The sequence below is a fragment of the Nicotiana sylvestris genome, chromosome 1 (genome assembly GCF_000393655.2).
Source record: "Nicotiana sylvestris chromosome 1, ASM39365v2, whole genome shotgun sequence".
In the NCBI taxonomy this organism is placed as follows: domain Eukaryota; kingdom Viridiplantae; phylum Streptophyta; class Magnoliopsida; order Solanales; family Solanaceae; genus Nicotiana; species Nicotiana sylvestris.
Window position 1 is genome coordinate 92,701,407 of NC_091057.1, and position 72,089 is coordinate 92,773,495.

Here is a 72,089-nt window from a genome sequence, read left to right on the forward strand (position 1 = left end):
TCCGTCACATGATAATATGCAGTTGAGCCAAACACGTGCAAAGAGTTATAATCTACAGCAGGTTTTCCATACCATTTTTCAAATGGTGTTTTGCCATTAATAGCAGCAGATGGTAAGCGATTAATGAGGTGGCATGCATATGTAATTGCCTCAGCCCAAAATTCTTTGCCCAAGCCAGCATTGGACAACATACACCGTACCTTCTCCAGCAAGGTTCGGTTCATACGTTCTGCCACTCCATGCTATTGTGGTGTATGTCTAACAGTGAAGTGTCGGACGATGCCATCATTTTCACAGACCTTATTGAAATGATCATTTTTGTATTCACCTCCATTGTCTGTGCGAATACACTTGATCCTCTTGCCTGTTTGATTCTCCACCATCGTCTTCCATTTGAGAAAAATTCCCAACACTTCATCTTTGCTCTTCATTGTATACACCCATACTCTTCGGGAAAAATCATCAACAAAGGTTACAAAATAGTGCTTCCCACCCAATGAAGGTGTTTTGGAAGGACCCCAAACATCAGAGTGTACATAATCCAAAATGCCTTTAGTATTATGGATCGCTGTACCAAATTTAACCCTTGTCTGTTTCCCTTTAACACAATGCTCACAAAACTCCAAGTTGCAAGCCTTGACTCCTTTTAACAATCCTTGATCTGATAGAGTTTTCAAGGATTTTCCTCCAGCATGTCCCAAGCGCATGTGCCATAGCTTGGTTGCTTCTGCCTCTTTGTCGTCACTGGATGTCACTGTCGCTGTCCCAATAACTGTACTGCCACGATAGCGGTACATATTATTATTCTTCCGATTAGCCTTCATTACCACTAGTGCACCGGAGCATACTCTCATCACTCCATTTTCTGCAATGATTTTGAACCCTTTTGATTCTAGGGCTCCCACAGAGATGAGATTCTTCTTCAAATCCGGTACATATCGAACATCTGTTAATGTTCTGATCATTCCATCATGGTTCCTTAATCGTATTGAACCAATGCCATATGAGGTAAGAGGGTTGTTATCCGCTGTGTGGACGACTCCATATTCTCCTTCTTGAAATTCCACGAACCAGTCCCTGTTGGGACACATATGATAGCTACAAGCCGAGTCCATCAACCATATGTCTGATGATGTTGATGACTCTGTTGTAACTAATGAGAAGTCTGAATCATCACAATCAGCTACATTTGAATCCATAATAGCCTTTCCATTGTTATGTTTGGCCTTATTCTTCAACTTCGGACAGTCTTTCTTCCAGTGCCCTTTTTCTCGACAAAAGGCACATTCATCTTTGCTGGGTCTGGATCTTGACTTGGATCTTCCCTTCTTTGTCCTCGTTTGATTTTGAGGACGACCCCTCACAAACAGTGCTTCTCCTTCTCCGCCCTTCTGTTTTTCTCGCTTTCTTTGTTCATAGCTGTACAAAGCCGAACAAACTTCTCTGAGAGAAATTTCGTCATTTCCATGGAGTAGAGTAGTTTCAAGGTGCTCGTACTCATCAGGAAGTGACGCCAACAACATTAAGGCCAAGTCACCATCATCATAAGTTGTATCCATATTTTGCAAATCTGTGACCAACTTATTGAAACTGGTGATATGTTCATTCATCGTGGTACCAGGAACATAGGTGAAGTGAAACAGTCTCTTCTTCATGTACAATTTATTTTGACTGTTTTTCTTCAAAAATTTATCCTCCAGTGCTTTCCATAATTTACTTGCAGAAGTTTCCTTTGTGTATGGATATTTCTGCTCTCTAGCAAGGTAGGATCGAATAGTACCGCAAGCAACACGGTTGATAATTCTCCAATCTTCTTCTCCAATAACATCTGGTTTCTTTTCTTCAATGGCCAGATCTAGCCCTTGTTGAAAAAGGACATCTAGAACCTCGCCTTGCCACATCCCAAAATGTCCGGACCCGTCAAATATTTCGACCGCAAATTTCGCATTTGACACAATTCTTGTCATAAGCGAAGATGCCAATGATGACGTATTGTTGACACTTGATGTAGATTCTTCTTGTTTATTGTCTCCCATCTTTGACACAAATATTATTTAATAGCTGACGACACAAATCAAGATTATTTCCTTTCTGGTGTGGAAGATCAGACTAAGCTGCAACCACAGAGCATACTCAGACAGAACCTTGACTCAGTTACCAAGATAAATCTTTTCTGATGTGGAAGATCAGACTATGCTGCAACCACAGAGCATACTTAGACAGTACCTTGGCTCTGATACCAATTGTTGCGGAAGCCAAATGTATATAGTGTGAATAAGTCACAACTACTATACCAAAAATTATGACAGCCACCAAATAATAAATAAGACAATAAAGCAACAATAAAGGGAACACCAGAATTTACGAGGTTCGGCTAATTTTGCCTACTCCTCGGACACAACCAATATTTTATTTCACTCCAAAAATACAAGTGAAATAATACTAAAGAGAGAAGATACAAATGCCTTAAACAGATGAGAAGGCAAATGAGAGGTGTATTTCAATCCTAAACATTAGGCCTTCTTTTATAGGGGAAAAATCCCCCCCAAACTTAACTCCCAACCAATGTGGGACTTTGGCATTTTGCCAAACTTCAACAAATCTCCACCTTGGCAAAATTCCACATTTTCAATTCTCTCTCAATAACAAATTTTGGAGAAGGGATGTGAGAATTTCGGTTTTGCTGGTTTAATTTCAGTTTCAGTTTTTGTTTGGCCAATTTCCCTCCACCTAAATTCTCTTACACAGTACAGGTAGGTAACCGGGAGTTTACACTCTACTGTTTGCCCTTATTATATTCTACTTCTATCACCAAACGCTTTTACCTTGAAAATTACTCCATTACACTACTTAGTGGAGTAATTAGTGATGTTATGTTAAACCATCAGCAATTGAGCGGAGAAATCAGCATGAATTATTCTTTCCTTAGAATTTAACTTTGATAGTATAAAGATTTTAATTAGTTATTTATTGTAAATTTAGGTAAATTAGGATAGCCATATCTTTTTTCCCGCCAAAAAATGACATCTTCTGTCCACTTTTATTTTTGCTAACTAGCCTATAGAAAATTGATTTTTAAGTTACAAAAGAAAGAAGAATGACTTTTGTGTTACAAAGCTTAATTTGAATTACACATGAAATTTACCGAGCATATTTAAATCTGTGATCGATTCAAATTATTCATATTTCTGCTTAATTACTTATTTTACTTTGTTCTCTTTAGGTTGATACAGATGGTGAGTTTACGAGATATTACTTCATAATATAGAAATACTCTAATATACGAGAATTTATCGCACATGTACATTTGGGATAAATATATTCTGTTTTATTTTGCCACTCTTCACAATATTTCATGTGGTTTAAGGGTTTTTAAAATTTGTTTACGTGTCTATAATAAATATCCTACCAAATCACAAAAGTCAGAATGAATATTGTAAAAATTGCACGGGGCGCCCTATTTGGTCGCTCCCATTTAACCTATACCCATTTTTTGTAAAAACTTTTAACTTGTACCCACTTTTTAAACAACTTCAACCCCTTTCTCCTCCTCCTTCTCCTCCTTCGTTTTCTTCTTTCTTCTACTACAAGGATGACTTCAACATTGTTCTCTTTGATTAATGACAAATGCATTGGTCAAAAATGTCAGATCAAGTGCAGACAAAAGGGAAGGGAAATATTAGGCGTAAAATCACAATAGTATTAGCCTCTGTAGCCATATTTAGAGCTTTTTTCACATTAGAGTCAGCATCAGCTACTGTTATCACCAGGCTAGGATTATGAACTTTGATAAGTCCTTTCATGCTAACATACACTGCTTGAACAACAGGCACCTCTGAATTTGAAATTCCTGATAAAGCACCAACTCCTATATCCATAATCTTGAATCTTCTTTCTTTGCAGACTGCCTTTGGCCATTTCAAAGCTGTAGCAGCATCTTCACAAGCGCAAAAATTGCATCCTGAGACAACGATATATGCCTTCTTTCCAACAGTTGATCTGAACTTTTCAAGAAGAGGTGCAAGAGCTTTAACTTGTCAAGAAGAGGTGCAAGAGTTGAAGTTTCCCAGTTACAAAGACAAAAACTTCAGTCTAGAGCTTAAGTTCCCCAGTTACAAAATAAAAATTTCAGCTCTAGAGCTTAAGTTCCCCAGTTACAAAACAAAAGCTTCAGCTCTAGAGCTGAAGTTTGCCATCAGCTCTCACTACTAGGAATCCGGGAAAAAGCGACCGCAAAAAGCGACCAGAGTTGGTCGCTATTGGGCTAAAAAGCGACCAAAAGGGCCTGGTAGCTATATTGATGGTCCCTTTTATTTAGGGACCAAAGTTGGTCGCTAATTAGCGACCAACTTTGGTCTCTAAGCTAAATGGACCAATTTTTTCGGATATTGACTATAGAGACCAACTTTGGTCGCTTTATTAATTTAATAATATAAATTTGGCGACCAAAGTTGGTCTCTAAATATAAGATACGTTTTTTATTTATTTATTATTAATCATTAAAAAGCGACCAACTTTGGTCTCTAATCCAAATATTATATTTTAAAACCTGGAAACTAGAGACCAATGTTGGTCATTTTTTTATTCAATTATTTATTTATTTTATTAAACTAGCGACCAACTTTGGTCCCTAAATACAGGAATTTAATTTATTTTTTAAATATTAGCTACCAACTTTGGTCGCTATATCACCAGAAATTTTATTTTTTTAATGAAATAGCGACCAAGTTTGGTCGCTTTTTGTAGAAATTTGGGTAAATAGCGACCAACGTTGGTCGCTATTCTCCAGAAAATTATTTTTTTTAACATGAAAAGCGACCAAATAGAGATCAACTTTGGTCGCTTTTCTGTGTATTATTTTGGCAGAAACTGCCTGTTTTGGCAGCTACACCACCTGCTAGTCATACCAAAACCCTAACAAGCAACAACAACAACAATTCAAACAACAATTCCAATAACAATACCAAACAACAACCCAACAACAACAACAACAACACAAAAACAACATTAAAAGCTACATTAAAACCAAGAAAGTGTAAATTTCAATAGAACTACCAAACTAAGTTAACTCTTATTACAACCCAATGGAAAACAAATTGTATTTGTCTAGTTCAAATTGTCTAAAATTCATTCATTGTTTGGTACATCATTATCATCACTGCCTGATGAAGTTTCATCATCATCACGGTATTGAGAAGGGTCTACTTGTCGATGACGGGAAGAATGATCACGGGGAGGACGGGAGGAACGACCACTTGGAGGACGGGACGAACGAGCACGGGGACGGGCAGCCTCTGGCGATGATGGCCGAGACCGGGGAATCGAAAAAGATCCAGCTAGGAGATTTTTGATCTGCTCTTGCATGCTCTGGCACTGAGCGACCACGCCAATATACTGAGCATCTCTAAGCTTTTCTCTTTCCTTGGACGCTTCTAGCTCGGATGTGAGCTTTGTCACAGTCTCCCGCATAGCGGAGAGGCTCTCCCCATCAAGTTGCTCGGCTTGCGAGGAAGTCCCTATTCCTTGCATTCCACATCTATAGCGATGGAATGTTTAGTAGGAAGGCCGTGTACCTTCCCCCATTTTGGACCGCCTGCAGCCCGCGTCCATAGTCTTTCAACATCCTCGGCCGAAAGTTGGAATGGCGCGCCCGACTCATTAGGTGGCTGACTGCGTATGAATTCCTCAGCTTTAACTCTGAAGCGATCCTATAAGAAAAAGTAAATTGAATTAGTATTTCAAACTTTATATAAAAGTAAATGAAAATACTTAATGAAAAGTGAAAACTTACATGTACAGTCGAGGCACGTCCCTCGGCCCACCTTTCTTGATCCGTCTCTTTCAACACCATCGTACCACAATTGTTTTAGCGCATCAATCAAAGGTTGCAAATATACATCTATCAAACTTTTCGGATTACGTGGATCGGGGATAATACAATTTAAGAATATATATGGACTAGTCATGCATAACTCGGGTGGTAGATTATAAGGTGTAAGAAAAGCAGGCCAACATGAATACGGTGACGCAGATACAGAAAAAGGCGTGAAGCCATCCGCACACAGACCTAACCGAATGTTCCTTGGTTCACTAGCAAAATATGGATATGTCCTATCAAAGTGCTTCCAAGCTTCTCCATCTGAAGGATGGCACATAACACCAGGTGGTTTTCTATTTTCAAAGTGTCATCTCATATGAGGAGCAGGACTCATCGACGCATATAACCTCTTTAGCCTAGGTATAAGAGGTAAATAATGCATCGCCTTGATAGCGACCATCTTCTCGCTGGAAAGCCTCTTGAAACGAGACTTTCCGCAAAATTTACAACTGCTTAAATTTGCATCATCTTTATAATATAACATGCAACCATCTTCACAACAATTAATTCTCATTGACGAAAGTCCTAACTTAGAAACTAATCTCTTTGCCTTATAGAAATCACCAGGTAATTCGATTCCTTGTCAACTACTTCACGCATAAGGTCAATGAAAGAATCCATGGCTGCTTGAGAAATATTCCAATCAGATTTGATACTTAGTAATCTAATTGCAACAGACAACTCAGAATGCGGACGTCCTTCACGTAGTGGACGACTAACTTCCTCTATCTGTTCATAAAAATGTCTTGCTTCATCATTAGGAGTTTGTTCAACATTTTCGTTGGGCTCACCCCCAAAGTGCATTCCAAAAGCATTCGCAACCATATCATGAATTCTGGAATCACTATTTCTATTCTCCCTCGACCTACTACTTTCACCAACAACCATGTTATGAAATATCCCATGGCTACCATCCATCTCTCCATGATTAGTCCACACAAAGTAATTCTCTATAAACCCAACCATATAAAGATGAACCTTAACTTCCTCCGGTTTTCCAAACTTCATACAGTCGCACTTAACACAAAGGCACCTAATTACTCCTTCTTTTATGTATGGCGGAAGTGACATTGCATGTCTAATAAAGTCCTCAACCCCTTCTACAAAATCCTCCCTCAATCCCCGCCGATTAGGATAATTCCTATTGTACATCCAAGAACGATGTTCCATCTATTTAAATAAAACAAGAACAAATTAAATTAGTTAATTCATAGCCTAATCTTTTTTTAGTTAACTAAAAGTCCAATTCATATCCTATTATTGTTGCTTCATAAAATGAAATTTAACCCCATATATAAATTAGTCTACCTAAATAGTTAATTTATTTGAACCCTAAAAGTATTAATAAGAACCCTAAAAATTGCAAATAATATATAACATGGAGAAATTGAACCCTAACATGGAGAAATCAAACCCTAACATGGAGAAATTAAACCCTAACATGGAATTAACTTTGAACTAAACATAGTTGAACAAATAATATATAACTTTGAACCCTAATATATTGGAATTGAACCCCTAAAATCACTGTTTTTCGGAAAAATAAAAGAAAGGAGAGAGAAACTAACCTTGGGAGTGGAGGTCGCCGGAATTTGCTGCTGCCATCAGGGGTCGCCGGTGGCGGGGGCGTCGCTGCTGCTGGAAGTCGGAGGGGGGAAGGGGTTTTGAGTGTTAGAGGAGAAAGATTTTAATTTGGGGAATAATTTTGAAAGAATGGACCTGAAACCCGTTTTGGCTCCTGTTAAAAAAAATAGCAACCAAACTTGGTCGCTATTTTGGTAGCCAAATTATTTTTGACTGTTTGACCAAAATAGCGACCAACGTTGGTCGACATTTTTGACCGTTTGACCAAAATGGCGACCAACTTTGGTCGCTATATTTGAAAATAAATAAATAAAATAATTATTTTCCTCTTTTATATATATATATATCCTACAAAAGCGACTAACTTTGGTCGCCTTTTGGTCAAACGGTCAAAAATGGCGACCCACGTTGGTCGCTATTTTGGTCAAACAGTCTATACTTAGTGCATAGTATAGCGTAAGTATATATATATTATATATATAAGCTATATTCGATACGGTATTACCTAATACACTTATACTTAGTGCATAGTATAGCGTAAGTACATATATTATATATATATATATATAAGCTATATTCAATACAGTATTACCTAATACACTTATACTTAGTGCATAGTATAGCGTAAATACATATTATATATATATATATATATAAGTTGTATTCGATATAATATTACCTAATACACTTATACTTAGTGCATAGTATAGCGTAAGTACATATATATATATATATATATATATAAGCTATATTCGATACGGTATTATCTAATACACTTATACTTAGTGCATAGTATAGCGTAAGTACATATATTATATATATATATATATATATAAGCTATATTCGATACAGTATTACCTAATACACTTATACTTAGTGCATAGTATAGCGTAAATACATATATTATATATATATAAGCTGTATTCGATATAGTATTACCTAATACACTTATACTTAGTGCATAGTATAGCGTAAGTACATATATTATATATATATATATATATATATATATATATATATATATATATATATATATATATAAGCTGTATTCGATACAGTATTACCTAATACACTTATACTTAGTGCATAGTATAGCGTAAGTACATATATTATATATATATATATATATAAGCTATATTCGATACAGTATTACCAAATACACTTATACTTAGTGCATAGTATAGCGTAAGTACATATTATATATATATATATATATATATATATATATATATATATATATATATATATATAAGCTATATTCGATACAGTATTACCTAATACACTTATACTTAGTGCATAGTATAGCGTAAGTACATATTATATATATATATATATATATATATATATATATATATATAAGCTGTATTCGATACAGTATTATCTAATACACTTATACTTAGTGCATAGTATATAGCGTAAGTATATATATAAGCTATATTCGATACAGTATTACCAAATACACTTATACTTAGTGCATAGTATAGCGTAAGTACATATTATATATATATATATATATATATATATATAAGCTATATTCGATACAGTATTACCTAATACACTTATACTTAGTGCATAGTATAGCGTAAGTACATATATTATATATATATAAGCTATATTCGATACAGTATTACCTAATACACTTATACTTAGTGCATAGTATAGCGTAAGTACATATATTATATATATAAGCTATATTCGATACAGTATTACCTAATACACTTATACTTAGTGCATAGTATAGCGTAAGTACATATATTATATATATATATATATATATATATATATATAAGCTATATTCGATACGGTATTACCTAATACACTTATACTTAGTGCATAGTATAGCGTAAGTACATATATTATATATATATAAGCTATATTCGATACAGTATTACCTAATACACTTATACTTAGTGCATAGTATAGCGTAAGTACATATATTATATATATAAGCTATATTCGATACAGTATTACCTAATACACTTATACTTAGTGTTACCTAATACACTTATACTTAGTGCATAGTATAGCGTAAGTACATATATTATATATATATATATAAGTTGTATTCGATACAGTATTACCTAATACACTTATACTTAGTGCATAGTATAGCGTAAGTACATATATTATATATATATAAGCTATATTCGATACAGTATTACCTAATACACTTATACTTAGTGCATAGTATAGCGTAAGTACATATATTATATATATAAGCTATATTCGATACAGTATTACCTAATACACTTATACTTAGTGCATAGTATATAGCGTAAGTATATATATATTATATATATAGACACACACATATATATATATATATATATATAGCTGTATTCGATACAGTATTATCTAATACACTTATACTTAGTGCATAGTATATAGCGTAAGTATATATATATATATATATATAAAAGCTATATTCGATACAGTATTACCAAATACACTTATACTTAGTGCATAGTATAGCGTAAGTACATATATTATATATATATATATATATAAGCTATATTCGATACAGTATTACCTAATACACTTATACTTAGTGCATAGTATAGCGTAAGTACATATATTATATATATAAGCTATATTCGATACAGTATTACCTAATACACTTATACTTAGTGCATAGTATAGCGTAAGTACATATATTATATATATAAGCTATATTCGATACAGTATTACCTAATACACTTATACTTAGTGCATAGTATATAGCGTAAGTATATATATATTATATATATAGACACACACGCCCGCTTCGTAGTACTATTCATCTCTTGTAATACAAAAGTGTTAACGACTTACATTTATATTATTTACATAGTAAATACAAAAGTGATTTTTTATTTTGACCATATAGAGACCAACTTTGGTCGCTAACTGTAAATGAATTTAATTTAGCGACCAATGTTGATCACTAACAGTACATGAATTTAATTTAGCGACCAAATTTGGTCACTAAATTTTAATTAGATTTATTTATATTTTATATAATATTTAAATTAATAATAAAAATTGTTAAACGTTAGAACTGGGTCCCACATTGGCGACCAACGTTGGCCTCTATTTCATTAAGCGACCAACTTTGGTCGCTAGCTTTTGAATTATATTTATTTATATTTAATTTTTTTTAAATAAATATATATTTATTAAAATATTATAACTGGGTCCCATGTTAGCGACTAATGATGGTCGCTATCAACTTATCCTTCAATTAGCGACCAACGTTGGTCGCAAGTTTTAAATTATATATATTTATATTTTATAAGTTTTATAAAATAATAATAAAATTATTAACAAATTTAATGTGGGTCCCACTTTAGCGATCAATATTGGTCGCTAATATCAGTATATATTTGATCAAGCAAGTCTGACCAGTCCAGTCAACAATTTGACTAAATTTGCGGCCAAATAGCGACCAACTTTGGTCGCTAAAGTATTTTAAATATTTTTTTATATTATTTTCGGCAGTTTGGCGACCAACTTTGGTCGCTTTTCTTGACAGACCAAATTTGGTCGCTAATTTTTGGTCGCTTTTTACAGGAATTCTAGTAGTGGATCTAGAGCTGAAGTTTCTCAGTTACAAAATAAAAACTTAGTGCTGAAGTTTTGTGTGATTGTCTTTGTTACTTCAGCCTCGTATGCTGAAGTTATGCGAAAAAGCGGGTACGCTTGCAATTTTTTTTATAAAGCGGGCACAAGTTAAAACGTGACACAAAAAACGGGTATAAATACAAATGCCCCATGAATATTATCCCTTCATTTTCCAAATTTATGTGACGTTTTCTCTAAAAATACATCTGTCGATTGGTAAATCCTGAAATCTGTTTTCTTTAATTTGCTTCTTTATAATAGTTTTTTTTTTTTTGGGGGGGGGGGGGGAGGATGTAGTGAAAATAATAAAGGGGCAAAAGATGAAGTGCAATTTGAAAAGATAACCGATCAATAGAGAAATCACAAACAGATGCTTGCCCATTAAATTCACATTCCAATAAAGCTCGTATGTTTTATTCATTAAGTTTTGTGGAATCTACTCAACAATTGTGATTTACAATTTTAAAATTTAGATTTCTAATGAAATTAAAATTAGAACATGCGTTCGAGATTATTTTTTATTTCGATCACCATGTGTCTGATACTTGCATGCAAGTGCAACCTAAAAATATTCACCCAACTAGCTCGAAGTTCAAATTCTTTTATTCAATTTATTCCAGTTCACTTTCTACACAGATTATTTTAATAAATATTGTTCTCTTGTGGAGTCCAATATATTAATGTAGGACCAAATCTGTCATAATGTATTTTAGTATTTCCTATGATCAAACCTGGCATAACTGATAATCTGAGATGGGCTGTTTTTTTGTAGATAAGAAAAGCAAATAGAGATCATCCATCACTTTTTCACACCCACATTATCTAATGATAAGCAGCTGATTTTATAAAGACGATACATATTACTGTGTTAGGGACTTACTCCAAATGTGGTTCAAAGATTTTTTTTTTTTTTTAAATCATAGGGTAAGATTATCATGTGAAGGAAAAAAGGGGTTACATATTGGTTAATTGGCGCTACTAAAAAAAACTGGAATTAGCTACGAATTTTGTTGCTAATTTATCGCTAAATTATTCGCACTAATATAATTTTTTAATAATCCATTGCAAGCAGAATTATCAAGCGAATGCTAGTGTTTGGCTATAGAATTTATTCGTCGCTAATTCGTGTCGTTTTAGCATCAACAATTTTATTTAAACAATTAACCTAATTTATTATGGTTTGGTAATCTACTATTCATTTGAGATAACGATCACGTGCTTAACTACCTTTCTTCCCCTTAAACAAATATGTATATCATGGAAGACTAGAATTTATTCCACATATTACGTTTCCAACTAAATCTTACCTTGGTAGGAATAGATAAAATATTTTACTAAGGTTTTGTAATCGGCAGTGAACACGTATACTTGTGACACTGAACAAAGTATTTCTCTAGTGTGACAGGTTAAAAGGTAGTTCAGTTAAAAATTGAATTAAAGTTCAATTTTTAGGAGGAACGTGTTTTCATTGCCACATAGAAACGAACAGAGATCAATATTCAATCATGCATATACTTAGCTTCTTTTTTTTCTTTTTCTGAATAAAGGATCTCCCTTCTTGAGTAATAAAATGCACATGTTTAAAAGTAATACTGCAACATTTTTTAAAAGAAAAGGATGTTATGAAATTGCCACGTATTGATATGAAGTTCTTGGATTCTTCAGCCTGTGATAATATAAAATACGTTTACCAATATCATGTTATTAAATAATTTGTACTAGACTTGTTACCAGATCAATGCAATAAAAAGAATATATATTTACCACATATGTAGATATGTGTGTTTGCCTCCCAATATTGTTCCTTCTCAGTAATTTTCCAAGCAATAAATTAAACACCTTGCCTACCTTTCTATTGATTATATATACCGTTGATGTGAACTAATATAAATACTTAGAACAGATTACTATCAAGGGTTATAGTGTGATATAGATATGATCCTTCTATCTTTAATCTATAGGTTTTGAATTCGAGCTTTGAATATAAAAAAATCTTAATAGGGAACACTTTTTCTTTTTATGAGGCTTTATATATCGTAAATCCAAATTAATCTTTTACCTAATATCGGGTGAAAACAAAAAATTACTTAGAACAAATTCACGACCCACCCAAAAAAATGTTCCTCATGATGAATAATTATGGCGTGGAAGGAGAGAGAAGCAAAGATAGAGCATAATCAAAAGGTTCACACACCATCACTTACTGGGATGACGACTCATGATTTGCCACGTATATAACAGAAGGATCTAGTTCAAGTAAAGATAATTCAATCATACTCTAAATTTTCAATTAAAAAAAACTGAAATCAACTCAATAAAACGTGCTTAATAACAAGCTAATTAATTTTTTTTATTAAAGAACATATGGTGTCACGCCACATCAAAAGGAGCAATTTTGAATGCTTCGACTGTTACAACAAAATTTAATTACACTTTGAGTGAGTTCAATCAATAACTCATTTGAATATATTCATGTTATTATGAAATATAACTCAAAGTAACAATATGGAACAAGGAAATAAAAACAATTTAGTAAAACATGAACAAGAAATGGAGATAGAGAAAATGAAGAGATTTTCTTCTTCAATTATGTGTATTTTCCTATCTATTACAAGGCCTTTATATAGGCATAAAAGTGAAGAAAATATGTCATGAAATATATCATTGAACATACAAAATATGTCGTTGAATATGTCATTAAGCATTTGAGATGAAAATCATGAAAGAAGAGTAGACATCCACCATAATGTGATATTTAGCATAACACTCCCCCTTGGATGTCCATAGATAATGTGCCTCGTTAAAACCTTACTAAGAAAAAACCCTGTAGGAAAAAAATCTTAGTAAAGGAAAAAGAGTACACATATCTGTAATACGCTTTATTTGCTGCCTCGTTAAAAACCTTACCAGTATAACCCAATGGGACAAAACCTAGGCTAAGGAAAAAAGAGTACAGCGCGTATCTTACTCCCTCTCATGAAAACATCACTTTATTTCCCGAAGACGGCGCATTCCAATCTTCTGTCTCAACTTCTCAAATGTTGAGGTTGGTAATGCCTTAGTGAACAGATCAGCCAAATTTTCACATGAACGAATCTGTTGAACATTAATTTCACCATTTTGTTGAAGATCATGCGTAAAAAAGAACTTTGGTGAAATGTGTTTTGTTCTGTCTCCTTTGATGTATCCTCCTTTCAGTTGAGCAATGCATGCAACATTGTCTTCATATAGTGTAGTTGGATTATCTGTTTTCATAAGAAAACCACACATTTCCTGAATATGCTGAGTCGTTGATCTCAACCAAACACATTCCCGACTAGCCTCATGAATGACTATTATCTCACCATGATTTGAAGATGTGGCAACTATTGTTTGTTTCATTGAACGCCATGATATAACAGTACCTCCATATGTAAACAAATAGCCTGTTTGAGATCGGGCTTTATGGATCAGACAAATAACCTACATCGGCATAGCCAATCATTTCTTACTTGAATTCATTAGTGTCACACCTCATTTTTCCTACCCGTAAGGGTATAAAGGAGTTTTTCCAATTAAAGGACAATCGAAACGGGATTTGTTTATTTAATTCAGAGTCGCCACTTGGGAGATTTGTGGTGTCCCAAGTCACCGATTGTATCCCGAATCGAGGAAAATATTTGACTTTCCAAATGAAGTCTGCGAACCAGAAATTCTAAGTAAGGAATTCTGTTGACCCGAGGGAAGGTGTTAGGCACCCCCGAATCCCGTGGTTCTAGCACAGTCGTTTAAACTGTTGTAATGGCTAGATATCCGATTTTAATACATATTATAATTCATGTGCTTTTATCAACTTTAAACCGCTTTTATTATTAGAGAATTGCAACGTCGTGAAAATGCGTTTCGAACCATGTCGCAATCAATGCACCCTTGGTTGTTGACACATTTTGACTCCGTTGAGATTTGGATTTGGGTCGCATAAATGCACACCCGATTTTAAGAAGGTAAGATTATTAAGCACGTGCCTAAAAAGACTATCGTGTTATTATTTTGGGAAAAAGGTCATGAAATTCGCTAAGCGGCCAATCCCGAGCTCTAAGTAATTAATATATACATTTGTGAGGGCCCCGCAATTTGTAATTTATTTTTTTTGGCGAGGCACGCCTCATTTATTTTAAAGGGTAATCCTAAAGTGACTACATTTCTATTTAAATTAGTCTCTAAGAATAAAATAAAAATCCTAATTAATTACGAGCTTTAAAAAATAAGAAAAACGTAACATACTACTTGCCAGATTAAGACAAATATTAATGGAAAGGAATTTTACTAAAAAAAATCGAAATTGTAAATAAAATACGAAATTCGCCAACTAATATTCAAAAGAAATCAATTATAGCTAGATTAAAAGCTCGCATTGTTATAAAAAAAACTATTGGAATTAATTATTCACAACCATTTGAAACTAGATTTAACCATAATTACTAAAGCTTATTAGAAAGTTTATTAAACTTAAACGTTGATTCATCTTGCTCAAGCTCGCATCTAATGGATTAATGTTCTTAGCCTTGCTACGTTGAGTCACACATTAAAAGCATCAAGCCTACTGATTCTACGAAATTATTGGCCTAATATTTGCGGATCTTAGTTCCTAACAAGATTCAAAGATTAAAAAAAACTCAAATTGCTTTTATTCCAATATTTGAAAATTAAAATCTAGATTTTTACTAACCCTTCCTCCCAAAATTAAATCGATTTCCCACATTGACTATTTACCAATTTGATTTGAATGCGATCTCAAACCAAAAAATTAACAAAAGCCGATACTAATACTTATGGTGTTCATACCGACACCCATCCAATAGTTCCGCAATTTAACGCTTCATATTATACATAATTCTACCATTCATATAACATGAAACACATAAGGAATATCTAACTAAAAATATGAATATTCTATAATCAGAAACATAAATCTTCTGGCCATTTCATTTCAGCTTCAATGCATATGTCAAAATGATTCAGAGTAGTGTACCTGGTATTTGAATACAAGGAAAGGAAGAATAGGATCAGCAAAGAAATATGTAACACAACAACAACAACAAATAACCAGCAATATCCAACAAACGGAACACCCAGTGACAGATTTGAAAACCGAACAAAATCCAGCAATAACCAGTGAAGTAGTAGCAAATAACCAATTAAACTCGAGAAATAAACCTCATGAAAATTTAGAAACACCAATAATAATCAACGGGCAATAACAAAGTGAACTTCTTTTTTTTATTTATTGAAAGACCAGTTAATGTTTAACCCTTAATTCTCTCTTAATGTTCAGAAATTCTTTCTTTTAAACTCTCTTCAAATTCGAATCCCTCAAAATCTTTTAATATTTTTCGAACTTTTTCTCTCTATTTTTCGCTCATTCCCCCCTCCAAATTCTGTCCAAGTCTGTTCTATTTATCTCTCAAAACAGACCCCCTAATCAATTAATCAAATAATAAAACCATCCACTTTCTCTCACCAAACCCACTACTACATAAAAAATGCAATTATTATTTTTTTTAGTCAACTTTTCTTGAGCCCCGCAATCCCACTATATCTTGTTCTCCACGATTGATTAAACAAATGCATTATTCTCCACCATTATGTCTTGTCCCCCATTATTGTTTAAACAAATGCATTATTCCCCACCATTATGTCTTGTCCCCCACTACATATTATTTTATACATTATTTTAATATTATTAATTTATTGGACAGAGCACTTAAAATAAATAATTGTTCAGATTTTCAATTCCAAAAATACCCCTCTGAAATTACTGAAATTACCATTCTACCCCTGAAAATATTGTAATTTACCATTCTACCCCATCAGGTATAACCAATTCAACTAATCAATTTTAACCAAAATACAACAACTATAACCAATTCCTAATCAAATTCAATCAACAAATTCAAACTACATGAAGAACATCAAAGAAACAACTGGAATTATTTTGACTGAACAATATTTCTAAACAACAAATCTACTTTCAGATTCAACAATAATAACAAACAAGTATATTCAAATCATTGAGCATCAAATTCAAATTAAACTTAAACAGAACAAATAAACAGATTCAAATCACAAAATTAAATAACCAATTGAACCTCAAACTAAATCTAACAATATTACAATCAAGACGAAGGATTCAAGTTATCAAACTAACATATTTCTATCTTAAAACTAAATCCTTTTAAATTAATAAACACAAACTGAAGAAATAATTAATTGAACTTCAACTTAAAACTAACAACATTATAATTAAACTAACAATTTCTACATAAAAATAAACAAGAAAAAATGAAACAAACTGAAGAAAATAAAAAAACAATAAACACGAAATTAATATCAAACATATCTGATTTTAGATCCGAAAATATCAAACAAATTACGGACAGAAACGAAACTTAAACTAACTAACCGGATCGGAATGACGATGAACTCGAACGAAAACAAATCTGCCCGGAAACAATTATCGCACCAAAATAACTCGACGCCGAAGACGACCACGAACGGACGATCGAAGAAGATGGTCGTTTGGTGTCGTTTGAAAAACGAAGCAGTGGCAGCCCGTCGAAGCTGGACGAAGTAGAAGGCAACAGCAACGCAGCAGGTGCGGCTGGTTTTGAAGCAGATGCTCGACGAGGCAGTCATGGGAGGTGAAGCAGAAGCGATGGTGGTGGTTTGGGCAGTGGTGAGCGGAGGAGAACGACGAAGAAGACAAAGTAGTAGAAGCAGTAGACATGGCGATTTGGACGTGAAGAAGATGCAAAAAGGGCAACCATGGGACGTGAGACGTTTGGGTTTGCTGGAGGTCGACGAGCTGTTTGTCGTCGATGGCTGGAGCACGATGGACGGGGTTATGGGCGACGGGGACGAGAGCTGGGAAGGTTCGTTGAAAACGAAGCTGCTGGTCGTTTGGAGACGACGAACTGCACGCGTCGAAGTTGCACGCAACAGCGGCTCACGTCGACGAACTTGTGGTCATCCATGGCGGCTCACGTCGACGAACTTGTCACGGTCGTGAGGCGGGGCTGTGCGATGAAGAAGAAGAAGTAGCCAGGGTGGTCGACGCAGCAGCTCTGCTGCTCGTCAATGGAGGACAGAGAGGTTCGTTGGCGTTGGAAGGGGTGTGTGATGAGGAAGATGAAGATGTGAAGAGAAAGGGGGTCTTTTGCACTGTAGCAGCTGAAAAAACCCAACTTAGGCTTTAGGGTTGTGTATATTTGTGTTATAATTGGAGTGGGTCGGGTCGTGGAGTGGGTATGGGTATAACATTGGGCTTGATTTGGTTGGGTTCAGGGTGAAATTGATTTGGGCTTGGGGATTAATTCAAGAATTGGCCCAATTTTGACTCCTCCTTTCTTTATTTATTTCCAAACTATTTTTATATTTCTTTTTTTTTCTTCAATTTTCTTTCTAATTAAAATAAAATACAATCCTAAATTAATCCTCGACCAAATTATCCTAAAACTATTAATTAACTCTAAGTAGTTATTATCACAAATAATTAAATACCAAATTAAAAGAAAATCACACAATTTTGACATTAAACTTTAAAATGCGAAGTACATTATTTTTTGTGATTTTTTATTTTTGTAAAACAAACTCCTAATTGTAAAATTAAATCCTAAATGCAAATGCAACATATTTTTTGTATTAATTTAACAAGTAAACATGTACAGATAAATATAAATAATTATCCAAAAATGCCACACAAATTCACAACAATTGCAAACAAACAAAAATTATTTTATTTTGCGTTTTTTTTTTGGAGTAGTTCTCATATAGGGCAAAAATCACGTGCTTACGATTAGAATAAAGCAATTCCATATCTATGGTTCCCCAAAGATATCTAAATATATGCTTAACACCATTCCAATGTCTTCTTGTTGGAGAGGAGCTGAATCTTGCTAATAAGCTCACTGCAAAAGCAATATCTGGTCGAGTATTGTTGGCAAGATACATCAGTGTCCAAATTGCACTAAGATATGGAGTTTCATCACCAACGAGCTCTTCATCATTTTCTTGAGGCCGAAATGGATCTTTATTTATGTCAGGCGATCTCACATCCATTGCGGTACTCAATGGATGTGCATTATCCATGTAAAATTGCTTTAAAACCTTTTCAGTGTATGTTGATTGATGGACAAAAATTCCATTTGGTACATGCTCAATTTGGAGGCCAAGACAAAATTTTGTCTTACCAATATCTTTCATTTCAAATTCTTTCTTCAAATACTCTACAGCCTTTGGAAGCTCTTTTGAAGTGCCAATGATATTCAAGTCATCAACATACACAACTATGATGACAAATTCAGATTCAGACCTCTTAATAAAGACACAAGGGCAAATAGGGTCATTTTTGTATCCTTCATTTAGCAAATACTCGCTAAGGCGATTGTACCACATCCTCCCTGATTGCTTCAATCTGTATAAGGATTTCTGAAGCTTTATTGAACAAGTTTCTCTTGAACTTTTATGTGCTTCAGGAACTTTAAATCCTTCAGGGATTTACATAAAAAATTCATTGTCCAATGAGCCATATAAGTAGGCTGTGACAACATCCATCAACCGAATATCAAGTTTTTCATGAACTGCCAGATTTATTAGATACCTGAAGGTAATTGCATCTACCACAGGAGAATATGTCTCCATATAATCAATGTCAGGCCTTTGTGAAAATCCTTGTGCCACAAGTCGTGCTTTATATCTTACGACTTCACCTTTCTCATTTCGTTTTCGCACAAAAACCCATTTGTAACCCACTGACTTGACACCTTCAGGCGTTCGGACTATTGGTCCGAAAATTTCATGTTTTTTGAGTGAAGCCAATTCCGTTTGAATTGCATTTTTCCATTTTGGCCAATTATTTCTCTGTCTACATTTATCGACAGATTTTGGCTCAAGATCCTCATCTTGTTGCATTATTTCAACTGCAACATTATATGCAAAATTGTTGTTAACAACAGCGTTATTTCGGTTCCACCTTTTCCCGTAGAGACATAACTTATTGATATATCTTCATTTTCATCATTTCCAGGTACTAGAACCTCCTGTGAGGTCTTATCAATTGCTATGTTATGATCAACTTGATCATTTGCTCCTTTCCTTTTTCGGGGATTCTTGTCTTTGAAACCGATTGGTCTACCACATTTAAGGCGTGGCCTAGACTCATTTGCATCATCATATTGTCCAGTTGGGACATCAACTCGAATTGGAGCATTTACAGCTGGAATATGCGATTTAGTAACCCGTGGAAGGTTAGTAAATGCATCTGGCAATTGATTTGCAATGTTTTGCATATAAATGATCTTTTGAACTTCTTGTTCACATTGATTTGTGCGAGGATCTAAATGAGATAAAGATAATACGTTCCAATCTATCTATTTTTCTAGCTGTTTATTTTCTCCCCCTAATGTTGGAAAAACTGATTCATCAAAATGACAATCAACAAATCTGGCTGTAAATAAATCTCCTGTCATAGGCTCCAAATATTTAATAATAGAAGGAGATTCATAACCAACATATACTCCCAACCTTCTTTGGGGATCCATCTTTGTGCGTTTTGGTGGAGCAATTGGAACATATACTGCACATCCAAAAATTCTTAGATGGAAAATATTTGGCTCCTCACCAAAAGCCAATTGTAATGGGGAGACTTTATGATAACTGGTTGGCCTTATGCGCACAAGTGCTGTTGCATGCAAAACAGCATGTCCCCACACTGAAAGGGGAAGTTTTGTCCTCATTAGCAATGGTCTAGCTATTAGTTGGAGGCGCTTAATCAATGATTCTGCTAGACCATTTTGAGTATGAACATGAGCAACCAGATGCTCAACTTTTATTCCAGTGGCCATACAACAGTCAATAAAGGCCTGAGATGTAAATTCACCAGCATTATCAAGACGAATTGTCTTAATTGCATAATCTGGAAATTATGCTCTTAACCTTATTATTTGGGCCAACAATCTCGCAAATGCCATATTACGAGTTGACAATAAGCACACATGTGACCATCCTGTAGATGCGTCTATCAAGACCATAAAATACTTGAATGGTCCACATGGAGGGTGTATAACCCCACATATATCACCTTGTATACGTTCCAGAAATGCAACGGATTCAATCCCAATTTTAGCTGATGTTGGTTTAATAACCACTTTTCCTTGAGAACAAGCAACACATGAGAATTCCTTAAATTGAAGAATCTTCTTGTTCTTCAATGTGTGCCCATTTGAATTCTCTATTATTCTGCGCATCATGTTAGAACCGGGATGGCCCAACCGGTCATGCCAAATGATAAAATCATTAGAAGTAGTAAACCTTTTGTTTACTATGGCATGTGATTCAACCACACTAATATTTGTGTGGTACAATCCAGAAGAAAATGCGGGCAATTTTTCGTGCACATATCTTTTACCCGCTTTTATTGTAGTAACATAAAGGTATTCAACCTTTCCTTCATTTGATGTCTCAACATGGTAGCCATTTTAGCAATAGCTTTGAAACTCAACAAGTTTCTTTGAGACTTACTACAATACAATGCATTATCAATAGTTAATATCGTTCCTCCGGGTAATAATAAGGCCGCTCTTCCAGAGCCCTCAATCAACTTTGTATTACCGGATATTGTATTAACATAGGCCTTTTTCATAATCAAATAAGAAAAAAATTTCTTTTCTCTTAATATTGTGTGAGTTGTAGCACTATCCAAAAGACATAAATCTTTATTACTCATATTGGATCCAATTGAAGACTAGAGAATTTTAATTTCTTCATAAAAAAAATACATCATGAGAAATACGGAAACAACTAACATCACCAACGACAACATAAGACAACTTAAGTACTACTTGAAAATAAAAACAACTCCAGACGAGACAAAAACACCGAAAATAAAAATAACAACATAATTGCATTCCCCAATAAAATGATCAAACATTAGTTTTGATCTCCAAAGAAGTCTTCAACTTTCAAATGAGTAATATCATCGAGGCCTTGAAAATCATCATCATTCAAAGCAAGATTTGCCTCGGCATTGTCATCATTTTTGTTTGAAGGCCCTGCCTCAAAATCATTTTTAAAGGTCAAATGTGACTCCACTGGAGCATTAACAGAAGATACTCCAACATTATTTGCCTTTCTTTTAAAGGAGTTTTGATAAAGCCTGACAAAATGCTCAGATGCACGACATTCAATTTTTCAATGACCTTTCATGCCACAGCGGTGGCAGTTACCGCTTTTTCCTCGTGAAGGATTGTTTTGAGAACTCATATTATTTTCTCGTTTGCCATGACCACCACAATGACGACTATTATATCGTCTCTTACCATTGTCATGCCCACGTACATTCATATGACCATGATTATTATTCTGTCTTTTTCCAGACTTATCATGTCTAGTTGTAATATTCGCTTCAGGAAGCGGAGCTGACCCTGTTGGACGGGCTTCATGATTTTTCAGCAAAAGGGTATTATGTTGCTTAGCCACCAGAAGGCATGAGATCAATTCAGAATACCTTTTAAAACCCCGTTCACGGTATTGCTGCTGTAATATCATATTTGAGGCATAAAAAGTCGTAAGAATCTTTTCCAATAAATCCTCATCATTCATAACTTCCCCACATAATTTCAATTGGGAAGTTATTCGAAATACAACAGAGTTATACTCACTTACGGTCTTAAAATCTTGCAACCGTAAGTGCATCCACTCATATCGAGCCCTTGGCAATGCCGTAGCCTTAAGGTGATCATACCTTTCCTTCAGGTCAGTCCACAATTCAAGTGGATCTTTCACTGTTAAATATTCAACTTTCAAACCTTTATCCAAATGATGACGAAGGAAAATCATGGCCTTCGCTTTATCCTGGCTTGATGCCTTATTACCATGAGTAATGGTGTTACCAAGGCCTTTAGCAGCTAAGTGAATCTCAGCATCGAGAACCCATGATAGATAGTTCTTTCCAGAAATATCAAGCGCCACAAACTCAAGCTTTGACAAGTTCGACATAGTGAAGACTCGTAAGAAGTGGAGTTCAACCTTGAGGTTAAAGACTTCGTGCTGATAACATATTATGAAATATAACTCAAAGTAACAATATGGAACAAGAAAATAAAAGCAATTTAGTAAAACATGAACAAGAAATGGAGATAGAGAGAAGGAAGGGATTTTCTTCTTCAATTGTGTGTATTTTCCTATCTATTACAAGGCCTTTATATAAGCATAAAAGTGAAGAAAATATGTCATGGAATATGTCATTGAACATACAAAATATGTCATTGAATATGTCATTAAGCATTTGAGATGAAAATCATGGAAGAAGAGCAGACATCCACCATAATGTGATATTTATCATAACACATGTTCTTTTTTCTTTGCAATATACTTACTACTTAAACATACTTATTCGTACAATATAACAGTAAATTAAATTTAAAGTATCGTTTGGTGCAATCCAATTAACTCTAACATTAAACATGATTTAAGTAAACTGTCACGACCCAATTTAGGATCGTGACCAGCGCTTAGGAGCAAGTGCTCCCAAGTAAGCCTTATCGGTATTTTACAAAAAATCGGACAGAGTTTTCCCTATTTATGGACTATTCCAAAAAATTTCCTGTCTCAAATCAACAACCAAACATCCTAATATCATACCAAGTAATCGGCAACTTATCAATCAACCAAAACGAGTCTCCACCATTACTAATCAACCCACTAACAACCAGAAATGCTAATTTATCTCCAACTTTGATAATAAAGAACGATACTTAGCATAAGACTATAATAAATAAATAATACCCATGACACTAAAAGAATGACTATGGAGCGACTCTAAGAACTCAAAGAATAGACCATAACAATAAATAAAATCTCCGCCCACGTGAACAAGTGCGAGGCTCACCAAGAACTATCAACATGTGCGCTCTAATTAACGACATCCTCGCCTACGTCAACTGCTGCCTCTGTAAAAAAAAATTAGCGGGGAATGAGTCGCTAGCTCAGTGAGTAATAACACTTAACAACAACCGTTTTATTGGGGACAAGTCAGAAAACATGCTAGTATCTCAAACAAATAACATCAAAATGCCCTTTCAGAAACAATAAATAATTTTCAGTCTCATCATGCTTTTCTTGTAGTATAATACAATTAACAGTTTAGTAATAAGCTCGGTAACCACTATATAATATCAATATTCACACTTGGGAGGTTTCAATGAACGGATCATGTAATTGGTATAACTGTGGGCTTCTTCGCAAGAAGTCAAATATAACAGTAGTCCCTACTCGAGGGAAGTCGGTAACGGTATGCTAGTTCTACCTTCCCACTAGCGAGGGCTATAACGGTAATCTGTAATTACAAGGTGCATCAGGTCTAACGAACCCACCATTAGCTACGAGATCCTTCAATGTCTACTCCCTTTATACTTGTCTCTATAATCCGTATATACTTGTAGAAAATATTTTAAAACAATATATGGCATTTCGGTTTTTATCAAATCATGTAATTTCGTTTCAATAACGGTAAATCTTATCTCAAGTAACATTAAAACGTATTCAGTAACAATGAGAATATTCAGAATAACTGTAATCGTCTAAAATAAATATAGTAGTATCATATCGAGTAAAGGACTTGTCCCACATGCAGATTCAAATAAGTCGGTAACATGCTCATATTAAAATCATATGTAAATCATACTAGTTGTAGAAATATAAATTGAGGTAAGGTTACTACTCGCAGTACTCGTGTGAAATACCAAACTCGTCACCTCGAGCGATCCGTACAACTTTCTTCAATCAATCTATAACCACATCAACATCGATCTCGTGTTAATTGCCTCATTTAGGCTAAATTCATCACTAATTAGAATACCCAATCCTTCGAGTTTTATATTTTATCGTCAATTCGTCGAATTATATTTACCCATGGTACGAGTAATTTAAATTAGTCTAAAATATTTTAAATAAAAAGGTATTTATATAGTTTATTCCCTTTACTATTCAATTTCCTTAATCGTGTGCATAAATTGAAACTAAAATAACTTTATTGTCCTTCATATTCCTTCTTAATTGGTACCTATCTTTTGTACTCAATACTAGACTCATAACATTCAAACCCAAATTTATTATTGTCATTGCAATACAGTTAACACCAAAACTCAATCCTTGCACCCTAACTTAATTTACACCTAACAAAGATCATATAAAATGAGACTAGTTTAAGTACAAATACATCAATACCCTTCTTTTTCCAAGTTAATTTATCCTACAATAACATTGACCAACTTTCACTTGCATAATTTGCCCAGAATAACTCTTATTGGTATTAAATTTCTTATACCTTGTGAAACCCATCAAATATATGAATTGAGATAAAAAAAATTACCAGAAAAAAAGAACCCAGATGAGAAATTCAAGTATTACCCGTAAAAAATAATGCGTATTTAAAATTTCTCAAGTTTTGGTTCCACCCGGCGATCTGAAGCGTCTGCTTCAACATAACAGCAAACCTTTATTTTGTTTTGGCAAAATGGGCCCTTTTTGCTTTACTTATTTTTTTTTTTTGAGTTATTTTGTTTTAGTAATTTGCTTCCTCTTTTTTTTAGTTATTATTTTATTATTATTATTATTATTATTATTATTATTATTATTTTGCTAATGATCAATATACCCTTATTAAATATACCCTTATTAAATATAGGGCATTACATAAACACAGCAACATTCACTTAAACGAGGCAAGAAAAGCACGTTACGAACGCCTTTATTAGGCTATAAACAATAAAAGAAACTCTCATAAATTAACTAACTGAAATTATTAATATGTCTAACCTTTTTCCTTTATGTTATGGCAGTACAAAAACCGTTACCTATTCATTTTAAGATACTTTCCTTGACCTAAATTAATTATCGGTGTTTTGGGACTTTTTTTGTCCCTCCCACTAATGTTCTAAGATGTGTATAATTTTCTGAAATTTGATTGGAGAGTCAAAACAGCCAATATTTGTTTAAAATCAAACAATAATCATCTATTAATTTTTTACTAAAGTAAAATTTACATATTTTAAAACTACACAAAAAAACTAGTATAAAGATTATAATCAAATAAGGAAAAGAATTTTCTAAATAATACTGAATCATACTCCAAAAATATATACAAATAATATATGTAGTAAAGAAGAAAACATGTCCAGTGTCATATACAATGGAAGTATATTTTACAAAAGCATGTTGACCCTCTTAATGTCACTGAAATATCTTATTGGGACATAAATGTCATTTCAACTTTTGAGGGGTCCTTTTCTGTCTTCACATAATTTAAACCAAACTGTCCAGCCGGTGACTCCATGTTAATTTACCAAAATACCCAAAAAGCCTACTATAAATATAGCCTGAATTGAAAGAGAGATCCTCACAGCCGAACACAGAAACACACACACACACACAACACAAACTTTCAAGACATGGCAACCTCTAATGAGTTTAAAGCTCTTTCCAAGGCTTTCTCAGGTTCTTTTTCTAAATAAATAACTTCCCATTATAGATTTTCAAATTACTCTTTCACTTTTTAATTCATAAAAAAAGTGAATTTATGTTATAACTTTAACTCATAATATCAGGACACAACATAAACGGTCAACAAAAAGCGACCTCTAATGAGTTTCACGCTCTCACCAAGGCTTTCTCAGGTTCTTGGTTTTCCACAAATACTTAACTTTCCATTATAAATTATCAAATTATTCTTTCATTTTATTTCAGGAATATGTTTATTATTTAATGTCTTGTATTGCAATTTATATATGTAGAGTGCTTTTTAACTCTTTTGATGAATACTTGTTTGCTTGCACTATACCTTGTTCGAATACTATAAATAAAGTAAATTTGTTGGTTTTGAAAAAAGAATAATTTCCTATCTTTTTTTTTTTAACATTTGTATTTTATTTATGTGAACAACATCGGTTGAAATCTCACATTTTTTCCCTTCTCCACTTCCACATATGTTTTTCTTTCTTCATTTTATTATCCTTAGCCTAATTCTTATCATTTGTATCACCCTCTAATTTTCTTGAAAGTGAGAATTTTTGTATTTTGTATTTCTCATATTTAGGGCTTGGAGTTGATGAGAAGTCATTCATAACAATACTGGGAAAATGGGACACAAAGCAAAGGCAATTCTATAGGAAAAACACTCAAGAATTCTTCAAAGAAGATGAACGCCAATTTGAGAGATGGGATGAAGCACATGTTCTCCAAGTTCGCCAAGAATTTTTACGTCTCAAGGTACTACATCTTTTTACTTTTAATTTATTAATTTTTGCTAAACGGAGCCGTGGAGCGACATTAAAGTTGTCTTTGTGTTTGAGCCGTGCAAGCAACCACTAATACTTGCATTAGGATACGCGATCTACATCACACCTAAGGGGTGCGGTCTTTCCCCGGATCCTACGTGAACGCCAGGGGCGGACCCACCTGGTGTCAAGGGGTTAACTGAACTCGCTTCATCAAAAAATTATACCGTGTATATTGATAAATTATATTTAAAGGAGGAAAATTACAGTATAAAATTAAATATAGTTTGAACCTGCTTTAACACAAACAGCTCACTGTGGAGGTGGTTGAGCGGGTTCAACATTTGCGAAGGATGCTGAGATCGATCCCCATTTGGTGGGGCATTTTCCAATTAATTTTGTTAATCCGTACTTGGACCGGTGTGTTGCAACGTAAGGCTAAGACAATCTTTGTCTCAAATTAAACATCATCTTGCCCTTCAAATTTTTGATGTAAAATTTGTTAAACTAAATAGACATATTTCTTAAAATAGAGATAGATAATCCTTTTTAACCTTCATAAAATACTTTTTAGGTTTGTTAAAATTATAGTGTCAACTTTAAAATGACTTCATTTTGAGATTGTATTAAGAACAAAAAAGATAATAAATTAATCAAACCCTACTTGTCATACCCAACACCACTTATACTACTAGACATGTTCGTCTTTGACTAAACTCGCTTGCGCAGAGTCCTGGGTGCGTCACTGATGAACGCGGGATGCCTTATGCAACGAGTTATCCTTTTCAATTGTTGCTAACCTTCCATAGTAATATTAATTAGTTGAATTTTAATTTATAATATATGTAGGATGCAGTGGTGGTGTACACAATGCATCCATGGGAGAGAGATGCTAGACTAATTAAGGAGGCATTAGTGAAGGAAGCTCAACCTCAACATCATATTATTATAGAGACAGCTGCCACAAGATCTTCTGAACAACTTTTGGGAGCAAGAAGAGCTTACCATTCCCTTTTTGAACACTCCATTGAGGAAGACATTGCCTCCCATATCCACACTCCTGAAAGAAATGTCACTAAGTTTTTTTAAACTCTATTATATGTCATTTAAACTGTAATTATGAGTTTAACGTAACCTGCATGCACCGACAGTTGTAATTAGTTTTTACATTATTAATTAGGGCCATCTTAATTGTTGTTGCGTGGTAAGCCGCTTCATCTTTAAGATTATGAATCTCACTTTTGATGATGTGTTATATACATATATTTTTAGGTGACCTGACAGTGTAAAAATTCTTTATACTATCGCGTAGATAAGCTAGATTATTTGTGAATTCCATAGTAAGTGGACTGAAAATTAAGGCAAAATAACCTTCTATATCAGCTTAATTTGCACCGACCGATAATGTAGAAATATTCAATAGGTTATCAGTGAATATAAGTTAAATATATCTTTTTGGGGGGGTCATCAAACTTGGGCTTTGGTTGGATTATAAATTGGAATTTGAGTACTGATTAAGCTTTTCTTTGTTGGAAATAGCTTTTAGTTGGCCTTGTGAGTTCATACCGTTATGAAGGACCAAGAGTTGACGAAGAACTTGCAAAATCTGAGGCTAAGGAGTTTTTGAAGGCCATTAAAGATAGTGGGAAAAAGGAGCTTATTGAAGATGAGGAAATTGTGAGGATATTATCAACAAGAAGCAAGCTCCATCTCAAGGCACTTTATTCCTATTACAAGCAAATCAGTGGCAACTATTTCGATGAGGTAAATAAATATTTATGGCGTTTGCTTGAAATTAAATTTTGAAAAAGAAAAAAGACAGCTTGGTGCACAAAATATCCCTTATTCATGCAAGGTCTAGAGAAAGGTCGTGATATAGTCAGCCTTGCCCTGACGCAAGCATCAATGGCTGATTCCACGGCTCGAACCAATGACCTATCGGAGACCACTTGAGCTTTTAGAAAGGAAGGTCTATTTAATTTGTTTCACCATAAATTTTCTTACTTTTTGTTTAAATTTCTCTTTTTTTGTCTCCTTTCAGGAACTTGGTGGTAGCTTAATCTTAAAACAGACAGTAGAATGCCTTTGTACACCTCAAACTTACTTCAGCAAAGTATGATTATTCTCCAAATTAATTAGGCACTTATAATCTTTTTCTACACATTTTTTTTTCTTTCTCTCTTTTTTCACATTAGATTTTCTGATTCGGGGTGATTTTATTTATAGATTTTGGATGCATCACTGAGACTAGATGTGGATGAGCCAGCCAGAGACTCAGTGACAAGAGTCATTGCTACTAGAGTTGATGAAGATATTAAGCAAATTGCACAAGAGTTTCATAAGAGAAATGGAACTACTCTGACTAACAAGATTGAAGAAATTGCAAATGGAAGCTACAAGGAGTTCTTGCTTGCATTAGTAGCTAAATCAGCCTAATTTCAGCTATAAGTACTTTAGCTGAAGAATTTTAATTTCTCATGCATGCATGCTGCTGATGATGAATGTTTTGTCTTTTTATATTTGATCTCATGGCTGTCTACTTTTATGTTCTTTCCTGGTTTCTAAGACTTATGTGTTTTTTTTATGAAGCATTTCAATATTAAATAAGCTGCTAGAATCCTTGCAAATCTGTGATTTTTGAGAGTGTTAAATTCCCTAACACTAGGAGTACAGTGGAATTTTTTTTTTATAAACTTTGGCCCCATTCATGTATAAGGGTTGCATTCAATAGAAGTTAGTGCTTTGGGTCTAACCTCATAGGGTCATAGTCATACATGTGTTGCCTTGCATGCACCAACAAATATAAATAAGTTTAAATATACACAAACATAGGGTATACATAGACCGAGTTGGTTCGATTTATATCAAAACCGAACCAAACCAACTATATCGGTTTGGATTGGTTCGATTTTGTTGGATTTTTCGGGTTATTCGGGTTTTTTTATTACTTAAATATTATTTTAATATAACTTTGTTAAATTTTTGATAAGTAAATATATGTTTAGTAAAAATAAAAAAAAAATTGACAAACATATTATCTATTAAAATATTCTTACGAGAAAATTTTCTTAGTAATACATAATAGTTATTTTTTTAGTCGTATGACAATAATGTTTCGTTAATTTGCACTTTTAAGCTTAGCCGAATTTAGTAATTAAACATAAAAATCAATATGATACCTAAATAATAATAATCCTTCACATTCGAAAAAGATATAACAATTTAATAGATCTTAACATATGATATGAATATGGAAGAACAAAGAGATTGATGCATTTGAGTAATACTTGATGAGAAAGTGATCATACAACCCATTATTTAAGGTTAATAAATATGAAGCACTTCATGTACTATTAAATATTATACCCCGCAAGAGAATCCCAAATGTTTTAGATATTTTTTAAAGAAAATTATATATAAAATCTTTAAAGAATATATTAAAATTATATATTTATATGTCGGTTTGGTTCAGGTTTTTTACTTAATACTAAACCAGATCAAACCAAACCTAGTCGGGTTTTTAATCGATTTGGTTTGACTTTTTGATTTGATGCGGTTTTTCGGTTCGATTTTTACACCCCTACACAAACATATAGATCTGTATAAACTTGAAAATTTGAATAATATTTATCTACGTTAACTTGCAGATAAGAACTCGGATTGAATTTATATATCAATACGGAATTCGATCCTACCTCTTTGGAGTTGGAATAAATTTGATAGCAAATCGTAAAAAAACTTGATAATCTTCTATTTTTAATGAATGAAGAGTTTGCTTTTAAAATCATTAACCTTCACTTACCCTGATTATATGTTTCAACAAGAATTAATTAGAGTTTTTTTAGTAAACTTTTAGTGAAATGATCTTCTATAGCCAATTACAATTTAAACGGAAAAAATGACTTTTTTTAGATATCATGTGTGTAATTTTCAGATTAAAAGACATAAAACTAAAGAATAAATTATTAAAGAACTATAAAAGTAATCTGATTTAGCATGTAAAATACATTACAAAAGTTCAAGAGTTGGGGATTTACTACTGGATACATAATGTAAAAATTAATTTAAAATCCGCAAACCCATGGCGAGCTGCAACTTAGCTTATCAAAGCGTAAAGATCATGGCACAGTATGTGATTGGTCTTGATCCAGTGAGAAAGACAATGGAGCTTCATTTCATTCGTACCCAAAAGGAGAAATTAGGAATTTGCACATCTATGAACCCAACTTTTGCCTTTAACCATAGTCCACAGCAAAATTGAACGGGATGTAAGCTTAAAACTTTAGGTCTATTCATTAGTTCGGATGATCCAGTGGCTTCAACAATTTCCTCTGGAATCCATTACTGGCAGCAACAAGTTTTAATGGTAACTTTCTTCTGATACATAAAACGCATTCTGCATAGCTTGTCGAAAGCTGATTTAAATGTTTCAAACGCCTAAATTTACTTCATTTCCATTGCTTTTTATGTGTGTCTGTGCGTGTACTGTTGGTAATCCATAACCCTTTCACTGTAGGGCTAGTAAGCTTAGCGTAGCCCGCCCAACCCAAGTACCCAACTAAGAAGAACCGAACCTAACAGGCATATCTATTGGTTACTCAATTTTAGCCCGGCTTACACCGTGGAATGGCTCCAACAAGTTGCAGCTAGCAGGAATCTAATTCTTCGTCTCCTGCATTAAGCGCTACTATATGTGCATGTACCTGCAGTATTGCCAAAATGCTGGAACATTTTTAGCAACTTATAGTTTTTACCCTTTTATTGCAGGTTGTTACATGAGTTATAGAAATAAACTACAATAACCCTTGGTAGATTCTGTTAGGTGGACATGAATCTAGGAAATTTTTTATTATGAATTAATGCTTTTATACCTGTGATGAATGTTTCCAATAAATCATGCATGACAGAGCAACTTGTTTGATTAATTAGAATAGTTTTGTTCGTTATGTGCCATTAGTTCAAATCCGCAACTGAAATTATTCATTTCTGGGCAATCTGTATAAGATGAGATTTTCGTTTGTTATGCTGTTAGTAGGAAATGAAACAGTGTATAACGATCGTGAACATAATAAGGAATCAGAGAGAAAAACCTCTTTCTTTCTATTGAAACCTTTAATATGTGTTTTTGTTTACTACACTCTTTCAACATATAATACAACAAATCTCTTGCAATGCAATATTTTGTAGAATCATCGCTTGAATGAGGAAAATGAATATGAAACATGAAACCAAAAAGATTTACATTTTGAACACTCATCACTCTCTATCTAACCAATAAACAAAAGAAAGAATTCAATCAATCAAGTCCTATAACTATCCTTCTTTCTGTGTAAATCAAAAAGAAATTGTTCAAAACTCTTTTTCCGTTGCTTGCAGCAGGAACTGAAAATCTGATCTTTGACGAAGGAGGGGAGGTGGTTCGACATCAGACAGGTTGATAATGTGAAAGGATCGTGATATTTCTTCTATAGAGAATGGTATGCTGTAATTTGGAAGATGAGTTAGTTGAAGAATGAAAGTCAATTTATTTTGTATGTTTAAAGTTAATTACCTTGAATCCACATCAAGCAAGAATGTATTATTTGGAATGCTGGTTGAGTCTTCCAATGTTAGTGCTCTCATCCTGGTAATGGCCTGAAATTCCAGAAGTGTCAGCAGTGTCTATGCTAATTGTTCAAACTATACATAACTAGATCTGCTGAACAAAGAAACAGTTCTTTCACAAATATCCATCCAAGGCCTACTCAGTGTAGGTTCAGAGTTGCTTTTGTGTGCTTTTTAAAATCATTTTGTTTACAGAATCAATAAGACTATTTACTTAGAAGAGGAAAAGAAATGGTTAAGAAGAAAATTAATTTCGACATCAGTTTCTTTCGTTGTCATTGTCAAGTTTTTAAGGGTAAAGCCGTAAAGAAGCTATCTATATGATTTTCTCGCTAAGGGAGCTATGATGGAAATCTTTTGCAACACTGAGAGAATCCTGTGCTGTCCACGACCTTTGGGTGTTTCTTTTACACTAAAGTTGTTCTGGAACATAAAGGAGGGTAAGCTGTTTCACTCTTTGACATGAGAATAACATGAGTGCTTTAGTAAAAAGTTTTGGTGTATGTATGAAACTGCATAGCACACTTGGCTTCTCTGTTGAAGCAGGTAGGACTTCTTCCCACCAGAGCTTAGACACAAATTAAGAAGATTGGTGGGCTGTTTTTATTTGGTGTTTGTTTTTTCTATCTTTTTCTATTTGGGAACATCTTGTCTTTTAGCTCTTTACTGATAGATTGTTTTCATATAATAAGAGAAGAAGCCCAATGCACGCAATAATTCTTTGTTTTTACTTTTACATGATAATATATGCTTGTGTTGCATGACCAGCTATTTGCGGACCATCGGCGTCAAACTGGGAGAACCTTGAATAAATTTACCAACTCTAATGGAAGGATAGAGTACCTCTAATAACACACTGAACAAGAGTGCTTACCTCTGGAGATAAACCATGAGTTCCGTATTTGTCGTCCCAGAACATAGTTCCAATCCGATATATTTGTGCAATGCTCAACATCTTAGAGAAAAGAGGGGAAAAAAGCAACAGGATATAAATTTCAGTTCTCGGTTCTGAGTTCTAATCATAGCTAGAATTCATTTATTACAAAAATGATATCTATAATCCTCTGTGACTAACTGCTAACATCATTGTCATTTGGCCTCTTAGTTTGAAATGAAAAGAGAGTTCTTTTTCTGTTTTGAAAAGTCAAACGAAAAGAATAGTTTTGAGGGACGTTGGGGGAATTAGATTGTTTTTAGCACAGAGCTTAATTACCGGGCAGAGGTCACTCGTGATCTCATCCAATGCCTTTTGAGATTTTTGATGCAACACCTGTGAGGTTGGGGCATGATAATATAAGTACTCAGCTATGAGGTAATCTGCTTACAGAATGATGATGTGGACAATAGCATACCAGAAATCCTACAGCTTGCCTTATGTGTTGAAGTTCATCCCATGAAGATCCAACATACTGTTTCATGAGAACGAATTAAAACATTATTTCTTGTTTTCGAACACCAGATTACCACTGTGAACAACTTTTTTACCTGCTCTGTTGCTTTGGAACACCAACTTTCCAGTTCTTGCAGACCTGCCTTCAGATATTCCCCATTGCTAAATGAGCAGCACTCACGGCGAAGCAACAAGCTGAAAAGTTTTCATATTTCTGACATTAGGACTGAGGACATTTAGGTTACTTCTGAAGTGAAACAAAGTTGTTAAAATACCTGTTGAAAAGCTGGACATTTATGTATGAGAACACCTGACTGAATATTTTCCTTGTAATTGTGGAAGGGACCTGAAAACACAGATCCCACTTATGAAAACTGGAGATATCTCCAGACATAAAATTAAGGAAAGCTGATAACAAGATGTTACTTCACTTACATTATTTTCTGAGAGTATTGTCAATGTACTGTCTAGGCTATTCACAATGTTTTGCCAGTGTATGATGGATGCCTGTTGTTTCGCGATGATGTTGGAGTGTATACTTCTAGATGACCCTTTTAAAGGTCTTACCCTTGCAGATCTTGGTGCCTGTCAATTTATTTTATAAGTTAGCTTGAGCTGCTGCAAAAGTATAGACAAGGGATTACAGCACGAAAAGTGGTGCTTACATGTATGCACTGGTTAAGGAATGGACTTATTTCTTTCTTTAAGTTGTCACGGATCATTCCATAAATTTTCTCAACGCATGCAGTTAGGTGTTGCTTAAACAATAAGGCTGGGTATTTAGCTTCAATCCTTGTACGGACATTTGGGCTTCCCTCAATTCCGCTGTATCCACTGGAAATTGCCATGCTTAATGAAGTTGAGCGAAAACCCTGCTGTTGCCCTTGATATGTCAATGTAAACATGTTCATACATGATTGAAAGCTTATATTATGAATGTTTACCTGTGCCATTCTGCCAAACAATGTGGTAGGTGAGCTGCGATTACGATATGGGGACCTAGTAGGCACATTACCAGCTTTAATTGTGGTTTGCAAAAGGAACAATAGAGTTGAAGATGTTGACAGCCAGTAGGCTAGATCACCAGTGTTATCCTGATCCTACAATGAAATGTCAATAAATTATTGTCAAATGGTTGTCTAAGTAGCTTTAGGTTCAATCATTCATTAGGACCATTCCTAGTCAACAATGGATCATAGTGCAATTTCACCTCTATAGATGATCGGATGGTATGAATAATCCTATCAAATATATTTGTTTTTTCTGCTTCAAAGGATCTCCACTGCAGAAGTGCTTTGTATAGGGTGCATGCAGCTACTGGTCTTCCCTTGTCAAATTGCTTGTCTTCCGCGAGGCATTTTATCAGTATATCATGGTTTTCCTGATTAGTGAAGAATGACAACAGAAGTAAGCAGCAATGACTACGAAACCATCAGAACATTATCTATCAGATCCACTTGTAAAGTTCAAGTTTCTACTACTTGCCTGCTGCCTATCTGTTAAGGATCTTTGCTTAGTTAAAGAGATGGGAGGGGAAGAATCCTGCAGAAAGAATTTAGATATCATTTAGCAATTTGCTAATTGTTGTGGTCCTTAGTGCATAGCAATTATTAGTGAGAAGCTTATATACCTTGGATATTTGTTGTTCCATTTTTATTTCTTCATGCACTTCCACCGTTTGATGTCCATTATCAGCTGGATATGTGTTATCAACGGTCTGCAATAATTCAGTCAGGAGTGAGTAACTGAGTGGCATATTAGTTCTACAAAAACGATGCTTACAATGAAAAAGATGAAGGAAGTGTTAGCTTACCTCAAGCCCTTTAGGTTCCCGATCAGAACTTACTATTTGCTCCACAGCTACCCTTTGAGTGCGGAGAAGCTCATTTTCTGACTCCAAGTTTTTGATCTTGTTCTTGAGTCTGATTAAGATGAAAAACCAATTCCATTTGATTTTCACATAATAAAATGTTATTATATCTGCGAGCTTAACACAAACCGAAAGCTTTCATAGGCTATTGTTCCATTCTAGTGGAAAATAAGTACAGATAGGTATTCTCGAAGCAATTATTTCTTCTAAAACTCACAGAAACTACATAAGTTGGTCGGCTCTGGATTTATGTCCATGTATTTATGCTTAAGTTAAAGTTTTGATCATGTAATTTGTACCTGTTTCATTGAGCTATTAATGTAAATGTGAGCTTATAAAACTGTCTTTAAACTATAAGGACAGAAACTATCTTCTCTAGCTTTACTTGATGCCAGTTGGCGACTTTTTAGCTTGCTTAGTCTACTCCTGGATATGCATCCTTACATGTCCATTTCCTCAGAGAGGGCTTCATTTGTTGATGCTACTAAAGCCTGCTGGCGGAGAACCTGATTCTCAGATTCAAGGTTGGATAAGTTCAGTTGTAATCTGAAAATAAACATTAAGAAGACAAAGTAAGACAATAAGTTTCATACTGATGCTACTTGTACTGAATTTCAAGCTTCAGCCACTTTAATATTCTACACAAAGAAAATAGAGGATATACCTATCAATGGACTCTTGGAGCTCTGAAACTCTTAGCTGGGTTTCTTCTGCCTCTCTACGTCTGGCCTGACATTCTTTTTCAACTTCATTGTAGCTCTGTTCGAAGTCCTCTACTCTCTTCTTGAGCTCTCTGATTTCTTCCTGAATATATGACAGGTAAATTGCATCACATGTGATGATGTTAGGAACATGCTAATTTATGATGTGTCATGTATTCTGCTGCAGACATTGCTGTGAGTATATTTCCTGTCTTAATAATGAAACTTTGGTGTTACTTTTTTATGTCTAGATAATCTTCATACCTCAAACAAATTTATTTATCCCTTCTCTTTTTATTGACTACATTGATTTCAGGATTTTCCTTTTATGTTCAATTATCTGAAATATCATAATGAAACTTTTCTTTGTAACAAACCCCCTTTCTATGGGGAGGTGGTTATTCACTAAGTTTCTACATGTTTTATTATCACACTTGAATTCTTATTTCGTAAACAAACTCCAAAGATTTTTGAAACACTGAAGGCCCAATGCCGTATCAATTACTGTAAATGCACAGAATTTTGTTTCCTGATTTTACCTCGAGTTTGTTGTTTTCCTCTGTCAGCTTCTCCACTTTGGTGTTGTCAATCACTGGTACTTCCTTGATAACTGGAGGAGCTTGTTCAATGGCTATCTTTGCTGCTTCTTTCTCATGAATGATTGCATCATGGGCTTCGTCTAGTTGTGTTTGCATTTCTTGTAAGGCTTTTTGCAATTTTGAAATTTCTTGCCCCTTTGCTTCTTCGAGATCAATCTGGTGAAACACAATGTTTTCATTCTTACCATTATTATGACGTAAAAGAATTCACTGTTTACCGATAGCATAAGAAAAATCTAATTGCCATAAATTTACATTTCTTCACAAGTGAAAATTCTCACATTCCTAAGTGTTAGTGCAAGCCAAAATGTTCATTTTAGGGATTCATGTACGATATTCTGGATGACTGAAACAATAATGATGTTTCCTTGAGCCTTCATTATGTTGCTCTAAAGAACTCCACTTGGAGTACTTTAGGCTGTTATGCTGTTTCCTTTTAGAGCAAAGCAAATTGAATGTACATACCCTCAAGTGTTTTTCAAAGTCTAATCTCCATGTTAACTCCTCAACACGCTTTTCCAGTTTGTCCTTCGCTTCTTTAAGTGCTCCTGTATCTCTAGCAGCCTGCACGTGGACAAGGTTTTCAATGCCAGTTAACAAATAGCAGAGCTACTGACACTTAAATGTATTTGAATAAGGTAATGTCAATCCTTTCACTAAACAAGAAACACTCACCATCCTCAATTTCCGAAGCTCCTTCCTCGCTAACCTACCTCTCCAGAGACACTGAAGTGAAAGACTTGCTTTCTTCTTCTGTTTATAAGTTGAAAAGGCATGGAATCCTCTCCACTGAGTCTGCAAAAAAGACAAAAGTAAGAAAATAAGGTGATATTATCTGTTCATAATCAGTCTTACTGTCGAATCCAAGGTTATAAGGTTGGTCTTAACTTCTGATTTCGTCATATTATGCACACTTTTTTTTTTTTTGCAGAAGGTTAATTTCAGGAAGCAAATACTGACAGCACAAAATAGACTTAGACCCTCTTTAAATGTGGTTTTTATTATTCTGTTTACCTTGAACTTGAAATAAAGTTTTGTCAGCTGACTGAATTTAGGATCCAAATTCACTTTTGTGGTGCAATCTAATTACCTGAACTATTTTAGCTGCTTTATTTCTCCTCCTCTGCCTATATTCATTTCGTGCTGCCATTGCTCTCATCCCTGTTTGAATGACTAAAGCTGCTGCCTGTAATTCCGTGTAAGATTTTCTTGCTGAATGAGAACGCACGTGTTTCTGTATGCGGATTGAAGCAGCTTCCCTTTTCATTTGTTCATACAGCACTCTGGCAAGTTTTGCTGAGTAGATAGAACAGAGAAATTTTCTCAAAGTCCCAACCAGAACACCATATAAAAAAGGGAAAACTAATGTAGCATTGTGTAGATTAACATGTTTGTAAGATCAATGTTAAGAAAAGTAGTTGGAAACCTACTTTAGGAAAAATTCAGAATGGCCAAAAACTAGAATATGTCAAATCAGCATGTATGCAAAAAGCTAAACATTGCCAATCTTGATGTTCACATATTATGCTGAATCAATTAATTTGATCCATAAATCGGCAGTCATTGTTGTATCAATGGGGTACAAGTTACCTCTCCAAAGTTTCTGGAAATGAATTGTAGCTCTCCTTAGGGCTATGAACTCCTTCCGCGTAAGATGTGTTCGAATTTGCCTCTGAATGCGCTTTGCAGCATGAGCTAGAACTTCAGTTCTTCTGGCATCTAATTCAGCCATCTGCCCGGCTCTGAGAAAAACTTTGGTTTTCCCAATCTGAATAAAATACAAAGAAGACTCTTTGTCATGAACAAAATCCATGGAAAGATGCAATTTTATGTCCAGTTGCGCAGCAATAGTCTAGTTCTCTCTCTCTCTCTCTCTCTCTCTCTCTCTCTCTCTCTCTCTCTCTCTCTCTGGATAAGAAGTATGGCAGTAGTCTAGATTTAGTACCTGATAACCCTTTAAGCCCATCCTATCACAAATTGCAATGCATGCTGACTTCTCATCACATCTGCTTCAACAAAAAGGGATTAGCTTGTGATTTATCAGTATGTTGATGCTATTCATGGCCATACAATAAAGTCTTATGAGTCTAAAGAAGTATGTTTGATGCAGATATGGTATTGGCTACTACTAGTGTATAATATATTTCCCATGAAACGTTAGCTCATTTTGCATTTTGCTCATCACTGCTCCCTGCCTCAACTTTCAGTATTGCTTTCTTCCTGAAAAGGATTTAAGATTATGTTGCAACATATTGTGATATATACCCGTCAAGAACATCTGGAGCTAACATTCCAAAGCGGTCAAGGAACTCATCGAATGTTCTTTTTGTTGGATATCCTGCACAACTTATCCTGATCGCTTCTAAAACACCCTGCAAAAGTTTCACAAAAGGTTTGTGAGAAAGAGAGGGAGGGAGAGAACTATGAAGAATCACATATTTTCTGATTAAGAGTAGAAAATGAAAGCACCAAAAAGGATATGGAAGAGTTTAACTTACCCCACATCTTAATTGGTTTAATACATTCATGTTCTCAAATATTCCTGGCTTTAGAACTGTATTGGGCTTTACACATCTGATGTAGTGTGGCTCTGTAGTGCTCAAGGTCTCCATTAAAGATTGCAATTGTTGCTGTACATTGAAGTTTGGTTTGAAAATAAATCAGGTTCATAGGATTTTCTTAAATAAATATACTTATTTCTGTCCTGTTGATAGGCTTACCTTAAACCGCGTGCCAATGGAAGAGAACTTGGACTGCTTGGATGATTCTTCAGGCAATGGAGGGAAGAGGTTTGCAACGAAAGAGCACTTAGAGTCCATCAGAAGAGCTTGAAATTCTGCTATCACATAGTCCTTGTTTTTGTCAAGGAAGTGATCTGCTTGGTAAGTAACCTGTTTGATCCAAGAATTAAGATGACCAAGATTTCTTTGACTGACAATTGAATGACGAAGTATCAAGTTTTACATACATCACCAGCGTAATGATTGATTGTAAATGCAGTACGAGCAAGTTTTGGCTTGCTAAACCGTTTATGGGCTTTGTATGTCTGGTACATCTTTTGGGCAAATGTCTCATGAGTTGATTTTGGGAACATACTGTGCAAGAAATAAATTGAGTTATATCTTCTCCTTTAGTCATTATTCATAATTCAGGAAAAGACGTTATACACTGTGTTTTGAGAATTTAATTACTGTGTTTAGCAAATTATACTTCCACAGGTAGTTATGCCGTTGAAAAGAGGAAGTTTGCTTACCAAGCTTCATCAAGAAGAGCAATAATGCCTCCAGGTTTCTGCACATATGATGCAAAATCATCGAAAGTTTTGCTTGTTGAATTAAAATAAAGTGACAAAAATGTATGTTGTCAGAATGAGGGTACCTTCTCAATAAGATCTAAAACATCTTGGTTATCTACAAACTCCACATAACTCCAGTTGATTTCTTCTGTCGTGTAATCATCTTGTTCCATCTTGAATACGTGCTGTAAAAACAGTGTTTCTATTTAATATTCCACTTTTCTGAGTGGGACTGAAAAATTAAGGCACTGAAGAGTGAATAAAGGTTCTCATGCTTTACCTGGTTAAAGTGCTGCTGCAACTTCTCATTTGTTAGGTTGATGCAGAATTGCTCAAAACTGAGGTAAAGCATGTAACGGGCTGTTAATTTTGAGGTAATGATTTTATATACTCAAAATTCGCAAAAACAATTATCCAAACCTGTTGATTTTGAAGCTCTCAAAGCCATATATATCAAGGACGCCAATTATGCTTTTTGCATCAGGATCTTGCCCAATTGAACTGTTTATCTTGTCCACAAGCCTGCCACATAGAAGCTGTCAAAAGGATTTTATTTTGAATGTTATCTTTTGGTAGTTGAATCTAGTCTTATGCTGGATAATGCTAATCAACTCGAATATGTTCTTTTTAGACTAATATGATTCTGACTCTCTGTAGCAAGCAGCCATCATTTGTCTAGAGATTGAATATCTGCATGTCAACAGGATTCAAAGCACTACATTTGTCTGGTTTCAAAATGTGAAACTAAAATCGGAAACCAGGCTTGAAATATATATAACATCTTCAATCTCAATAAAAAATTTCAGCTAGAAAATTCTCCATGATCTTTAAGTCCTGTTTGATCACTCTTCTACTCTTTGAATCTCTTCTGTTCTTTATGAGAAACCCCAGTTATTTATTACTCCAGTTTATAATCAGAATTATATTGAAAGAATTTAGAATTTGAGTATTTTGGTATAATTATGTATCTTTTGTGGCATCCTATGATCATTTAGAGCTTCATTAAGAAGAAGTTGCAACATATATGAGTCACAGTCCAGTGCAGCAAATGATACTATCATATTACCAGTAATTCTTTTTTTTTTTTCTTTTCGCAATGCACTTGTAAATTTTGCTCTTCCTAGCTGTTAATGCTGTAAGTCTCCAATCATTTTCAGTCGAGAAAGTAATCTTTTGCTTTGTAAGTATTAAGATTCCCCTCTCACGAGACAGTTTTGCAGCCAGGGAGAGGCTTAATCTGGGATCCACATTCTATATATTTGCTTACCAGTCGAACAATCTGGAGTATACAGTCTTTGCCAGGGCATCCCTGCTTGTGGTTGCAGCTGCTGGATCCAATAGTTTTGTGATGTTTCCATCAGGAGTTACAATGACACGTTTACATAGTGAGTCTTCTAGTGCCTTTTCGTCACACCTGTGCACGTGTATAATCGAAAGTATAAGTGCCTTGAGTTCTGAGTTGAGGTAAATCTTATGTATATTCCTCCTAGTTCTTACATGAATAGCTCTGCAGCTGTCTTCAGATGAAAAAGTGACTTGTCATCTTTCAGTTTGGAGGAATCAAACTCCTTTCCTTTCACAAAGTTGATGTTTCCAAGATGGAGTATTGCAGCTACAACACGGAATATAGCTTCCTACAGAAATGATGAGTAATCTTTTAAAATATATTCTAGGTGCATAATATGATTTTTCCAATTGCTTCTGTGTTCTGGGCACACACCTGTTCCTCCGGACCTATTCCAACAACATCCATAGCATTTCTCGTTTCAAGATACTCTCTTGCATCGTCAACATTTGCAACTTCGTAACAGTTAGTTTGGTTTAGATAATGAAATGATCTTGGATCTCCAAGTTTGTATCTTTTCACATCCTGTAAAAGATTCCGTAGATCATCTAGGTGGCAGCTCAATATCATTTGTGAAGAATTTGCAAATGGGCTGTCCCATGGAACTCACCTCTGGTGGTGCAGCACAAAGCATGTAAAAACAATGGTAGTTTCTCTCTGGGTCTGAGACTTGGCAAACACGTGACCGTTCAAGAAGATATGTCCTAACTGCAGCCCCAGAGATCTTCCCATGCTTATCAAATTGAATTTCAACAAATTTACCAAAACGACTGGTACGACGACTCAGTCATGTCAATTTCTTGTAAGGGAAAAATATGAAAAGAAAACCAAAAAATAATAGTGATAAACCTTTGATTTCATTTTTTGGTTTACCTGGAATTGTTGTTCTTCACGGTCTTTGCATTTCCAAATGCTTCTAAAACTGGGTTGGACTGGAAAAGCAGAATTATGAATTTGCATTGAACTCTAGTAGTAGACCATTCAAGTATAATAAGCAGCAAATAGTAATTAGTGCCCACCTCCAAAACTTGTTGCTCGACTGTTCTTCCTTCAGTTCCAGAACGCCCGCCCATGAATGCGAGATACCTCATTAACATTTTCGTTGTCTCAGTTTTGCCAGCTCCACTCTCTCCACTGACCAAGATAGATTGGCTCCCATGTTCATTTATCAATGCCCTGATATGTGCAGTTTAAACTTGTTAAATTTGGCAAGTCATTCATTTAATGTGTGGTATAACCTAATAATTTCAGTTGAACTGATATACCTATAACAGGCATCTGCCACAGCAAAAAGATGCGGACTTAGCTCTCCAAATGGGGCTCCCTTGTACTGCTGCATCATATGGATATCATACAGATGTGGAAGTCTCCGAAATGGATTCACCGCAATTAGGATATTCCCTGTGTAAGTCTGCAAATTTGGGATGTTTTTTACATCGATAAGACTTGCTTTCTGCAGCTACTCCTGTGAAGTTCACGATTGAATGAAAAAGTATGACTTACATATATCTCATTTAGAGCATACCGACAAGCAAGGTTATTTAGAACCCCAGGCTCATGTAGGTAAGCTAACTTGGTCATGTCATCAACCCCTGCTGGTGGTGCTTCGGTGTCCTTTGGGTATATGCTAGAAATAGGAGCAACTGTCTGGAGCAGAAAGTAGTGTTATGGCTTAATATAAATAAATGTTGGCTGTTCACATGTTAAGAACATTAGTTTGTAGAAATTATGTTTATTGCATCCTAAAAATATCAACAGAGCACATTCGTAAATGTTCATGGTAGAGGATACCTATCATGAAAATCAATAATAGTTCAATGTAAGGCAAAAGGAAAAGCTGCACAAACTGTCCTACAGGTATATTGATGTTTTATATCTGATTGATTATATTTAACTATTATCGTCCTATTTGTTCCATGACCGATCCCATTTGCTTGGGAACTTCTGTCCTAGACTGTGTTTCAATAAGCTTATAAAAGCTAATAAGCTCCTAATTTTCATATAATATGCATTACGACTTTGATTTGACACTGTAATATTGTTCAGACAGCATCTTTTGCAATCATAATATATTCTCTGAAAGATGCTACCAATATCAGATTTCTGTGAGGTTCTGACTTTATTGATTAGAGTATGACTGCTTACCTTCCTCCCATTAGTTGTGACTACTGTAGCATTTGAGCCCTTAATTTCTGTAACTTCTCCATCAATCCAAGCATCATCAGGATCCTCAATCCACACTTGGGATCCAACTATGATGTTTACAGGAGTTCCCTGAATCACAAAAGATAAAATTCAATATTTCCTTCATCAATTGAAACAGAAGAACATGAGATATTGATCATAGAGAAGTCTCACCATGGAAGTACTTTAGACTATCTGATCATGGAACTCAACAGAGAATTGTTATAAGAGACTGATGAATTGATATATTGAGGGGAAAAGGACGAAGGGAAGAGAAATGAATTTCAGAGAGAATGTGGTGTTCTTAAGGAAATGATGAATGGATGAATGGATGAATGTAGAAACAGAAAAGTAAAAAAAAAAAAAAAAGAATGTTGAAAAAGAATGTTTCAAAGGCAGGCTAAAAGCAGAGGTAATGAAGATGGTGGTAACTCAAAAGCAAAAGGCAGAGCAGTCACCCCTCACCACCACCCCTTCCCCACATCATGTCAGCTTTTATTCTACCAAGTCCACATAGGATGCTGACTTGGCACCTGTACAGCTTTGAAATACAGAAACTTCTGCTACTTTTGGGTTGGCTATTTGTACAAATACATTGCTTAAATTTACAGGCAAAATCATTTTCAAATTGATACCTTAATAAAATAGATCATAGTTTTTATTTAAAGATTTTATTCTCTATCTATAACTTGTGCTATGCACTGAAAAGCCAGGGTGTTTGTCATGATGCTGTGCATTACCAAAGAGTTGTGGGTTGGACCAGGTCTGATTAATGTATAGTTAATATGTGAGTGAAGGTGGTGTCTTTTTGCATAATTGTTGGCTTTACTTTCTCTTAAATCAATGGGGGTTAAAGATGATTAGATCTAAATTCGCTACAGAAATGCCCCACTTACTGCCTTTGCTACCCCCATCTTTACTGAGCTACTTTCACCTGTTCTCTTCCCTTCTTTTTTTTCAGGTTAACTTTTTCGCCACCTGGGGTTTCTATCAAATTCAACACCAGGATGCAGGCAGGTATTACTATGTTAAAGACTTTTAAGATTCTCCCAGAATTCTTACTAATATTTTAAGAATTTATGTTGTGCTCAAATTGTGGACTTTCACAGAGTTACACAAATTCATGACAATGTTACATGACATTGTATTTGTATTTCCTCAAGACTGGCCGCACTCTGATTTTCTTCTCCCATTTTGATCTACTATTGATTTCAAGATTTTCCTGAAGTTTCAGCTTTACGTCACTGGCATCCAAAAATTTTGCAGTGATTTTAGCTTTTAAGAATAGGAAAAGGAGTTGAAATGGGGAATTCTTGAAATGCCAGTCATGAGTCATACTGAGGCAAAAAGGACCACCATGGGGATTGTAGTTGTAGAAAAGAGATGTACAGAAGTTAGAAAAATAGCTAGCTGCCAGTGGATCACCTGGAAGCTAACTGGATTTAACTTACATAATTTGACATTGTAAAATTTTTAACATGTTGTAACACTTGTCTTGCTTTAGGCTACTAATTTCACTTTTTATGAGTAATTACTCGTAGTTATCTTTTACGTGACCCGACCAGAACGTAAAGGAAAACTCAAATGGGTGAGGGGTCCCTTACATTTTGCCTTGTTCAAGTTGTTCACAATCCTTCCCACCAATCTTTTGGACTGACTAGTCATATGGGGGAGGCTAAAGAATATGAATGAGAAATCTATTTCCTTTCATTTAGGGCGGTGGGGATGGAAATTTGTGAGCCCTTTTGGAGTTGAAACTTTTCTCAAGTGTCCAATTCATGGGAATAAAAGGTTGGCATGGTGGGTCCCCTTCTTAGCCTTTCCAGCCAAGCTTTCTTCCTTCTCTCTTTCTTTATTAGTGGTGAAAGTGCAAGATTTTGTTAAAGAATTGAAATTACTACTTTTCTTATTCATAAACTATTTTTTTTTTTTGTGTGTGTATAAAATTGACTAATAATGACTATTAAAGTAGATTAATAGGGTGTGATCTGGATTTTAAAATAGTGGGAAAACTAGAATGCTTATGGAATCTTTGCCGCCCTGTGGACGGTTCTTAATTCGTAGGCTTTTCAGTTTTCTCTTCTTTGTTATGATTATTGGCAGTTGGCACAAGTTTTATTTGGTACAGTTCGGTCCTTTACTCCCACCCCTCCATCCCATATCTTTTTTCACACAACTAATAACAATAGAAAGTTCAGTAAATAATTATTTAGAAAAGTTTAAAATGTTGTTATGTTGTACTAAATAGCTTATACGATAATAGGCTTTGGAGTAAAATTAGCTCCAAAGTTGATATATTTAAAACAACAATACTAATAATAATTTCTAAATGAGGGTGCGAAATCATGTGGGAGTGTGGGACACCGATTGTGTATGTGTTTAGTGTCGGCACTGATATTTCTTTAAATAGGATCTTTGAAAACAATATCTTGACAGACGGGATTTAAATAAGTCTATAGGAAAAAGGAATTGATATAAATTTATAATGGTATTTAAACGTTTCAAAAGCTAGTTTAAAAGTACAAGCATTTCTTCCATTTTTTTTCTTTAATTGGATGTCCCCAAACGGCTAATTAGAAGTGGTAGTAATAATAATTCTTTGAAATAGAAAAGTGTCGTAACTATGAGTCATTGACTCTCCCCATCCACGAACTTAAAGAAATATAAAAGTTGAAAATGGTGAGGTCACTATTATTATTTGGAGAAGGCGAAACTTGACATTTCAATTTGACAGAAATATTCCTTAATTTTAAATGAGTACATGATGTGCTTCGTGTCGGATTGTTAAAATAAGTTAAAAAAATTTATAGTACTTAAATAAGTCTAATGTTTAGTTCTTTTCCTCTCACTCGTGTACTTTCATAAGTTGTCTTTATCTAATTTTAACTGAAAATTAATATTTACTCTATAAAAATTTTATTCACCATACATTAGGAGCTTATTAGGAGGCTTTATGAAAAATGGAGATAAAAATTATTTTTCAGACACGAAATATGACCATATTGCAAAATGAAAGCACCACAATCCAATCATATGGGTTCCACATAAAAATAATTGGGGTTTTGGCAATGGTATAACAACATATCCATATAATTGGCAGAAAATAACTCTAGTTATAGTTATTGGCATCAAATAGCCAATAAATGTATATCACAATAATAAAAATATGTCTATCACAAATATTTTCTTCTTCTTTGTCTATATCAACATGTATATTAAAATTTTATTTTCATTCTTTGTATATAAATAATATTATTCTTTGTATATCAATATATAAAATTATATATATAGTTATAGCTGCTTTTATATCAATGTATATCATAATAAAAATATTGTATTATTTGTATATCACAGTATATAGCACATCAGATATGTGTATACCAAAATAGATATCATAAATTTATTTTTCTTCTTTGTGCATATCCAAAATTAATTTTTTTTGTATACCAAAATATTATTTACTCCCATAATTATATTTATTATTTTTATATTTTCGAACTTTCTTAAACATGCTATATCAAAAATTTATTTTTCTTTTTGATCAATAATTAAAAATTATATTATTTCTATATCGCAGTGTATAACATAATAATAATGTGTATATCAAAAAAAATTATTAAAATTTTATTTTCCTTCTTTGTATAACACATTTCAGATTGAAAACTCAAGTTCAAGACGACTCCACATGTGTATCCCCTATTGTAACCCGTATATATCTATATGTACATCAGTGATATCTCATGTATATTATGTGTATCTGTGTATATCCATGAAAATTTGCATTATATATACGATATACAATGTGATATACATGGGCCTCCATAAAAAAAATTATATTGTATACAAGATATACAAATTGATATACACAGACGTCCTCAAAAACTTGTGTGTGATATACACTGATGTACACGATATACAACGTGATATACACTTATCGTAATTGGATTTTTAGGTCTGTTTTTTTTACCTGAAACTAGTCTAAATTACTTCTAATGTTGCTCAAATTTTTTATATAGCCTCGTTAAGTATTTTCAACCAATTTCAATCACACCCACTCATTCAATCCAACCAAAAAAGGAAGAGAGAAGAAAACAAAGTTGAAATATATTTTTTCTCTCTTAGTTTTTGCTAATCATGCTCAAATTTTGTATATAGCCTCGTTTCGGTATTTTCAACCAATTTCAATCACACCCTCTCATTCAATCCAACCAACAAAAAAAAAAGAGAAGAAAAACAAAGTTGAAATATATTTTTTCTATCTTAGTTTTTGCTTTTGATTTTCTCTGATGTGATATCAACCTTACCTTTTCATCCCACTGTTTTTTTTTTTTTTTTTGCATAATTTGCAAGAATTTTTGCTAAACTATGAGAGCAAAAGAGAAGAGATAGAAGAAGAAATACAAGGAGAGAAAGCGGAGGGAACCCAAAATAAGCGTGTAATTTTTTTTTGAGAGAGAATATAAAAGAGAGTAGTTTTTTTAAGAGTTGGCTATATAATGCCAATTATTTAGGGCTATCTTTGCCAAACCTAATATAAGATTAAAAAATTGCTAAATTGTTTTTATGCATTGTTATAGGATGCCAATTTTTCAAAATAATTTTGGTACAGAAACTTAGCACAATTCAAATTTATTTTCAATTTCAAAATTGTATTTCCAAACGTGTGACTATACTTAGATGGTTGTTGATTTCTAATTTTAAGATGTTAAGAAAATGATTCTTAACATTTTAGACCTTGGCAGTTCAAGTTTAATTATTTTTAATTTTAAGAATCTTAACTTGATTGCAAAATGGGATGAAATTCAAAAATAGTCAGATTTACAAGTGTAATTGAAAAATAGTCACGACGTCAAAAGTAATCAAAGTTTAGTTTCTTTTTATGTAAAAATAAATCTGAAAGAAAATATTGTTCAAAATCCGAAAAATATTCAAGCATAATATACTGGAGTTCGAATTTTTTATATGTGAACTTCCAGCATAATATACTGGAGTTCAATATAATATAATGGAGTTCTATCATAATATGCTGGAAGTCATTGACTCTCCCGGCACGAACTTAAAGAAATATAAAAGTTGAAAATGGTGAGGTCACTATTATTATTTGGAGAAGGCTAAACTTGACATTTCAATTTGACAAAAATATTCCTTAATTTTAAATAAGCACTTGACGTGCTTCGTGTTGGATTGTTTAATTAAGTTAACAATTTTGTACTTAAAATTTTTGTATCACTTATATAAGTCTAACGTTTAGCTCTTTTCCTCACTCGTTTACTTTCATAAGTTGTCTTTATCTAATTTTAACTAAAAATTAATTTTTATTCCATATTTTATTCACCATATACGTTAGGAGTTTATTTGGAGATTTTTTACACTCCGTTATCCTAAAAGGAATGATAGAACTAATTAAGATACATGAAATAAAAAAAGGGAAAGGAAAGTTATTTTTTAGAGACGAAATATGACCACATTGCAAAATGAAATCAACACCGCAATCCAATCATCTGGGCTCCACATAAAAATAAATTTGGCACAGAAAATTCACATTTATTTTGACTTTCAAACTTGTATTCTCATATGTGTGACTATACTTCGATGATTGTTTGATTCTAATTTTAAGAATGATAAGAAAATGATTCTTAACATTTTAGACTTTAGCAGTTCAAACTTAATTATTTTTTATTTTAAGAATCTTAGCTTGATGATAGCAAAATGTTGGGTTTTACAGTTCAAACTTCAGGCCCCAAGTGTGATGTTTGATTGAAGACGATTAACTTTAAGTACTCAATCCGTTCACTTTTACTTGGCATATGTGTACCAAAAATAAATTTTTATTTTTATTTGTCACTTTACGCATATCAAGAGAAGACAATTTCTTTTTCCTGTTATACCTAAAGTATCCAGTGGCGGACCCAGGATTTTATGCAAGCGGGTTCAATCTTAGAAGTATATAACTTTAGTCGTAAAATAGTAGTTGTCAAGTGGGTTCAAATAAATATTTATACAAAATTTACACAACTTTAATCCTAATTTATACATATACACAGTATTATTTTTTTGTGAAGCGGGTTTAGTTGAATCCGCTAGCCACCACTTGGGTCCGCCGCTGACAGTATTTATTACTTATTTCAGATTATTTTCTCAAATTCAATAAAATATGCATCAATTAATATTGGTATCATGGTAAATTATGCACTTAATTTATTATTTCTTAAGAGGCGTGAAAAGTCAAAACGTGCCAAGTAAAATCGAATGGAGGGAGTACTTTTTAAAATTTTGGTTATATTTTAAATAGCTGTCCAAAAAACGACTATTTGTGCATGCATGTGAAACATGGCTGTTTGTGGAGAGAAATTCAAAAATAGCCAGATTTACAACTGGTCGTTCAAAAATAGCTCAGTTTCAAAAGTAATTGAAATTTAGCCACTTTTTATGTAAAGATAAATCTGAGCAAAAAAACTGTTCAAAACCCGGAAAATATGCCAGTATATTATACTGGAGTTCCAGCATAAAGTACACTAGAACTCCAGCATAATATACTGGAGTTCCAACAAGTATAATTGTCCAGTATAATATACTGGAGTTTGGAGCACCGGTGCTCCAGTCTCCAGTATATTATACTGAAGTCAGCAAAGTATACCGGTCCAGCATAATATGCTGGAGTTCATACACAGGTTCACCGAACTCCAGCATATTATGCTGGACCGGTCTTTGTTGCAGCAAAATATTGGCTATTTTTCATTGACTTCGTAAACGCTGACTATTTTTGAATGACCCGTCCGAAAACTGGCTATACCGTGCTATTTTTACCCGTTTGTGTTAAAGGGACCCAATTTCCTTGCAAATTAAGTTGGTTTTGAAGGCAGAAACAAAAACAGGAAATATGATAGACTTGTAAGTCAAAGAATAGTACTCCTACTATTGTTAAGTTATAAAAAGGAGTTATTTTAATCATTATTATCATTCCATAATACATACCTGAGCAATAAATAAAATGGATTTACATATTTCTCTGAGCTAGTTTACAGTTTACTCATTTCTAGTAGCTCATTTGTAACGGATGTTTAATACGACATCTTGAAAGTTCATTCCTAGTTTAAATATTTTTCTCCTGAATTCCTTTTTTCGGATTCAATATAAATTTATTTGCATCAGAATTGCCTGAAAAAAAAAAGATAATTCACCGTAGGACGACCTCTCCTTAAACTTATTCCATCTATCCCCTGGGTTTTTAGTCAAAAGCCTAAAAATTCTTTCAGCACATAATAAAAATAAATAAGCATTTAATATTGAATGTATTACATATAGATGAGAGGAATTATAACCCATTCTTCGACTCAAAATCGCTTAAATAAGCAAAAAAAATTGGACCCAAAACGCCGGCCAATTTTTTTTGACCCAAAACGTCCATTTAGATTTTAGTCTTAGGTTGGCCAACTAAATGGTGATGGTCTTGTACGCATTTTCTTAAAACAATGACAAAGGTAAAAGTGTTATGTAATATAATATTATAGCAGTGGATGCCTGTAAAAGTAACTCCTACTATTCTTCTCCATCTGGTAGTTAATCTCTCGTTACTTCTCGTCATTATAATTGTAACTCTCACGCCTCCATAACTTCCCCAAAATCTTCCTCCATAATCTCAATGATTAATATATTCACGACACCCTTTAGTGTTCCTCAATGTAAATCTATAAATAAGGTATTAAGAATCATGTTGATACATATGAGAATAATTGAAGAATAAGAAAGTTCTCTCTTTTTCCTATTATTTATTGTCTATTTTCTTATTTTATATTGTTAGTTTGAGCGCATATATACACACACAAACATACATACACACAAAAGTTTTTAAGGTACGCGCGGGCGTTGCGCGTGTACTTCCACTTAATGAGTATAAAGTTTTAAAAGAATTATATACACACACACACATTAATTTTTAGGGTATGCACATTGCGCGTATACTTCCGCTTAATCAGTATAAAGTTTTAAGAGAATTATATAAATTTTAGGCAGAATAGCCTAAATGACACCTATACTTGTGCCACTTTGTCATGCCGGTCCCCAAACTTAATAATTTGCCAATTGAACACTTACACTCCTTCAAATCGTGTATAATAAACGCTTATGACAAGAGGCTGCAGTGGGTGTAATGCAATCTCTTCTACGTTAGTTGCCACGTCAAAAAATAACAATGTATAGATGCCATGTCACACGGTAGATTAAAAATAATTAAAATAAAAAATAAAAAATAAAAATAAAATTCAAACTTTAATCCCCTAACCCCCTCCCTCGTTGATTTCTCTCTCTACCCTGATGTTCTTCCTCCTGCCCATCTCATTTTCTCTTGTTCGGCCTCCTCTCCCCTTCCAATTCTTCCCTTTTTATAGTATAGAAATAAAATTAAAATGAATAAAGAAAAAACGACGAGGTAAAATTAATTTTTTTTCCAGATCGAAAAGTGGGAGAAGAAGCTCGGTGGTCCATTTCCATGGCTGAAGGCGTTAGATGACGGAGAATAAGTTCGATGGACCATTTTTTGTCCAGCTCGAAAATTAATACTCGCTGCCTCTTTAGTATATTGATACCCGCTGCCCTTTTTAGTATATTTTTGACTTGTTCATGACATCATGGATAAACAGAGATGGTTAAGGGAACTTCAGGGATCAGTTTTTTTTTTTTTTTTTTCTGAAGGGGGAGGGGAGAGTGGGGAAGAAGAAGTATAGAGGGAAAAGAAAACGAAAAGGGAAGAGGCAGCGGTGGTTTGGGGGGAGGGGATGGGGAAGAAGAAGCGTACATGGAGAAAAAAGGGAGGGGTGCAGGGTTTGTTGAAGAAGAAGTGTACGGGTCTTTTTCTTTTTTTGACTTATTTTATGTTTATCTTTTTAATTTATTTTTTATTTTTATTTTTATAATTTTTTTTCTTCTTATTTTAATTATTTCTTATTCAAAATATCATACTCAAGCTTGTTGTCTACACTCGTATTGTCCAGCTCAACCATTTTGTTGCCACATGTGCTTGGTCAATGGTCAGAGGCGTTTAAAATATAAGTTTTGATCAAGTTAAAGTGTCTGGATGACACTTTGTAGATTATAGGGACCGGGATGATAAAGTGGCACAAGCTCAAGTGTCTAAGAGGCTATTCTGCCTAATTTTTATATTAAAAATTATGTTCGAGATAAAAGAAAAATATATAAGTTTTTAAATATAATTAGTCTTAGAATACGCGCGATGCGCGTGTACTCATGTGTTAAATAAAAACTTCTTAAATCTGACATAAATATTATTTAAAAAATATGTCTTGCGTGTAAGATATTAGATATTCACAATGTTAAATCTTAGTTTACATTTTCCTTGTTAGTATGTTTGTACTTTAACCAAATATTTTTCAAAGATTTAATTCTAGTCTTTTATTAATTATACGTAAATATTAACTCATTAATAATATTCTACTTGATATTGTTGGAATTGAAAATATGAAGGGTATGTCATTTTTATTAATGAAGGATTGGAGAGATTGGCAGAATAAACCTGGTAAAGATTTTGTGATTTAGTTGCTAATTTTGAGTCGTTGGTGATTTTTCTTTCTTTTTAATAATTTTTATGTATGGTATAAGAGTTTATATAATTTTAAAGTACTAAATATTGTAACTTCATACTTATCTCAAAAATGGAATAATTTAATAAGAAATATTTTAGTTTTTTTCAAAGTCCTAAATATTAAGAAATAATCAAATGACTATTTTGTCTAGTGTGAACTCTATTTTTAAAAAGTAAAAATACGAATGGTATTTCGCTAAAAGTAGGGTGCGCGCTTTGCGCTTGTTCCCCTTGTCAATAAATAAATAACTTCTTTAAAAATTACATAAATAATATTAAACAATGTTTTGAGTTATAATAAAAAGTAAAATAAAATGTATAACTTTCTAAAGGTATATATATTGGTCTCATATCCAGCACAATGAAAGTCCTTACAGTTTTATAAGAATATCTTATGATAATCATTGTTATTTTATGTATTGACAATGATCAAATAATTAAAATTAATTACTTTTATCATGACGAGGTTGGCTTGAAAAAATTGATATGTGAAAATATAAACGTTATATATATATATGTATGTATATATATGGATCAATTTTTTCTTCTATTATTTTATCGTTATTGTTTTAAGTTTGCATACATTAATAAATAATAATAATTGATTGTATGTTGTTTTATAATTAGTGAATAGATTCTACACATTGAGGATCAATGATGTTTGGAAGTCGACATAATTATTGAGTGTAGTTTCAAATATTATACAAAAGTTCAATAGATAAAATTTAGTTGATTTCAAAATTATAGATATTAAAAAATTAACATGAAAGATATTATAGATGTATTATACACTTCAAATAAGTAAATAATTTATTTAATATTTAAAATATTAGAATTTTGTAAATAGTTATAATAAAGAGTTACTATTAAATAACTAAAAATTACTTGATTTAAAAGTTTAAAATATTAAATTATAACTTTATCCAGTAGTTAAGTTAAGAATATTTTACCTTGTATTCCAACTACACTGAATTATATACTATTTATTTTTCATTATTTTTTTGTATAGTTGTCAATTATTATTTCAATACTCCGATTTTAAGTTTTTCATAGTACTCATGATTTTTAGATGGTTAGACTGGGCAAAGTTATAGATAGAAAAAAATAAATAAACTACAATTAATAACATAAGTATATTTTAAACTAATTGTTTGATTTTTATATGGTAAACTTAATTGATTTTGATGTCCTAAATATTATGATTTGTTGTGTAAGAAAAATTTTAATAAGTAAAGTTTTAATTGACTTGAAAATAGTAAATATTATGGGAATAATTAAATGTCTATTTTGTCTAGAGCGAACTCTATTTTAAAGGGGTAAAAAAGACGAACGACATTTCGCTAAGGGCCTTCGTGCTTTTAATATAGTACTAGCTTTAGTGTACGTGTGTTGCACGTGTGTTTCGCGTCAATTAGTATAAAATATATACAAAATAAATAAATTATTATATACATTGAAACAATATCTTCTTAACATACAAAGATGATGAATTTAGTTGAATTAGTTATATAATATTTGTAATTATAATATCTTGCGAAATAAGATATAAATATGTCATGTTGTTGTATCTCGTCTAACATCTCTTTGGAATACCAGTAATATAAATTTCGACTATCAATTAGACCAATAACAGTATTATATTACTTTAGAATTTGTCAAAATGGTTATTTCATCAAAATATTGTAAACCTTAACTACTGGATATATATTTCTTGAAATTCTAATTTACTAAACAATGCAATTTTTCATAAAACTCCAGTCACCTAATTAGGTCAGTATTGAGGAAGCTGTTCTTTAAACAAATTTTCTTGCATCTTCGTCTAATGATATTAATTAAGTAGTTATTATTTTTCTTAAAATATTAAAAGCTTGAAAAATTAAATAATAACTTAAATTTTTGAAAAGGAGATCTAGTGCATTCCTAAGATCACCCTACAAAGAAATAATAATATTATTTATTAATTATCAAATAATGAATACAAAAAATAATGAAGCTTTTAAATTAATGGTATTTTTTTCATAATTAATGTATCATCAAGATTGTAACACAAATATTTTATGTAGAAAAATGAAGGTAAGCTATTTTTTATAACAAAAGAGATTATAAATTTAAAAACTTGTTCAACATAAAAAATATGTGGTATATGGTAGAGAATTATATATTTAAAGATTGATTTTTCTAATTTAGAGGAAGGTTTAGTAAACAATATTTATTATGAATATAGATTATAAGTAAGTATAATCAGTTTTTCATTTTTATGAAGAATAATAAATAGAATCTAATTTAATTTGTCAAGATTCTAAAATAAATATTTTAGGTAGGAAATAAATTTAAGTTATTTTTTATATAAAAAAGAGACTAAAAGTTTTAAAACATGTTATGATTTTCTTTTCTCGGGTTTGAGTCTTTTCTCCCCTTGGTATCTATATGTCTATTTTTTTTACATGGTGATAAAATTTATTTTTTATAACCAAAGTACATAATATTAGCTCATACAGACTTAGAACCTTTCCAACTTTGTATCAAAATTAAAAGACAACAGAAGCAATTATCTTGTTTTAAAAGATATGGCGTTAGTAAATAAAATATGGTTATATGGCATTGATAAATAGAATATGGTACTTGGATGTATTCTCGCTGGATAATTAAATCAACGTATAATGGTTGATTTTAAATTCTTAAATTTTTTAGTTAATTTAAAGGTCCTAAATCTTAGGGAGATATTAAATGATTTTTTTTTATCTAGTGTGATCTCTAATTTTAAAAGGGTAAAAAAACGAACACATTTCACTAAGGGCCTTCGTGCTTTTAATATAGTATAAATTTTTACGTGTAAGATTTACATACAGTAAACTCTTAATATTTTTAAAGGTTTTGGACTTTTTACATAATTTAAATAAGAAAATATTTAATAAGTAAATTTTTTATTAATTTTAAACTCATAAACGTAGATTTGTATAAAGTAAACTCTTAACAGTTTTAAAATTCTAAATGATAAGACTTTCTGCATAAGTCAAATAAGAAAGATTTTAATGCGTGAAATTTTAATTCATTTAAACAGTTAAATATAAAAAACAATTAATTAATTATTCAATAATTTATTACTTGTGGTACTTGACACACAAAAAGCCGTTAGTTTAAGTTCCAATAAGTAAATATTAATTCATTGTAGAAATGTATCTGTTGTTAATGAAGGGATAGGGAGAAAACGTGGTAAACCTATGTTAAGTTGGTGTTTTTTTTTTTTTTTTTTGGAAGTGATTGATATAAGGTAAAAGTTTACTTGATTTTAAAGTTCTAAATATTAGGATCTTCTACCAAGTTTAAATAAGGAAGGATTTAATACATAAAATATAACAATTAATTTTCAAATTCTAAATATTAGGAAAATGATTTAAATGACTATTTTGTCTAGCGCAAAATTAATTTTTAAAAGATAAAAATTGGCGAACGACATTTCGTTAAGAAACTTCATGCTTTTAATATAGTATAGATAGATGATTACTGATCTTAATAGTTTAATTACTCAATAAAGTAAGACACTCTGCCCTACACAAGTCTGATATTTTCCTATACATATCCCTATTTTCAATTTGTACATGAGTATATTTTTATTTTAGAACTCCTATATGACATATATAGCTAGAATATTTATACATGTTTTCTTATTTAATATAAGTAGGCCTACATAAGTATTCAGTATCTTATTTAATGATTATTCCATCGTCAATTGGTTATATGTATGTAAGGTAATTTTCATAGTCGAGATATTTAGGTTAGTGATCAATTTTATGTGTTTATCTTACGTTTGTGTTTAATTGATATGGTGAAATCTGAAAGATTTTTAAGTTTTAAATATTAAGATTTTGTACATAATGCAAATAAAGAAGGATTTGGTAAATAAAACATAGTAGATTTTAAATACCTATAAATTAGAAAAATAATTAAAGGAATATTTTATGTAGTGTGAACTCTATTTAAAAGAGGCGAACGATATTTCGCTAAGGGCCTTCGTGCTTTTAATATAGTACTAGTTTTAGAGTACGCGCTTTGCGCGTGTATTTATATTAATGGGTACTCAATTTTTAAAAATCACATTATGTATTTGAGTTATTAAATAAAACTTAGAAGAAGGGTATATTATTTAAAATGTTGAATATCGATCTTATTTGGCAAACTTAATGAAAGAAATCTGGCTCCATCAAAGTTTTTAGATATCTTATTGTGATTTTAAAATTATTGGCATTTCTATTGCCTAATACTGAAACAAATAAATCAAATAATACTTTTATTGTTATTCAAAGATTTGTCAAATAAAATAAATAGAAAAATTAAATAATTGAACCTTTTGGTATCTTAGAGATTTGAGTATCTTGTAGCTCACAAAAAAGTTGATAAATGATGATGCAAAGTCTAAGGATAATTGTTGAGTTAATATCTTTTCAAAAATAACTTAATATTAAAAAAAATATAAGAAGTTATCATTCGCTGAAATAAATGTGAAAAGAAACAAAAAGATAATTAAAAAATTAACTCACATTTAAAATAAATTTTATCTGCTAATATTTTATCCTTATTGCTTTAAGTTTGTATTTTTTATCAATTTGACTTTTAATCTATTACTAACTTTGCTCTGTTGTCTGATATTGTGATGATTTCGCCAGTCATCTCATGAGTTACCGCTCCGTTTCCCCCATTTCAGCTTCTTTATGCTTCGTTATCCGTATTTTTGTGGTATCGGGTTGGGCGGATCGAGTCCGGAATGAGTTTGGTGAAGTTTGAGACAATTAGTCTCTTTTAAGAAGGCTTAAGTTGAAAAGGTCAACCGGATGTTGACTTATGTGTTAGAAGGCTCGGAAGTGAGTTCCGATGATTCGGTTAGCTTCGTGAGGTGATTTGTGACTTAGGAGCGCGATCGGAATGGGTTTTGGAGTTGTAGAGAAGATTTACGCTTAAATTGGCGAAGTTGTTTTGGCGGTTCCAGTTGATAGGCGAGATTTTGATATAGGGGTCAGAATGGAATTCCGAGAGTGACAGTAGCTTCGTTGTGTCATTTGGGATGTGTGTGCAAAATTTTAGGTCATTCGGACGAGATTTGATAGGCTTTTTGATCGAAAGCATAACTTAAGAGTTCTTGGAGTTCTTAGGCTTGAATCCTATGTTAAATTGGTGATTGATGTTGTTGTGAGCGTTCCGAAGTTTTGAACAAGTTTGAACGATGTCATGGGATGTGTTGTTACAATTGGTTTGAAGTTCCGAATAGGTTCCGGGATATTTTAGGCCGAAAATCATAGCTGTAGCAGGTCCAGAAGGGTTGCAGGCCTCGGAACCCATCCGCGCGGTCCGCACAAAAAGAAGTGCGGCCGCGGTATGTGTTGTGCGGACCGCACAAAATGAAGTGCGCCCGCGGAAAAAGGCTGTGCGGACCGCACAAAATGCAGTGCGGCCGCAGTGGGGAACATTTCACTGGTCCTACTTCGAAAGCTTATATCTTTTGATCTACAAGGAATTTTGAGATGATTCAAAAACTAAAGCTATAGCTCTTCGTGTCTAGTGTCCAGAAAGGTAAAGATATCGCAATTTGGACATCTGTAACTAAAGTTATGACCAAAATACTAAAGCCTACCACTGCAGAGGAAAACATGTGCGGCCGCGGTCGTTTTTGTGCGGACCGCACTAGTTTTGTGCGAACCGCGGTCGATTTTGTGCGGTCCGCGGAGGTGAAAATTTGTGGGGTACTCTTTAAATACGAGATTTTGGGTTTTATTTGATATTTTGACCTAGAGAGCTCGGATTTTGGCGATTATTTGAAGGTTTTTCAAGAAATCCATCGGGGTAAGTGATTCTAACTCAGATTTGGCTAGAATACATGAATCTATCATTGAATTTACCATTTAATCCGTGATTTGGGATGGAATTTGGGGAAAAAATTTGTGGAATCTTCCAAAAATATAAAATGATGATTTGAAGGACCAAATGGTACCGGAATTGGATAATTTTGGTATGGTTAGACTCGTGAGGGTATGAAGATTTTGAAAATGAAAATTTTACCCGATTTCGAGGCGTGGGCTCGGGGCTCGGGTTTTGGTAATTTTGGGAATCGTGCCCTTTGTTGATTGCTTTCGCTTGGGCTTTGTTCCCTTAGCATATTGTGACGTATTCGTTCTGATTTTGGATAGATTCGACGCGCGTGGAGGCCGATTCGAGGGGCAAAGGCATCGCGAGCTAGAGTTTTAGCCGGTTCGAGGTGAGTAATGATTGTAAATGATGCTCTGAGGGTTTGAAACCCCGGATTTGCACATTGTAGTGCTATATTTAGGTGAGACACGCGCTTGATGATGAGCGTGGGGTTGTATACTATTGGGGATTGTGACTTGGTCCATCCCGATTGATGATTTTACCGCGTATTTGACTTAAACTTATTTGCAATCACCATGATTTGGGCTGATTGCCATATTTGGGATTCGTGCCAACTATTTGAACCCTTCGGGGATGTTTATTACTATTTCCTCACTGTTTTAACTTATTACTTGAACTCAGTCCCGTTATTTTCCACTGTTTTACTACTCAGCCATTTTTACTCAGTTTTGAGACTTAAATGATATTTTGGGCTGAGAAATACTGTTTTACTATTGCCTGAGGGGCTTGTGATGATTTTTGGACTGAGTAAGGCTGAGAACCTAGTTTTGAGGATACACTAATACTGATATGAGGCCGAGGGCCTGAGATGCATATATATGCCACGAGGTGGCTTGATTGATATGAGGCTGAGGGCCTATTTTTGATGTCACGAGATGGCTTGATATTGCGCTTGGGTCGTAAGGGACCCCTCCTGGAGTTTGCACACCCCCAGTGAGCGCGGGTACCCATTGTGATGTGAGATTGAGCCCGAGGGGCGAAAATTATTGATGTTGTGCCCGAGGGGCGAACTTCTATGTGTTTATTTTATCATAACTGTTTGTCAATTACCTGTTTATTTGTTGTAGAAGTACTTTATTTTGCTTTTCATTGGTTTACTGCTTACAAATTACCTATTTAATTGCTTCATTATAGAATACCTTGTGTATACGTGTTTTCTTACTTTCAATCATTCTTTATCTTTATTACTCACTGGGTCGGAGTACTCACATTACTCCCTGGACTTTGCGTGCAGATCCAGGTGCCCCAGAGGCCGAGTGAGAGCTTTTCAGTCGTTCAGCAATTGCCGGGGATTTCTAGGTAGCTGCATGACGTCCGCAACCCTGATTTCTCCCTTCTATCTTATTACTTTTCCGCATTCCTAGACTATCTATGTAGTAGGTTGTTCTGACTTGTATTAGAGGCTCTAGACTTGTGACACCAGATCAGTGTGGACTGTGTAGTTTCTATGTATTGTTGACTTCCACATGTCTATCTTGCTGTTTTAAACACTTATTATGATAATTGGTAATTAAACCGTGTTAGCAAATGATTTATTTAAAAATAAAAAATGGGTTGTGGTTTATAATTGGTCCGGTTTGCCTAGTAATGTGATTGGCGCCATCACGATCGGTATTTGGGGCCGTGAGATATCTCACTACCAATGCCTTTCTTTTATCTATGGAAAATAAATTTATGTAGCCTAAGAGTTTGTCAACTTAGAAAATAATTTTACTTACATAAATTTGAAGAAAAAAAAAACTGAATGGGATACTTTTAATTACTAATTAGTTAATTAATTTAAGAACTAACCATTGGTTCTCAACCTTAAAGCAAAAATTTATTTTTTTGTTGATTCAAATACATATTAGCTCAAATTTTAAATATTTAAATATAACTATAATTTCGTCCAAGCATTTAAAACGTGGAAAACTCCTTCCCACCCTTTCAAATCTTAATTAATATTAGTTTATCTAAATTTAAATTTAGTTAGATATTTTTGCAATATACTCTAAGTACCTAGATATTGGAGTTCATACATTATTCTAATAAGGAAAGATTTAATTCAAATAGTAGATAATCATGTCTACTATTTTATTCTTATTAATTTTAGTTTGTATTTTAATCAATTTTACTCTTAATACTATATTATAATTGATATTCGTCCTTCACTATTTTTTTCACAGCCATTTTGCTTGATCTTGTGGAAACAAATTTGTATATCAAAGATTTTTGTCAACTAAAAAATTAATTCTAGTTTGAAAAATAGTTGGATTATATCTTTTTGCTAATTATTAATTCAAAGACTTAATTATCTAATTTTATTGTGATAGTAACTCATTAGATTTTTGTTCATGCCAAATTTTAAATATTAAATTATAACATGAGAAAATGACGATTATGTCGAGTTACTAAAATAAAGAATAATCCATATAAAGTAATTTAAATTTAAATTAGTTTTAAAGTTACAAAAATCAATTAGCCCAAATGGTTTCCATGATGTTCCCTATATTTTCTACCACCATTGACGTGCATATGTTGGGTGATTAAAGCGTTTAATTAATATAATTTTAGTTGATGTTAAAATCCAACTGCCTACATATTAAGAACTTAATATGAAATGATTACAGTTATATAAATAATTTAAATAAGGTAAAATCTTAGTTGATTTGAATTCCTAAATATTAGGACTTGATACATAGCTTAATTAAGAAATTTAATCCTAAATATTAGGAAATAATTTAAATTACTATTTTATCCAATATAAAATCTATATTATATTAAAAGGAGAGTAATATGCATTGTGGTTAAGCCAAGTGGCAAACTAAAATGAAGCCACTTGACAATTTTAGGACAACATTAATAATTAGAAATTATATATAGAAACATAATTAATTGAGGTAGTTTAATGAATCTTATACATAATCTAAATAGATCTAGACAAATCTAATCTATATTTCTATATTTAAATTTATATGTATATTTGTATCAATATCTATATCTATATCTATATTGATACACTCATAGATTTTCTTCTATGTTAGCTAGAAATATGGAGGTGAAAAATTAATTAAAAACTATAATAGAAAAAAATATATATAAAGACATAAATTGAGATAACCTATGACTATTTATACTTTGGAGTAAGTTAAAATATAAAATAAAACTAAAAATTACTTAAGATATTAAAGATTTATTGAGTTTAAAAACTAAATAAATTCAAGCCGCAAAATAAAATCTTACATAAAGTATGCAAACTAATTATAAGGTAAGATAAAAATTAAATAATCACCAAAAGATATTTTAATAACAAGAAAAATAAATTCATATTAATATTGATAAATCATGAAAATGAATATTTTATTCATAAATATTACTACAACATTTAGATATAACGTGTTCAAACAATTAAGAAAATATTTTTCTATGATTAATATTTGAATTGAATTTAGTTAGTTTAAGTTTGAAAGCATACCATAATTTTTTGAAAATATGGTCCAATTAAGAAAATAGAATGATAAAAATTATTTGAATTTGAGATGAGAAAGAATTTTAATTTTTATCTATATTATATTAGAATGGGTGTGGTAAAAATAGATATTAAATCCAAACAGGCTAATAAAAATTCACATGATAATGTAATAATATTAGGTATTGAATAATATAAAATTAATAATAAAGAATAAATAAAAAATCTAAGATTTTTATCATAGGAAAACGTGTAAAACTTATTTAAATTTCAGATGAGAAATTTTTTATATTATGATAAGAAAAGTCATAATATAAGTCCACATAACTCAAGTCTAATAGTAAAATAAAAAACAAAACATATTGAACAATAAAAATAAATTAGAGATAATGTAAGGACATTTATAAATCATAAGTTTAGAAAATAAAATAAAGTAAATATACAATACTTAAAAATATTATTAAATTTTAAATAATTTAAAATTTTCGAGCAATACTTTTGAAACAAAATGAATATTTATTTTATAATTAAAAAATTATATATTTATCTTATATTATTAAAGAAAAGCAGTTGAGAATGATATTAAATAAAGTTATGAGTTAATGAAAAGCCACATAAAACATAATAAGACTATATATTAGATTAAAAAATAGGAAAATTATGTTAACTTATTAGAAATTTACTTTTAGAAATGAAAAGAAAAGACTATTTGAATTTAAGATTAGAAAGTTCTTAAAACTACGATGCGAATGTTCAAAATATGAATAATACCACGAAATTGAAGTCTGATTTATGAAAAATAAAATAATAATAAAAAATAAAATTTTAAATTATAAAATAAATTTCTAATATAGGTAATTTTACAAAAATTAAGTTTGTATCTTAAAATTAAAAAAAGAAAAAAAAAATTATGTAAAGAAGTAAAATGATAGTGAAAATATTACTACAACATTTAGATATAATATGTTCAAACAATTAAGAAAATATTTTTCTGTGATTAATATCTGAATCAAGTGCACTTAGTTTGAGTTTGAATGCATATCATAATTATTCTAAAATGCGGTCCAGTTTAGAAAATAAAATGATAAGAATTATTTGAGTTTGAGATGAGATTTCTTTTTGATAATATTACGCAAAGAATTAAAATGACAGTAAAAATATTATTACAATATTTAAAAATAATGTGATCAAAAAATTAAGAATTCTTTTTCTATGATTAAATAAGTTTTTAAAAATACAAAATAAATTTCTAATATTGGTAATCTTAATAATTAAAATTAAAAATTAAATTTTATCTTATAGCTAAAAAAGAACAAAAATTTAACTGCATCTAATACAAAATTAATTATACGAGAACTCAATACATTTGGAACATGATAATCAAATAACTTATGTATTAATATTTTAGACTTATGATTAATATCTGAATTGAGTGCAGTTAGTTTGAGTTTGAATACATAGCATAATCTTTTGAAAATGTGGTCCAGTTTAGAAAATAAAATGATAAGAATTATTTGAGATTGAGATGAATTTTTTTTTTTTTAAAAATATTACGTAAAGAATTAAAATGATAATAAAAATATTATTACAATATTTAGAAATAATGTGTTCATAAAATTAAGAATTTTTTTCTATGATTAAATAAATTTTTAAAAATACAAAATAAATTTCTAATATTGGTAATCTTAATAATGAAAATTAAAATTAAAATTAAATTTTATCTTATAGCTAAAAAAGAATGAAAATTTAACTGCATCTAATATAAAATTAATTATAAGAGAACTCAATACATTTGGAACATGATAATCAAATAACTTCTGTGTTAATATTTTGGACTAATTAAAAGTTACAATTTAAAACAAAATATGACACTATTTTGGTTATAGGTAAAATATTAATATAAAACTAATTAACATTTATAGTAGGAAAGAGAATGTATATTAAAAATAAAATAGAGGCAGTGTGAGGATACTTATACTTTAAATTAATTTTAATATAGATAAAATAAAATAATTAATTATATTTAAAAATATTACTAACAAATTTAAATGATTAAACTATTATGAAAAAGAGGATAAAAGCATAAAAATATATCAAATTTCGAGAATAAAAAATTTATTTTTATCACATACGATTAAAAGGATAATAAGCAAGACATTAATTTAATTATAAGCAAACAAAAAATTATATGATGGTATAATAATATGAAATATTAAATAATACAATAACTATGAGAAAAGAACAAAAAAAAAAGAATTTACGTAAAAATAATGTGATGAATAAGACATATTTGACTTCCTGATAAAAATAAAGTAATTGTAACAATTTTGTTAAAATAATATGATCTAATGTGCTCGAACAAGACAGATCATAATATAACATGTTTAGTATTCTTTAATATCGACAACGGAACGAAATGCAAGTACTAAAATCAAGGGGTTAGGTTGCTACAAATATATGTTAAAAAGATAGGTTGTCTACTACGAGATTTGATCAATAATTTCATATCCTGCTTCATAATTAAATTCTCATGTTATATAATTTTTATCTGAGAGATATATATTTTAAGGTTATTTATACATGATTCAAACAACATACATCGCAATTTGAAATGATTTGTCCGCGCATTGCGCGAGTACTAATACTAGTTTATTTTAAAAGGGTAAAAAAGACGAACGACATTTCGTTAAGGGCCTTCGTGCTTTTAATATAATATAGATAGATATAGATAGATAATTAATATAAATAGATTTTTGAAAAGAAAGATAGAATTTTTTTATCCATACTCAGGACCATTTTAAAATAAAATTTATTCATGTTAAAAAAAATAGCAGATTAGGTAAAAGTAAGTATATATATTTACTGTATTGTAAAAATTAAATGAAACGATAATATAACTTTTTGAGAGATTAATTTTATATATTTTGTATTGTCACAACTCGCAACCAATCAAGTGTTTTATAACTTTAAAGAGGGTAACATTACTGCTCATGTTTGTTATCTTTGATATCAAACACCTCATATATTGGACTATATCTAGAAGTCATACGTAAATAAATTATCAATCACATTTATGGATATATTATAATGAATTTATTTAATCTTAAATAATTTAAACCCCAAAATATTAGGACTTAATACATGGTTCAACACATAACTAATTAGTTAAGTTTAAAATATAACTATTTGTTCTCAACACTTGTAACGACCCAATCGGTCGTTCTGCTTTCTAGAACTCTGTTTCCCTAAATAAGACTTCCCGTACTTGCTTTTACTGATTTATGACTTGCGGGGATGGTTGGTTCGGGATTTAGAAGAGTTTGGGTTGAAATCGGAACACTTGGTACCTTAAGGTTGACATAAAAGGCCAAGTTTGACTTCTGTTAACATTTTGAGTAAACAATATCAGAATCGGGATTTGAAGGTTCCAACAACTTCCTATGATGATTTCGGACTTGAGCATATGTTCGGATCGGGTTTTGGATGATCCGGGAGCGTTTTGGCGCCTAATAGTGAAAGTTGGTTCTTGAAGGTTTTTTAAGAAGTTCTTTAAATTTGGTTTGGAACAGGGTTTGGTGATATCGAGGTCAAAATGAGATTTTAAGACCGGAAATAGTTCCGTAATGTCATTTAAGACTTGCACGCAAAAATTTGGTATCATTCCGAGTAGTATAAGTACGTTTCGGCGCATTGAAAGTAAATTGAAGAACTTGAAATTTTTAAGTTTGATTCAATTGGTTTTAAGGTGTGATTCTTAGTTTTAATGTTGCTTCGGGCGTTCCGTGAGTTCGAGCAAGTCTGTTTTATGATTCCAAACTTGTTGGTATGTTCGGGACCTCAGGGGCCCGGGTGCCATTCGGACAATGTGCGAGTTGAGTTTGAAACTCAACAGGGTTGTTGGTACACCGGTTCTGGTGTAACGGCTCCTGCGAACCTATTTCCGCAGGTGTGAGCTCACAGGTGCTAACCAAGCCCCGCAGATGCGATCCAAGGGTGGCCAGCCAGGTTACGCAGATGCGGTTCTCCCTATGCAGAAGCGGGAACCTGTCCGCAGGTGTGGCTCTAGCCGGCCCAGCCAATTTCGCAGAAGCGGACACCTGGTCCGCATGTGCGAAAATTGCTGGGGCAGTGCACTTTAGTTAATACGGGAGTTAGGCATTTTTCTCCCATTCTTTACAAATTTGGGCGATTGGGGAGCTCTTAAACAGGGGATTTCGACTTAGCATTTTGAGGTAAGTAACTTCTACACAATGTGATACATAATTTATGGGTAGATTATAACATGTGAATTAGTGAAAATTATGGGTTTAGGTAAAAACCTAGGATTTTGATAAAAATGAGATTTAACCACGAAATTTGTTATGGAATTTAGTAGAAATCATATATTTATGTTCCTAAGGTTATGAGTAACAACTTCCTTTAATAGTTTCCGGAATCCAAGCATGTGGGCCGGGGGTGAATTTTAGGAATCTTGCAATTTAAGTTGGGTAATCACTTAAATGGTGGAATTAGGAACTTTTGAGCATAGATTGATTAGTTTATATAATGTTTGACTAGTTTTGATTCGTTTGGCGTCAAATTTGGAGGGTTGAGCGCGTTCTTGAATTGGGAAGTAGGCTTTGAGATGAGGTAAGTCTCCTTTCTAACCTTGTAAAAGGGAATTAACCCCATAGGTGAATTAAATAAATGTTTGTACCTATCTGTGGGGGCTACGTACGTATGAGGTGACGAGAGTCCGTACATAGCTACTATTATATTACTGTTCGGGTAGTTTAGGACCCGTATCATGCTATATTTGAAATGCTTGCGTCCTTACTTCCTATTATAATCACTTAAATCATGCTGGAAATTGATAAGATAATTATTGAAGGTTATACTCACTTGAGGATTTGTATGAAATACTTGACTGTAAATGGAAAATGTATGCTTTCTTGAAAATAAATTATTATTTGTGGATCGTACCGAGCACCTCGGTAGTAAATAGATGCATCTACGATTCGCGTCGTTCGACCCTCGAGTAGTGCACAGTTTAATATTTTGTTGGACCGAACCGTACGACCTCGACATACTTGCGCATGTCAATTATTCGGAACTCTCTATGATTTATACTGCTTAAATGCCTTGAAATGTAAGTTGTTAAATGATATGACTAAAATTGAAATTATATTTATGAAAGAAGAACTTATCACTTCCTGTTATTAAACTGTCAGTATTATTCATGATATCCATGCTTAGCATAACACTTTAATTATATTATTGTTAGTCCTTGTAAGTGTCAATTTGACCCTCGTCACTACTTCTTCGAGGTTAGACTGGATACTTACTGGGTACTATTGTTTGTGTACTCATACTACGCCTCTGTACTTAATTGTACAGGATATGAGGCAGGTGCATCTAGTTACCCGCCGGGCGCGCATACTTGATCTTGGACTGAGACTTCACGGTGAGCCGCCCCCTTTTAAGCCATTCAGTAGCATGCCAAAGTTTCTCTTTTGCTTGTATCTGTCTAATCTATTTAAGATAGTAGGATAGTCATCTTTTGTATATTCTGCTAGTTGCCCACACACTTGTGACACTAGATCTTGGCACATATTAGTAGACTTGATTTTTGGGTTGTATTTCTATAATTATGATTTCTTCTAGTTGTTTCCATTTTGCTTTCCTTAAAACTCGTTATTTATCAAATGCTTTAAATTTAGGTAAGTTAGATATTGGGATTGATTAATAAAAAAAAGGAGAAATCACTAAGTTGTTCAATGTTGGCTAGTCTAGCAACGGTGCTGGACGCCATCACGGCCTGACATGGAGTTGGGTCGTGACAATATGTTATTAGAGCACTAGGTTCATGTAGGTCTCACAAGTGATGGGAAGGCCTAATAGAGTCTTGCGGATCGGTGCAGAGACGTCCGTACTTTTCTTCGAGAGGCTATAGGGTGTTAGGAAACTACTCTTTATTCATCTTCTATAGTGCAGTTGATGGTATACTAAGTTTATTTCTTCTATTCTCTCACAGATGGTGAGAATGCGTACAACTGACGTTCTGAACCCAGGAGGAGCTGCTCCCCCTGTTGCTAGAGGCCGAGAAAGAGGCTGGGGGAGGGCACAAACCCAAGGTAGGGGACGAGGACGTCCCAGAGTTTCCCCGGTTTCACCACCAGCGGATCCAATAGAGGATCCCATTATTGAGGAGCAAGGCGAGGTGACCGTAGCAGAACCTGCCCCGACAGATTTCATGATAGCACCGGGCTTTCAGGAGGTCATAGGTTGTATGCTGCAGTTTATGAATTTTATGACCCAGGTTGGTTTATTTCCAGCAGACCCAGCCACATCCTAGGCGAGAGGGGGAGCATAGGCTCCTACTGCTTAGGCTCCGGGGTATGAGCTGTAGTGTATCAGACTCCGAGTGCACTACCCGCAGATGGGGCCCAACTAGTTGCAACAGTGGCACCTGAGCCTAGACCAGCTGCGGACGGCGATCTGCAAAAGTTATTGGACAGATGGACTAGGCTACACCCTCCTGCCTTCGGAGGCGAGCGTCATGAGGATGCCTAGTATTTCATTAATAGGTGCAGGGACAGACTGCACAATATGAGGATATTGGAGTCTCATGAGGTTGACTTCACTACTTTCCAACTGGAGGGAAGGGCCCGTAGATGATGACAGTCTTATCTTCTCGGCAGACCAGCGAGTTCTTCTCCCATGTCTTGGGGCCAGTTCACACAACTTTTCTTGGATAGGTATATTCCACCCTACGAGAGGGATGAGTTGCAGTATCAGTTTGAGCAGCTTGAGCAGGGTCAGATGTCAGTGACCGACTATAAGGTGAGGTTTTCTGAGTTACCTCGCCATGCACTTATGATACTTCCTACGGACGCAGAGAGAGTGCGGAGGTTTGTTGCGGGCCTACACTCTGGTATTAGGGCCAATATGGCCCAAAAGGTTGAGATGGGGACTTCTTATCATCTGGTAGTGGAGATTGCTCGGAGGATTGAGGGCTACCGTTAGGGAGGTAGAGAGTAGATGCAGAAGAACAAGAGGGCCCATTTCTCGGGAGAGTTTAGAGGCGCCCCGGCTAGGGGCAGAGGTCAGTTTGGGAGGGGTCAACCTAGCAGGCCTTCATATTCAGCACCACCACTTCCTCGAGGTCCTTCAGCGCGCCCCTATTTTAGCACTATACTAGAGAGTTCTTACCCCCTACCAACCATCCAAGGTTCTTCCAATGAGTACTCAGGTCACCAGGGTTCTTCCAGCTCCTATTTTAGTGCCATGCCAGAGAGTTCATACCGCCCACTGGCTATTCAGGTTTTTTCCAGTGGGTCTACAGGCCATCAGGGCAGCAGAACGCCACACTGAGGGCCTATTTCGAGTGTGGAGATCTCGTTCACATGAGGAGATTCTGCCCTAGGCTTCGGTGCAAGGCAGTGCAGCAGGGTCAGCAGCCCATGATTACAACACCGACTGTCCGACCGCCCAGAGGCAGAGGGTAGGCTGGTAGGGGTCGTCCTAGAGGTGGAGGCCAGGCAGGGGAGGTCAGCCAACTACTGTTCAGTTAGGAGAAGTCCAACCAGCCGACGCTCCAGCCAGATTCTATGCTTTTCTGGCCAGACCAGATGCATTGGCCTCAGATGCCGTGATCACATGTATTATTTTCGTCTGTGGTGGAGATGGTTCAATATTATTTGATCCAGGGTCTACCTATTCATATGTATCATATTTGTTTTCTCATTTCCTGAATATTCCTCGTGAGTCTTTGGGTACTCATGTTTATGTGTCCACTCCTATGGGTGATTCTGTGGTTGTGGATCGGATCTATCGGTCCTGTGTGGTCACATTCTGTGGTTACGAGACTAGAGCGGACCTCCTGCTACTTAATATGATTGACTTTGAGGTCATCCTGGGCATGGACTGGTTATCCCCATATCATGCCATCCTTGATTGCCATGCCAAAACTGTTACTTTAGCAATTCCAGAGTTGCCAAGATTGGAGTAGAAAGGTTCCTCCATTAATATATCTAGTCGGGTTATCTCTTTTCTGAAGGCACGATGTCACACCTTCTTTTTTCTACACCCCATAAAAGGTATATAAATATGAGGGAGTTTTTCCAATTAAAGGACAATCGAAACGGGATTTGTTTATTTAAAGATTCAGAGTCGCCACTTGGGATAATTTATGGTGTCCCAAGTCACCGGTTCGAATCCCAAATTGAGGAAAAGATTGATTCTGTATTGTAGTCTGCGAACCAGAAATCCGGGTAAGGAATTCTGTTAACCCGGGAGAAGGTGTTAGGCATTCCCGAATTCCGTGGTTCTAGCACAGTCACTCAACAATTATATCCGGCTTAATTATCTGATTTAGAACAATTTGTACCTATGTGCAATTTTAAACTTTAACCGCTTTTTAATTAATAAAATTATCTTGAAACGAGTCACACGTACGTGCACCCGTTTGTTTGGTGCGTCAAAAATCATGTCACACGGACGTGTCCCCAATTAGTAACGCTTTATTATTATTTAAAAAGTTTGACCGAAGTTGCACGAACGCATACTCCAATTTTGTTTTTAGAAATTGTAATTATGTCACGCGAACGTGTCCACAACCACAATAGTATATTAAACGTGCCTAAAGCAAACTACGAACATTTATCATTTTTATATCAAAATTAATACGAGGGCTATGTATGATTAAATTGTTGATGGCACACCTCAAACTATATGAACTAAAATTAATTTAGCGGCCTATTAGCAATCATTTTATTATTGAGAA

The 72,089-nt window shown here is 33.4% G+C and overlaps 3 protein-coding genes and 1 long non-coding RNA gene across 6 annotated transcripts; 2 read left to right on the top strand and 2 right to left on the bottom strand.

Moving 5' to 3' along the window:
• Positions 1-22,027: 22,027 nt before the first annotated feature.
• Positions 22,028-23,095, bottom strand: LOC138872277 (uncharacterized). The gene is made up of 2 exons (XM_070150391.1): positions 22,297-23,095; positions 22,028-22,188 (listed from the first exon to the last, which is right to left on the bottom strand). The coding sequence occupies exons 1-2, from the start codon at positions 23,093-23,095 to the stop codon at positions 22,028-22,030; spliced, it is 960 nt and encodes a 319-aa protein (XP_070006492.1).
• A 3,417-nt stretch (positions 23,096-26,512) lies between these two features.
• Positions 26,513-29,919, top strand: LOC104222511 (annexin D4-like). The gene is made up of 7 exons (XM_009773744.2): positions 26,513-26,593; positions 26,704-26,772; positions 27,192-27,364; positions 28,222-28,443; positions 28,912-29,136; positions 29,414-29,485; positions 29,599-29,919. The coding sequence occupies exons 1-7, from the start codon at positions 26,548-26,550 to the stop codon at positions 29,806-29,808; spliced, it is 1,017 nt and encodes a 338-aa protein (XP_009772046.1). The 5' UTR covers positions 26,513-26,547; the 3' UTR covers positions 29,809-29,919.
• Positions 29,920-31,409: 1,490 nt separating this feature from the next.
• Positions 31,410-45,916, top strand: LOC104222544 (uncharacterized). Of its 2 annotated transcripts, none has more exons than XR_011404165.1 (9): positions 31,410-31,738; positions 32,752-32,849; positions 37,056-37,132; positions 37,504-37,637; positions 40,251-40,418; positions 42,052-42,295; positions 42,382-42,480; positions 43,451-43,581; positions 45,322-45,916. It is a non-coding gene; the product is annotated as an uncharacterized lncRNA (long non-coding RNA). The 2 variants fall into 2 exon arrangements; XR_011404166.1 differs by lacking the exon at positions 31,410-31,738 and adding an exon at positions 31,915-32,139.
• Positions 32,449-45,300, bottom strand: LOC104222532 (myosin-12). Of its 2 annotated transcripts, none has more exons than XM_009773770.2 (40): positions 44,535-45,300; positions 44,322-44,450; positions 43,680-43,823; positions 43,442-43,587; positions 43,196-43,352; positions 43,050-43,108; positions 42,787-42,946; positions 42,552-42,701; positions 42,329-42,465; positions 42,099-42,245; positions 41,252-41,353; positions 41,112-41,169; positions 40,915-41,016; positions 40,790-40,827; positions 40,505-40,631; positions 40,257-40,427; positions 40,035-40,166; positions 39,802-39,908; positions 39,482-39,542; positions 39,127-39,304; positions 38,627-38,832; positions 38,212-38,331; positions 38,002-38,100; positions 37,477-37,692; positions 36,901-37,040; positions 36,681-36,782; positions 36,180-36,288; positions 35,997-36,083; positions 35,852-35,908; positions 35,577-35,747; positions 35,311-35,466; positions 35,032-35,241; positions 34,802-34,951; positions 34,642-34,712; positions 34,462-34,561; positions 34,329-34,385; positions 34,190-34,246; positions 33,851-33,931; positions 32,924-33,006; positions 32,449-32,854 (listed from the first exon to the last, which is right to left on the bottom strand). In XM_009773770.2, exons 1-40 carry the CDS (start codon positions 44,535-44,537, stop codon positions 32,722-32,724), a joined length of 4,713 nt encoding a protein of 1,570 aa, XP_009772072.1. In that variant the 5' UTR covers positions 44,538-45,300; the 3' UTR covers positions 32,449-32,721. The 2 variants fall into 2 exon arrangements, with proteins under 2 accessions (XP_009772072.1, XP_009772079.1); XM_009773777.2 differs by having other exon boundaries at positions 35,032-35,238; positions 44,535-44,948.
• Positions 45,917-72,089: the final 26,173 nt, after the last annotated feature.

Coding starts and splice junctions, on each gene's coding strand:
- LOC138872277 (XM_070150391.1), bottom strand. CDS start 23,095: ATGTCGAACTTGTCAAAGCTTGAGTTTGTGGCGCTTGATATTTCTGGA. Junction 22,189..22,296: donor CCACCGCTGTGGCATGAAAG/GTCATTGAAAAA, acceptor TTAATGCTCCAG/TGGAGTCACATTTGACCTTT.
- LOC104222511 (XM_009773744.2), top strand. CDS start 26,548: ATGGCAACCTCTAATGAGTTTAAAGCTCTTTCCAAGGCTTTCTCAG. Junction 26,594..26,703: donor TCTTTCCAAGGCTTTCTCAG/GTTCTTTTTCTA, acceptor TCATAATATCAG/GACACAACATAAACGGTCAA. Junction 27,365..28,221: donor AAGAATTTTTACGTCTCAAG/GTACTACATCTT, acceptor TAATATATGTAG/GATGCAGTGGTGGTGTACAC.
- LOC104222532 (XM_009773770.2), bottom strand. Junction 41,354..42,098: donor TACTCCAGATTGTTCGACTG/GTAAGCAAATAT, acceptor TCTATGTGGCAG/GCTTGTGGACAAGATAAACA. Junction 34,562..34,641: donor AATGTCCAGCTTTTCAACAG/GTATTTTAACAA, acceptor AAAACTTTTCAG/CTTGTTGCTTCGCCGTGAGT.